This window comes from Notolepis coatsorum (genome assembly GCF_963971535.1).
Source record: "Notolepis coatsorum genome assembly, contig: SCAFFOLD_263, whole genome shotgun sequence".
Lineage (NCBI taxonomy): Eukaryota > Metazoa > Chordata > Actinopteri > Aulopiformes > Paralepididae > Notolepis > Notolepis coatsorum.
The window spans coordinates 142,269-194,768 of record NW_028173848.1 but is presented as its reverse complement, the minus strand read 5'-3'; the positions used below and the strand labels follow the sequence as shown (position 1 = coordinate 194,768).

Genomic DNA, 52,500 nt, shown 5'->3' with positions numbered 1-52,500 from the left:
TTGCTGACGACACAGCAGTGGTGGGCTTGATCTCTGCAAACGACGAGAGGGCCTACCTGGAAGAGGTAAAGGTTCTAGCAGGATGGTGCCAAGAGAACAGCCTCTCCCTGAACGTCAGCAAAACAAAGGAGCTGATTGTGGACTTTAGGAGGTCGGGGGTCAGGGACTACAGCCCCCTCAGCATCGACGGGGCACCGGTTATGAGAGTGAACAGTTTTAAGTACCTCAGAGTCCACATATCTGAGGACTTGACATGTACCACACACATTGACAGTGTTATCAAGAAGGCACGACAACGCCTCTACTTCCTTAGGCGCTTAAAGGGGAACTCCAACATTTTGGGAAATTAGCTTATTTAACATCTTCCCTGGAGTTAGACAAGAATACATACCTTTTTTGTCTCTGTGCGTGCATTTTAGCTTTGGGAATAGACGCTCCGTTAGCATAGCTTAGCTTCATCACTGGAAGTGAGGCAGGACAGTAGCCTTACAGTGCCTTACAGTGTATTGCAAGGTCTGACATTGACCAAACTTGATATGCATGACCTTGGTGGGCTCTAGGTCAACTCCTGAAAAGGGGGTCAATGTCAGACTTTGCAATCAAAAGTTAGGGGGCTAATAACCCTTGCCATAATTTCAGTGCGCCCCCTAACTTTTGATTGCAAGGTCTGACATTGACCCCCTTTTCAGGAGTTGACCTAGAGCCCACCAAGGTCATGCATATCAAGTTTGGTCAATGTCAGACCTTGCAATACACTGTAAGGCACTGTAAGGCTACTGTCCTGCCTCACTTCCAGTGATGGAGCTAAGCTATGCTAACGGAGCGTCTATTCCCAAAGCTAAAATGCAGGCACAGAGACAAAAAAGGTATGTATCTTCTTGTCTAACTCCAGGGAAGATGTTAAATAAGCTAATTTCCCAAAATGTTGGAGTTCCCCTTTAAGGAAGTTCAACGTGAGTCAGAAGATCCTCAAGAACTTCTACTCATGCACAATAGAGAGCATCCTGACTGGCAATACCACCTCCTGGTTTGGGAATAGCACTGCACAAGACCGTAGCAGACTACAGAGAGTGGCCCGTTCAGCCGAACGCACAATTGGAGGTGGGCTTCCCACTCTCCAAGACATTTACAACAAGCGGTGCATGGGCAAGGCTAAGAGAATAATCAAAGACTCCAGCCACCCAAACAACTGCCTCTTTGAACTGCTGCGGTCAGGCAAGCGATACCGGAGTCTCATGGCAAGCACAGAGAGACTCAGAAGGAGCTTCTATCCCCAGGCCATCAGGATGCTCAATGAACAATGATTGAACAATGAACAATAACAGGCCATCAACACACCCACAGCACACACACACTCACTTTAAATAAACAACACACTGTAGCACCCACTTTACCACACTTTTACACTTTATATTTATATTATTGGTAAGGAAATTGCACATCTCTCATTCCTTATTCCTTATTGCACCTCACCACCACGAGGTGGCACCACAAGCTAAGCTATACCTCACCATTTTTGTACCAGATGTACATACTGTATATAGAGGTATACTGAACAATTTTGTTGTTTACACTTATTTTTACTTGACTTCTTGACTTTCTATTTTATACTTATTATACTTATTATCTTGTTATTATCTAGCACACTCTCAGCAGCAAAAGAGAAATAAACATTTCATGCAAAGTATTCTGTATTTCTGTATGACAAATAATAAAGAAACTTGAACTGTCGCCTCACAGCAAGAAGGTCCAGCGTTCGATTCCCGCTTGGGGACCAGGTTTCCATGATGCCAGGTACCCAGGTGGGGTATCTCCCAGGCCTTTCTGTGTGGAGTTTGCATGTTCTCCCCGTGCTCGCAAGGGTTCCCCCCCGATAAGATAAACCCAATAGAAAAACATGCACAACAACAGATCGCTAACGCTGTGGCGTCCTTGACGAAGACGGACAGGAGCACTTGGATTGGTCCCCGGCGGCGCTGGCTCACGTTGACGCCCTATCTGCTCCCGGCTGCCCTTGGGGGGGGAAGGACGACGGGATGGATGAAGCGCAGAGACTCAATCGCATCGGCGACTGAGGAAAGACAATGCATGTGTGTGTGTGTGTATCCCGGTGTGTGTGCCGCTCCAATTGCATGTCCAGTTTGTTGCATGCCGATTAAAGACCCCCTAAAGAGGTCCTGCATTATTATATCTACAGGAAGGGACAGAGTAGGCTGTTCTTCCTGAGGAGACTCAGGTCGTTTGACGTGTGCAACCGACTGCTGCTGTCGTTCTACCAGTCGGTTGTAGCCAGCGTCCTCTTTTTTGCTGTGGTGTGCTGGGGGGGGCAACATCAACTCGAGGGACTCCAGCAAGCTGACCAAGCTGGTGAAGAAGGCTAGCTCAGTAGTGGGTGGTGAGCTGGATAATCTAGAGGTGGTGGCTGAGAGGAGGATGAGGAAAAAGCTAGAATCCATCCTGGAGAACCCCTCTCACCCCCTCTACGAGGAGCTGGCCAGAATGAAGAGCACGTTCAGCCTAAGACTCATCCCCCCCCCCGACACACCACAAACCGCCTGGGCCGGTCCTTTATACCGGCAGCCATCAGGCTCCACAACAAAGGGCTCGGGTGGCCGGGTCTGCTGCCAGAACTATCACTGTCACAACTCGGGACTTGAGGACTAGAGACTCACATCACCGTACCGACTATCTTGTTTCTTTGCACTAGAGACTCATATCACTGGACTATCTTGTGTTTTTACTTTTTATATTACTATATTGTGTTTATACTGTGAAGCTATGCATCCCCCACCCTGTATCCCCCCCCCCATGCTGCTTTGACACTCGAATTTCCCCAAGGGGATTAATAAAGGATTATCTTAGACGGTGCTTGGTGTGGCCGTGTATCTAGACTGTACTTGGTGTGGCCGTGTATCGATAAAGAATAGAATAGAATAGAATAGAAATACCTTTATTATCCCGAGGGAAATTTGACACTGCAAATCGCTCACATTAAACATTTAGACAGAACAAGTCACGAATAAGAATAACAAAACAAATTGACTAAGAATAAGAATAGAATAAAATAAAATAGAATAAAAATAGAATAAAATATACAGTAAATAAACAATAAAAATATACTGAAGTCTACAGTAGGTGTAATATTGCACACTGCTGTTTCAAAAGTAAGAGTCCAGGAAGATGGTAACTGTTGTGCTCAGTGATACAGTGAGGCTCAGTGATGCATTGTAGAGTCTGATGGCTGTTGGAATGAAGGACTTCCTGTGCCGTTCAGTGCTGCATTTGGGTAGTGTGAGCCTAGCACTGAACATGCTCCTCCTGTCAGCCAAGTCTGTGTGTAGTGGGTGGGAGGGGCTTTCCCTGATGGCCTGGAGCTTAGCAAGGCTCCTCCTCTCCGCCACCCTCGCTAGAGTCCAGCTCCACCCCAACCACGCTACTGGCCTTCCTGACCAGCTTATCCAGCCTGTTTCTGTCCCCTGCTCTCAGTCCGCTGCCCCAGCAGGTCACAGCGTACAAGAAGGCGCCCGCCACCACCGACTCATAGAACATCCTCAGCATCCTTGTACAGACATTGAAGGATCTCAGCCTTCTGAGGAAGTAGAGTCGGCTCTGGCCCTTCTTGTACAGTGTCTCTGCGTGTTTTGATCCGTTCAGTTTGTTGTCGATGTGCACACCGAGGTATTTGTACACCTCAACCATGTCCACATCGACCCCCCTGAAGGAAACGGGGGTCACAGGTGCACTCCTGCTCCTCCCCAGCTCCACCACCAGTTCCTTGGTCTTCGCCACATTTAGCTTTTTATCGCACCATGTGAGGAAGTCCACTACCAGTTACTGGTATTCCCTCTCGTCACCGTCCTTTATACATCCCACTATCGCAGAGTCATCAGAAAACTTCTGAATGTGGCAGGACTCTGACCGATAGTGGAAGTCGTTGGTGGAGGAAGGGAGAGAGGACTGTCCCCTGCGGGGCCCCGGTGTTGCTGACCAGTCTGTCTGACACACAGCTCCGTAGGCGGCAGGGGCGTAGCTGGGGGGGGGGGTAGCTTAGGATGATTCCAAGGGCCCAGCACTGGGGGGGGGGCCCAACATTTTTTTTTTTTTTTACTAGACATCACTCAGGTGTATTATTGATGCTCTCATTGATACTATGTTTGTTTCTGAAGTGTGTGTGTGTGTGTGTGTGTGTGTGTGTGTGTGTGTGTGTGTGTGTGTGTGTGTGTGTGTGTGTGTGTGTGTGTGTGTGTGTGTGTGTGTGTGTGTGTGTGTGTGTGTGTGTGTGTGTGTGTGTGTGTGTGTGTGTGTGTGTGTGTGTCTGTGTGAGATATATAGAGAGAGAAGGGGGGCTTTGGTAGACTATTGCATTGGTCCATTCATTGAAGATGAACGCAATGCGACATCCTTTACTAGGCTCACCCACCAACAGTGCAGGTGCTGAACTGCTGATCTGAATGTATAGGTAAAAACCATATTATGCGTTTTCATCAATAAAAAAATTGCCAAAAAAAGTTCTGCTTGCGCGCTTACGCGAGCTCGCATTCACTGGGGGCCTACAAATACATTCTTTCATGGGGCCCAGAATCTGGAGCTACACCCCTGGGCGCACGTACTGTGGTCTGCCCGTCAGATAGTCCACAACCCAGGACACCAGGGGGGCCTCTGGCTGCATCGCCTCCAACTTCTCACCCAGCAGCCCAGGCCTTATGGTATCAAAAGCACTGGAGAAGTCAAAGAACATGACTCTCACAGTGCTCCCCGGCTTGTCTAGGTGACAGTGTTTGGGGTGGCTGTGTATCTAGACTGTACTTGGGGTGGCTTTGTTTATCTAGACTGTACTTGGGGTGGCTGTGTATCTATTCTAGACTGTACTTGGTGTGGCTGTGTATCTAGACAGTACTTGGGGTGTCTGTGTATCTAGACAGTACTTGGGGTGTCTGTGTATCTAGACAGTACTTGGGGTGGCTGTGTTTGACACCAGCATTGACTTTAACTTGCTCATATAGCCATACTGTACAAACAACCCACACAAAATAGGAAGTTGCTTCACAAGTGCTTTGTTTTTTTTTATTTTTCTCCCGTGCTGTTGAGTTGTCTTCTCATCTAAAGATGTTGGTTGAAGGACTGCTCCCATCTAGTGTTCACTTTAAGAACTGCTGCCATCTAGTGTTCACTTTAAGGACTGCTGCCATCTAGTGTTCACTTTAAGGACTGCTGCCATCTAGTGTTCACTTTAAGGACTGCTGCCATCTAGTGTTCATCACTGGACCTGAAGCAGAGAGATGATGGGCCCTGTGTACATGATGTGTCTCTGTGACCCTCCCTCCCTCCCTCCCTCCCTCCCTCCCTCCCTCCCTCCCTCCCTCCCTCCCTCCCTCCCTCCCTCCCTCCCTCCCTCCCTCCCTCCCTCCCTCCCTCCCCAGCGGTGTCTCTGTGCCCTCCTCCCCTCCCTCCCTCCCCAGCTGTGTCGCTGTGCCCCCCCCCTCCCCAGCTGTTACTCATATGCATCTCTTAGTAAAAACCTTCAGACACTGTGTCGTAGGTAGCCAGTTCTACACCCCTCCCCCCCAGTTCTACACCCCTCCCCCAGATCTACACCCCTCCCCCCCAGTTCTACACCCCTCCCCCAGATCTACACCCCTCCCCCAGATCTACACCCCTCCCCCCCAGTTCTACACCCCTCCCCCAGATCTACACCCCTCCCCCAGATCTACACCCCTCCCCCAGATCTACACCCCTCCCCCAGATCTACACCCCTCCCCCAGTTCTACACCCCTCCCCCAGATCTACACCCCTCCCCCCCAGTTCTACACCCCTCCCCCAGTTCTACACCCCTCCCCCAGATCTACACCCCTCCCCCAGATCTACACCCCTCCCCCAGATCTACACCCCTCCCCCAGTTCTACACCCCTCCCCCAGTTCTACACCCCTCCCCCAGATCTACACCCCTCCCCCAGATCTACACCCCTCCCCCAGATCTACACCCCTCCCTCCCCCAGATCTACACCCCTCCCCCAGTTCTACACCCCTCCCCCAGATCTACACCCCTCCCCCAGATCTACACCCCTCCCTCCCCCAGATCTACACCCCTCCCCCACATACTGTACACAGGGGCTGTTTTGCATCACTTTCAAAATGACCACGTCTAAATGTCAATACGACATTCAAAATTGAGCGTGTTATTTTGAGGAATTAGGAGATTTTCCTATTCTGATATATGTCCTAGTCTTAAACAGCATAATATTACTTATTACTTATTTTTATAATACATCTGAATATTTCCCACTTCATTTTCTTGGTCACTGTACATTCTAACAGACCCATCAACATGGACAATTGAAACAGGCAGTTTCCATCGATAATACCCACCCACTGATGTATAACATTGAGCTCACATTCTTGTTTACCCTTTTTACTCTTAACTCATTCACTGCCAACGACGAGTATACTCGTTATTGGCCGCCAATCGTCACCAACAACGAGTATACTCGTTATTTGATCGTTATTTCTTTTATTCGCTATTTCCATTCAGTATCCATCCAGGAAGGCTGGTGTTGCCATAGGGAATGAGTCTGAGATTGCAAAAGTCCAATATCGCCACCTGGTGGTATGCGGCCGATGTTGCACTCCCTTTGAGACTCTGTATGGGGCTGTGCGTCGATGAAATGCCTCCTGGCAGACTTTTCTAATAACCTGGACCAAGGGCTTCACCCGATCGCATTGAATCGCTTTCGGGACCCCCGATTCATTATGCTGTGGTGGGTTATGTCGTGAGGCAAATGGACATATGATCTGCCAGATTGCAATCAAATAATTGGAATATTCTTTTTGGAATCCCACCGGCCACAGGTAAGAGCAATTTAACATCAATTTCAGCTTGATTGTGCCTTGTTTTCATAGCCATCGCCCTGATCAGCGTACGTTGTTGTACTAATGAATGCCGGTATTGACAATCAATTAATCAGAAACGACCCCCCCCTTTCATGCATTCATGATGGAACATTATATACCGATCATATGCATTTGAATTTTTTATTAGCGTAGTAGCGTGTATAGGGACGAAATGCCAATGGATTAAGTATAATATACGTTGCGGGCTATTACTAGCCTCCCAGGAATTACCCAAAACCTCTCTAAAACCATACTTATATTCACCACGGTATAAAACGGGAATGTATGTGTAGCGGGGGTAAGTATGCCCACCCTTGTAGGGGTTAATATGGTGTGTTCTTACCTTGGAAGATCGAGACGACGAAAGGAGCTAAGTCCCCGCCCCCAATACAATTAGCCCCACTACCTACGTGTGTAAGTATGTTTGTAACTATCCCGCTCTACTCTACAGTTAGTATGAATATAAATAGATATGACGAGGTGGGCTTCAGGCTTTAACTCTGACACAGTGGCAACCTGAAGTGTACAATTATGCTCAACTCTCAACAGCTTTAGCTGAAACATAAACCCTCCCTCCCCAAGTCATAGCAGGATAGGTGAGACGCCCCTACTCCAAGGTATACCATTACTAAAGAACACCAGAGAAGTTGATTCAGTTTGTCAAAACGAATAAGTATTCTCTCTCTCTCTGTCCTTCCTTCTGCTGGACAACTCTTTCTTTCAAGGACAATTATTTCAAAACAAAACAATATAACAATTCACTTTCACAACAACAACATTCTCTTCATTTCACAATATAACCAATACCCAATCTATTAGTTATTACCTTGGGCAATGGTACCTGGTATTTTGACATGTACGTCACAGGGCGCTGAATTGGCCAACTGTCGACCTACTGAACGGACGTGTATTTGTGGACCTCCCAAACTATCAAAACTTAGACTGTTTTCTTTCTACATTACTGTTTTCTTTCTTTCTATCATTTTTAACCATTGATCTTAATTGATCACTGTGACTTTTATCGTTTATGCTGTTGGATTTATTGGTTTTATGTGACTTTTTACTGGACGTGACCTAAGCTATCGGAGCTTGTTGTTGCCATAGCTACGTGACCTAAGCTATCGGAGCTTGTTGTTGCCATAGCTACAGCTATACACGCTACAGTACTCACAGTGTTTTGACTCTCCCGAGGAAATGGCTCCGACGTCAGATGTCGCAGAAATGCGAACGGAACTGAAATCCATTGAGATGCTAGTGGTGGATCTTCTCAAGCGTCAATCGGAGCTCTTGTCCAGGCTGGCTAGCGTGGAACAAGCGGACGCGGGCCGCTCCAGTAGTCCCTCCTGGGCGACAGTGGTGAGGGGCCGAAGGAAGCTCTCCCTTCCTCTCTATGATCCCTTTGATTCGCCTCAACTATCCAACCGATTCCATCCTCTGTGTAACGATCCCGGCCTCCTGGGCTCTCCCTCGTTTCCGTCCCCTGCTGTAGCTTTGCTCGAAGACTATCCGACGCTAGCTACTACTAGCCGGGTGCCAAGCGAAGCTGCCAGGACGGCCCTCTCCAGCTCACGGCTCGGCCATGAAAGTAGAGCTGCGCCCCGGAGCAGAAAGCGCTCTGCCCTATGTGCTCTCGCATCGCCAAACTCCCCAGACTCGGGTGATGGGTCCGACTCCCCGAGGATGAAACGTCCTCGCTTGCGGTGCTCTGCAGCTCATGCCAGTGCGGTCATTTCAACGGCGAATATCATCGACGGAGGTACCGCTGTAAATGAGCTGCTCCACACGGCGGCGGCGCTGCTGCCCGTCCAGCCGGCTACCTCCGCCGACACCTCCACTCAATCTGCTACACCTGGAAATGCAGACGCTACCCCTGTGGCTTCTCACCATAGAAACCTGGCCATCTACGACGGGGGATGTATCCATGGGCAGCCAGAGATCCTACTCATCGGAGATTCCATCACCAGGTTTTTGCAAATACCTCACGGCATTACATTTTGTTTCTCCGGTTTAAAGGTTACTGACTTGCTAGAGTGTACTCCTGAAATCATCGACAGATATCCCTCCGCCCACACCGTCATCATTCATATCGGAGCAAATGACGTAATGGCTAGACAATCCGCTAAGCTCCAATCTGACTTTGAATCACTCATTCTCACTGTTGAGAGTCTGGGCAAAATATGCATTGTGTCCGGCCCCATTCCATCCATAGGTCGTGGATCTGAACGATTTAGCCGTCTGTTCTGGTTGCACCAGTGGCTACAGAACTATTGTACTGCTACAGGACTTTGCTATATAAATAACTTTGATCTGCTCTGGTCCAGGAAAGACCATTACAGACCCGATGGCATCCATCCAAATATATCAGGGGTAAATGTGCTAAAGCTTAACGTCATAAAATGTGTAGCATCACTGGCCTGACAACTAGGCCTATCTGGCTCTATAGATCATCTACAGAAGCAGCCTAAGCTACAAAGCTTCCAAATCCCAGTCATCATAACTCACTGGTCACGGCGTAGTCCACAGGAGTCTGGTGGCAGGTTTCGCCAGGGCGCGAATGCCTGTCATCTGTGCCCACTGTCACAACCACCCAGTAAACTAGGACCTAAGGCTATCAAAATGGCCTTGTTAAATGCCCGTTCTATAGCTAACAAATCTTTCATCCTAAATGATTTTATTACGGCTAAAGATTTGGACTTTTTCTGTCTCTCAGAAACATGGCAAAGGTCAGAGGAATATGTATTTTTAAATGAACTGTGTCCACCAAACTTCTCTTTTACCTGTGCCCCCAGACCCCCCCGGTCAAATGCCACCACCAGTCGCGTAGGAGGCGGCTTAGCGCTGGTGCACAAGAACTGTTTTCCCTCCAGGGCTGTGCACTCTATTAATACACACAGCTCCTTTGAACTTTTAATCACCAAAGTTGGGTACACCGACCCATTTTATTGTATTTTAATTTATCGACCCCCTGGTTTTAATAGTTCTTTTTTGACAGATTTTAGCGATTTTCTAACCTCCATCATCAAACTGGAAAAAATCGTTTTATTAGGGGATTTTAATTTCCATATTAATAACAGTAATGACAATTTTGCCACCAATTTTATTTGTACCACTGAATCCTTCAATTTTGTCCAACATGTCTCGGGCCCCACACACAACAAAGGTAACACACTTGATCTTGTTTTTACTCTTGGATTAGACATAGATAACATTGTTTATGAGGAAATGATTTTAAGTGATCACAAATGCATACTTTTTAATTTAGTTTTTAAAACTGACACTATTTCAACTAAGCAAGTTAAACGCTCGCGCATGCTAAATGACCTCTCAGCAGAAAAAATTTCCACAGCCTTTGAGAGCAGTGCGGTGCCATCTCTGAACGTTAATGGCGACATTGATACTTTAGTCCATGCTTTTAACCGGCACTGCTCAGACATTTTAGATGTAGTTGCTCCTCTGAAATCCCGCACTGTTCGCACTTTAAATTCCTCTCCCTGGCTAAATGAGGATATTCGTCGTTTTAGAAGAAATTGCCGGTGTATTGAGCGAAAGTGGAAGTCCACTCAGCTTAATGTACACCGTCTTCATTTTAAGCAACTTTTAACTGATTTTAACAGTATGGTTAAGGATGCCAGAGCTGCCTATTTCACAAACTTAATCTCATCTAGCAAACTAAACCCCAAAGTCCTATTCGACACCATTAATACCATTGTCAGTCCACAAACCCCTGTCACACCTGTTTTATCTGATAAGGACTGTCATGATTTTCTCCTATTTTTTGTAAATAAGGTTGCAAATGTCAGGGCAGGTATTACACCCTCCACCTCAATCCAACCGTTATCTCCCAACAGTCAGTCTACTCTAAATTCCTTCTCACCCATTTCCCTCAACGACCTAACAGAGCTAGTGAGAAGCACAAAAACCTCCTCTAGCCCATTAGACACCATCCCAACCTCTCTACTAAAGGACGTTTTCAGCACTATTGGTCCCAGTCTGCTTTCCATCATAAATCTCTCTTTGGTCTCTGGTCAGGTCCCCGCCTACTTCAAACAGGCAATCGTTCAGCCGCTTTTAAAAAAGCCAAGTCTGGACGCCTCGTTACCAAGTAACTATCGGCCCATCTCCAAATTATCATTTATGTCCATCATTTAAATGAACACCACATTCTCGACAAATTCCAGTCGGGTTTTCGTAAGCAACACTCCACGGAAACTGCACTTTTAAAAGTATCCAATGATCTAATGATGTCCGCCGACTCAGGTAGATGCTCCATTTTAGTGCTACTGGATCTCAGTGTTGCATTTGACACTGTGGATCACAACATTCTGTTAAATAGGCTCAGAGATTGGGTGGGTGTCACAGGGAGTGCACATGAGTGGTTTGAGTCCTATCTCTTAGGTAGATGTTTCTCAGTCGGAGTAGGCCCCCATGTGTCTGAGTCTGTTACCCTTTCCTGTGGGGTCCCCCAGGGCTCGGTACTTGGTCCGATTTTATTTTCACTATATTTGCTCCCATTAGGACACATTATTAACACTTTTAAAGGCATCTCCTACCACCTTTATGCGGATGATATCCAGCTGTATTGCTCTTTTAACCCTGATTGCCCTGATGATTTTAATTCTAATTTTATTGTTTTAAATGAATGTCTGTCGGCCATTAAGGCCTGGTTAGCTAGCAACTTCCTCCAGCTAAATGAGGCCAAAACCGAGGTGCTCATCGTGGCCTCTGATGGCGTTGCATCTAGGGTGGCTGGTTGCCTTGGGCCCCTAGAAACTAATGTGAGCCCCAACCTCCGGAACCTTGGGGTAAACTTTGATCATACTATGCACCTCGACACCCATATCAAGTCGGTGACCCGCACCTGTTTTTTCCATCTCAGGAATATTGCTAAACTCAGGTCGATGGTTTCCCACTCTGACCTAGAGTTGATCATCCATGCCTTTGTTTCTTCTCGTCTAGACTACTGCAATTCGGTTCTCACCTGCCTCAATAAATCATCCATAGACCGCCTCCAGTTCATACAAAATACTGCTGCAAGACTGCTGACCAGATCAAGCAGAAGGTGTCACATTACTCCAGTTCTGGCCTCCTTGCACTGGCTTCCTATACATTTTAGAATTAATTTCAAAGTCCTGGTGCTCACTTTCAGAGCTCTGCATGGCCAGGCACCAGAATATTTAACTGACCTGCTGGAACCATATGTGCCCAGCAGGACCTTGAGGACAGCTGACCAGGATCTGTTGGTCAGTCCGCGCACCAGGCTGATCACCAAAGGTGACAGAGCCTTTCAGTCTGTAGCGCCTAGACTCTGGAATGCCCTTCCTCGTGGCCTAAGAGCTGTATCGTCTGTTGACATTTTTAAAAATCAGCTAAAAACATTACTGTTTAAACAGGCCTTTGGGTAATGTTTGAGCTTCTCCTTCAGGTATAGAATATGTCTTTTGTTTTGTTTTGTTTATCTGTGATGCATTGTGTTTTGTTCTATCTTATCTCTTGAATGGTTTCTTGCTTTTTATTTTAATTTAATTTTATTTCTGCTGTATGTAAAGCACTTTGTGAGCTGTCTCTGTGAAAAGTGCTATATAAATAAACTTTACTTACTTACTTACTTACCTACCATCTACCATTACACATGGGCAAAACAGAGTCCATTCTCTTCGGTTCAAATAACAAACTCAGCAAGACCGACGGCTTCTCGGTTACAGTGGGTGACAATATTGTCACAAGGAAAGATGAAATTACCTACCTGGGCTAGAGGCTAATCTTTCCTGTGACAAAATGGCATCCAATGTAATAAAAAAAGTCAACCAACGAACTCGATTCTTGTACCGGATCTCCTCTCTGGTAAACAAGAATACCCTGAAGACTCTAGCAGGAGCACTCATTCAAGGGTACTACGACTATGCTTGCACCTCATGGTACCAAAGCACCTCAAAGGCACTAAAAAACAAATTACAAACATCTCAAAACAAGCTAGTCAGACTACTGCTTGACCTGACTCCTAGAACCCACCTCACCCCTGCACACTTTGACAACCTAGGATGCCTTAGAGTAGACGACAGAGTACAGCAACTTGCAATGGGCCTGGTCTACAAGATACACTACGCGACCAAGGTACCCATGTACATGTCAAAATACTTCCCAAAGGTCAGTGAATACCACGATCACAACACCAGAGGGAGCTCCACAAATCATGTTAAACCCAGATTCGGCTCAAACAAGGGACTAAACACGTTTCGCAATTATGCCACATCAATGTGGAACGCCCTACCCACAGCTGTAAAGGAATGTGAATCCCTACCCACTTTCAAAAACACTGCAATTCGAAACTGGCCCCTACAAATGTCCTAACCTAGTTGTACAGTAAATGACCAAGTAAGGCTTTGTCAGTATTCCAATGTACAGTGTAAAATGTGTGTGTGTCCCCTACCCAACCCCCCCCCCCCCCCCACCTCCAATGTACAGCCCCCACCCACCCACCCAACCCCACCCAACCTCCTCCAATGTACAGTTTCTACGTCAAATGTATATACACTCTTTTTCTGGACACTTTTGTATCACAAACAGTACTGTATTTGCAAATCTGATATGTCATAAATGTATAGATGTAGCAGTACTGTCTATCTGTATGTCATGTATGTCATATATGTTATGATGAATTGAAAATGGGGGACCCTGATGTAAACAAGACAAAAGTCTTTCTCTGGTCTGCATCCCCTTAACAATTGTATGTATTGAGCTGTACTGTACTGTACCCATCCTGCAATCTGTTAATACACTTTTCAATCAATCAAACCTCTTCTTCAAATGATTCACAGGGTACACATAACCTTAATTGTTATTTGTACTTCAAAAGCGGGTTCACAGTGTACATTTCTATATATCCCAATATTATGACAGTTCACCTGTCACAGTTACATATAATTATGGTATGATAGTTACATATGATTATGACAGTTCACTTATAATAGTTGCAATTACCTCACAACAAAAGCTCTCTTACAACTTCCCAGAGAGAGTATTCACTCTGGATATAAACGGGATATCTGTCACCCACTAAGGGTTAACGCATTAATTCAGTCCTCTACAACTGACATGGGTTTGATACAGTTAACTATCACTTTAACACAATACCTCAGTTGGTTACAACTGGAAAAGGTTTGGTACAGGTTTATTTTTTCCGATCAAATCTTTTATTAATTTTCTTTTTTTCTTCAAGACACAAGACACAACACAATACAGTAATAATAATTATAAACAACAATAATAGACAGGACTTCACATGACAATAACAGTAGTAATAATAATAACACAAAATGATAATAAATTGGACTAACAAAATAATAAAACAGAGTATAAATTAAATAAGTCGCCACTTAAATAGTGGACCTCCTGAGCCCCTCCATCTCCAGACCCGGCAGCCACGGATCTCTACCCGGAGGACCAGTGGAGGTTTCTCTATGACAACACATGAAACACAAATTCACTCATAATTCATAATTATTATTAATTTACATATACATATATATAAAAAAAAAAAAAAAAAAAAAAAGAACTATATATATATATTTTTTTAAAATTATTATTATTATTTTTTTTATTATAAATGTTTTCCTCTGTAAAAAAAATGCCAGTGAATTTTTTTTTCTTCAAAAATGGCCAAAATGTACAGCTCTGAGCAGGCCTGCACTGCAGTATTGCCTGCAGTAATTATTCGTGAAGAAAACGAAAGGTTATGTAGATAACCTAGTTATATTAGTATTGGCTGAGCGTCCCGCTCTGAGCCTTACGAGATACTCTGTGATACATATTGTATCTCCCACGAATAAAAAACACATGCACCCCACCTGTATGGGGCCCCGCCCCTAATGGTGGCCACCACCCATATAACCATGACTCTGGTCATGAAACACCCTTCCTCGCCAAAAACCCGTCCCAGGAAAAGATCCCTCAAGAGGGAACTCAGGGCGCGCAGAGCGGGACGCTCAGCCAATACTAATATAACTAGGTTATCTACATAACCTTTCGTTATATGCCGTATTTGCTATCGCGTCCCGCTCTGAGCCTTACGAGATAATGGGGAAGAGCGGGCGCGAGACCCGACAGATGTACCCCCTGAGGACCCGTAAGCCCACATCAAGGGGTGCGGGGAGCCCTGTCACCCCATCCTCCCTAATGAAGGAGGGGCGCAGTCAACTCCACCCGAACGCGAACAAGAGAGAGCCAGAACCCCTTGAACACACCGTACAGGCGGAACCACGTGTGACCCAACACACTGTGGCCCAACCTACACACTCCTGCTACCCGACCAAAGAACGGGAAGCAGGAAAGGCCACAGACCCCAGAACCGCCTGGGAGACAGAACCCCCGGTCATGTCCATGAGGTAAAACCTTACAAAGGGGCCCGGTGAGGACCAAGAAGCCGCAGCACAGATGTCCTCCACCGAGGCCCCACCCAGGAGAGCGGCAGAAGCAGCCACCCCACGAGTGGAGTGCGCCCTGACGCCCCCAGGGGGATCCCGCCCAGCCAACGTGTAGCAGAGGGCAATACCCTCGCACAACCAATGGGACAGGCGCCGCGTCGACAGTGCCTTACCAGCACGAGCCCCACCGTAACAGACAAAAAGCTGGTCGGTAACCCTGAAGTCCTGAGTACGGCTGAGGTAAATCCCCAAAGCACGGACTGGACATGACAGGTGAAGGCCCGCATCTAACTCACTAGTGTGAGGAGGAGGACGAAAAGCCTGAACCACAATATCCCGGGAGCGGAAGGAACTCCGGATATTTTTAGGCACAAAAGCAGGATTAGGTCGCAGAGTGGCACCGCAATCGGTCCGAAAAGACAGGCACTCTGGACGTACCGAGAGAGCACAGAGCTCACCCACGCGTTTAGCGGAAGTGACAGCCAGTAGGAACGCGGTCTTGAAAGACAGCCGTCCCAACGGCGCCTGCTCGAGCGGCTCAAACGGGGCCAAGGACAACCGACCGAGGACCCCATGGACTCCTACACGCCGAAGCCCTGCAGTGATATTGCTACCACCCAAATCACGCCAGCCTCTCCTTTGCAGACCACTGCCGGTTTGACGGGAGTGGGAGGCAACAGCGCGACACCCCGCCTGGCGAGGACGAAGCTGGGGTAACCCCTGCTGAGCATTCAACAGAAGAGGCACCGAGTCCCCCTGCTGACCACTGGAACTAGTGACAGCTGTAACACCAGGTTCCACCCACCCACAACCTGCGGTGTAGGAACCACGCGACGACGGAACATTCTCACGGACAGACCCAGGCTCAGCCATCAACTGGGTGTCAGCCCCTGTCTCCATGAGAAGCGAAGAATGGGGCCGCATACGCTTCAAAGAAGGTTCGCGGCCCGCAGCCAAAGGAAAACACTCAGAGCCCCGCTTCTGAGGGTAACAGAAAGCGGACTGAACGGGGAGCGGGCTGCTCGCGGCAAAATGACGACGGGGTGGTTTACCAACCCCGAAATCACCCAAAATGGCCGATCCCTCGGCCGCCAAGACTGTCGGCCTCGCGATACCCTGTCGATTCTCCAACCAGGGCACCACTGGCGGGGGAAACATGGCCGCCTGTCGAGGATCTCGCCACAGTCGTCGACGAGATCGTGCTCCCACCCCTGGCTGCACAGCGTGAGGCGGTGTAGGACCCGAATCAAAAACCGCCTGCGCCTCCACAGAACGCCCAAAAAGACTATCTGTGGAAAAAGGAGTCGTGAGGAGAGAAAACCTATCCTCTTCCCCAAGAGGAGACTGCTCCAACCAAAGATGCCTAACAACCAAGGTCGATAGCATCCGAATCCTCCCCGCAGTTATAGCTTGCGACTGAGTCAAGATCTCTATAACACCACAAACATGAATCACATTCACAGTGTCGGTCGGACCCAAAGACCTACAACCCGACGCCATCTTGGATAGGAAAGTAGCCAGCTGAGCCACAACACTGGCCGCCGCTAAATGCCATCCTGCAGCAGTATACCACTCATTCGTCCATACTGCCACCCTCCGAGCCGACATGCTATCAAGCAACGGCCGGGCGGAACGTCGTTCATCCCCGCCTGGGCACAAACAAGAAGCTACCTGGCTACTTAGCCAAGGCACCCCCGGGCTGCACCCCGTCGTCAGCCCCTTCACCCGCAAAAAAGGTAAATAGAGCTCAGCGAACCTCCCCCCACCCACCACCGACTGACCTTCATCAATGAAGCTGGCAAGAGGAGGGAAAAGCGGAAACCCGCGGCGGGGATTATTAGACATTCCAGCGTCAACATCAGCGTCAGCTGATGTACAAGCCGTTGTACAAGCCGACCCGTTAGCCAAACCTTGTACGCTGCCCCTCGGTCCGTCGTCGTCAGCCGAGGAACCACCAGCACAGGTCTCATGCGTCGCCGAAACAAGTTCCGGAGAATCCAGGGAAAAACAACTCTCCGGTAAACCCTCAACATTATTAATCTTCCTAAATCTTTTCATTCCGCTAGCTCGTATAGTGCACGCATCCAATACGCTGGGACGAAAACAGAGGAAGGGTGTTTCATGACCAGAGTCATGGTTATATGGGTGGTGGCCACCATTAGGGGCGGGGCCCCATACAGGTGGGGTGCATGTGTTTTTTATTCGTGGGAGATACAATATGTATCACAGAGTATCTCGTAAGGCTCAGAGCGGGACGCGATAGCAAATACGGCATATAACTTCACAGGTGTGACCCATTGTTAAATAAATAATAAATAACAGCGAATCAAAATAGGCTATTAACTTCATCTAAGCACGGTCTGTGCAGTTAAACTCTTGCCATTGAATGGAGGTTTGATTGATTGACAGCCCTTGACATCCAATACACGGAGGTTGAATATGATTGGCAGCCTTGCAAATCCAATCAGAGATTTCTGCATTGCAAAGTCAAAATGGGTCCAGCTGCATGTGAGGAGGATAGGTTTAGCTCGGGCCAATCTCAAGTTTCTCAAGTTTCTTTATTAGTTGTCATACAGAAGTACAGAATACTTTTATACAAAATGTAACATAAAGAAGCATTTTGTATAAAAGTATTCTGTACTTCTGTATGACAACTAATAAAGAAACTTGAGAAACTTGAGATTGGCCCGAGCTAAACCTATCCTCCTCACATGCAGCTGGACCCATTTTGACTATGTGAAAGTTGAGACTATGAGAAAGTTGTTGTTTAGTAGTTAGTAAGCTGTACAGCTATAACAAGTCAGGCTAAATTAAACTTTGCGCCAACATTAGGACCGAAGTATAAACCAGCAACTGAGCAACATGAAGAAGTGGATTTATGCATCTGGATCAGAAAAAACGTTGTGGATGAAAAAGTAAGTAGGCTACAGTGCTTGTATGCTAACAGTAGCTAGGCAGCTTAGCCTACATCACAATGATAATCACCAAGCTAACTTACTGTACACACTGTAGGGCTGGGCAATTAATCGAAACAGAATCGCGATATCGATTCATAGACCTATGCAATCTAATTTCTAAGTTATGACTATTTTCTTTTATTAAATATTTTTTTATTTTTTTTTATCTGGGTTGAACATGATTTGTGGAACTCCCTCTGGTGTTGTGGTCGTGGTATTCACTGACCTTTGGGAAGTATTTCGACATGCACATGGGTATCTTAGTGGTGTAGTGTATCTTGTAGACCAGGCCCATTGCAAGTTGCTGTACTCTGTCGTCTACTCTAAGCCATCCTAGGTTGTCAAAGTGGACAGGGGTGAGGTGGGTTTTAGGAGTAAGGTCAAGCAGTAGTCTGACCAGTTTGTTTTGTGATGTTTGTAATCTTGTTTTTAGTGCCTTTGAGGTGCTTTGGTACCATGAAGTGCAAGCATAGTCGTAGTACCCTTGAATGAGTGCTCCTGTTAGAGTCTTCAAGGTATTCTTGTTTACCAGAGAGGAGATCCGGTACAGGAATCTAGTTCGTTGGTTGACTTAGTTTTATTACATTGGATCCCATTTTGTCACAGGAAAGATTTGCCTCTATAGGATGGGACCCAGGTAGGTAATTTCATCTTTCCTTTTAAGATAAGATAAGATATTCCTTTATTGATCCCCTTGGGGAAATTCAGGCATCATAGCAGCATGGGGGAAGGGGGGGGGGGGGTACAGGTAGTGAAAACAACACAAGCAGTGTAAACAAATAGGTCAATATAATTTACTATCTAACTAACTGAAATATACATTTTTCATTATTCACAGTATCACAGTATCCACATAAGGTGCAGTATGCATAAGGTAGTGTTATTGTCCTACTTGGGTTCCTATTAGTTCTAGGTCGATGTCTGGCAGCAGTCGCTGCCCACTGTTGTGGAGCCTGATGGCCACTGGTATGAAGGACTGTCCGAGGCGGTTAGTTGAGTGTCGGGGGGTTATGAGTCTGTGGCTTCCTTGTCACCTTCACCTAATATGTTTTGATCTGATCAGGTGCGCTGTCACCTAAAATGTTTTGATCTGATCAGGTGCGCTGTCACCTAATATGTTTTGATCTGGTCAGGTGCGCTGTCACCTAATATGATTTCATCTGGTCAGGTGCGCTGTCACCTAATATGTTTTCATCTGGTCAGGTCCGCTGTCACCTAATGTTAATATGTTTTCATCTGTGTCCACTGACCACTGACACACAGTGGGGGATGTTTTAAAAATATTATTTAATATATAATATAATATAATAATTTGTGCTTCACCTAAAAATTTGGTCAGCAGCCTCCACTGCGGAGGACCCACAGTCCGGCGCCCCCGCGAGCCAGAGCACCACGCCTCTTTGATGCCCGAGCCCACAACCACCAGATCCACAGCCAGAGGGACCCGAAACATATATAATTAAATATATAAGCAAAAACCAAATCAAATACAAAAAAAGAAAAATAACAGACATGAACACTCGCTCGTTCTCCCCCCCACCCCCCCTCCCCCCTCTCACCCCAGGACCCCAACGTGAGACATTCACATAATACCTTATTCAGTACTCAAATTCCAAAGTCATATGCGTTCTTTTAACTTTTCCACCGCAGCCAACCATATTGCGATATTGGCTTCATTAACACCTATGACACGTGCAGTGGAAATCTCTAGATAAATAACATCAAGATAGGTGAGAATCCATACCTTCGGACATAACTTATCTGGTTGTACCCAACGTGAAGCAATCAACTTTTTGGCAGCCGTAAGGCCGGCCAAAATGAGTCTCTTTACATGTACAGAGGTCGGCAATTGAGAAACATCATTTAACAATAATACAAAAGGCAAGGTCGGTATGGTCAAAGAGAAAATCTCTGATAGCTGAGAGGTAACATTTTCCAAGAAGATCTCAACAGGAGGGCACTCCCAGTACATATGCATATATGTTCCAATGGCACCGTTTGGACATAAGGTACATCGAGAGTCAGGTCTGAGACCCATTAGGTTCAATCGCCTGGGTGTCAAATAAGTCCTATGAACAAAATTTTGATGAATCTGTTGGTGATCTGGGTTGCGTGATGATAGCCTAATATTTTCCCAGACTGCATCCCAATCAAAATCTATATCCAACTCAGGGATATCCTTTCTCCAAATCGTATCTAGGGGTAGGTCCTTATATGAGGACATAAGTAAGTGCCGATAAATGTCAGAGACGAAGCCTCTCGATGTCTCCCTGTCATAAAATAATTTGTGAAACCGGTGTCGCTCTAGTGGAACGTCCCATGGAACGCCATGAGCCTTCAGAGCTGCTCTCATTTGTAAATAAAAGAAAAAGGAGTTTCCGCGGAGATCATATCCGTTGGATAGATCCTGGAAAGATCGGAGACCAGAGTCATCGAAGATATCCCCCAATGTATGGATGGCTCTCCCTTCCCATCTAGGGTATCTAGTGGGTTGTTGTCCAATAAGGAGTCAATTGTTATTGAATAGGGGGGAATGCGTGTGCCATTTATGGCGGTTAGTACACGCTTTCTGGGTGTCACGCCAAATATGGATCCTGAAGTCTATAAGGGGTCACTATCTTCTCTTCCAATGGTCGCCAGGACACGGCTGCATGAACGTCAAACCAAGTGATGAGAGGTCTCAAAGAGTAAGCTTGAAAATAATATTTGAAGTCTGGAAATGGTAAACCCCCGTCGAGTTTACTCCTCTGTGCAGTGGATCTCTTTAAGCATGGGCGTTTGTTGTTCCAGACGAATTTATATGCAGCAGAGTGCAGTTTTTGCCAGTAACCAACAGGAGGAGATAATGGTAGCATGGAGCTGATAAAGTTAATTCTGGGTAAAACATTCATCTTAATTATTGAGGCACGGGCCTGTAATGAGTTTTTTTATTTGGACCACCTGTTAAAATCATTCGTAATCCTGTCACCCAAGCTGGAGTAGTTATACTTTACTGTCTGGTTAATAGTGGGGAATATTTCAATCCCAAGACACTTAAAGTGCTCTACCATGAGTATGTTTGCTGGGAGGATGGTTGCCTTCGCAGTCTCATTGAGTGGAAGGAAGGCTGATTTTGGCCAGTTGATCTTAAATCCAGATAGACTGCCAAAATCATCTATTACTTGGAGAAGATGAGGTAGAGAGACGGCGGGGTTCTGTATAAATAGGAGTACATCATCTGCGTATAAGCTGATATGGTGATGTGTGCCCTTAATTGACACAGGGGATATAATCTGGGATTGTCTTATGTACTGAGCTAGAGGTTCGAGTGATAAAGCAAAGAGTCCGGGGCTAAGAGGACAACCCTGTCTAGAAGAGCGCAAGACAGAGAAGAGTGGTGAGCAGAGTTTCCCTGTTAAGATCATGGCCGAGGGCCCTGTGTAGAGAACTTTGATCATGTGAATGAACCCCTCACCTAACCCCATCCTTCTAAGGACTGCACACAAATATGACCACTCCAATCTGTCAAAGGCCTTCATCGCGTCTAAGGACATGACAGCCGTAGGGGTTGCGACATCCTTGCTGGCATCAATCACGTGCAGTAACCGTCTGATATTATCCGTGACCAGTCGGCCTCCTATAAAGCCAGTCTGATCGGGGTTAACTAGAGATGTCATATGCTTTTGAAGTCGGATGGCTAGCACCTTAGCATATAGCTTGAGATCGGCTCAGAGGAGACTTAAGGGTCTATAGCTGCCACATTCGGTGGGATCCTTATCTTTCTTGAGTAGGACAGATATAAGTGCCATATTGACATCCCTGGAAAAATTGCCCTCTTTGACTGAGTGTAAAATCATTGAAAGTAATAAGGGACCAAGTACATCCCAGAACGCAGTATAGAGTTCCGGTGGGATGCCGTCCCAACCAGGAGCCTTGCCCCGCTGCACGTCAGCAATCGCCTCCCTGAGGTCATCTAGTGTGATAGGTTCAGCTAACCGTTTAGCGTCATCCTCTGAGATTTGTGGTAAGTTAATTTGACTAAGATAGTCCTCCAGCTTGGTATGATCATAGACCACTTCTGACTCGTACAGGTTGGAATAAAACAAGCTAAATGTATCGTTGATTTTGTTGGGGTTGGTGGTTATCTCCCCCTGTTGGTTCTTAATGGCAGGGATATCTGCAAATTGTTCACTGGCCCGTATCTTCATAGCTAGTAGGTGACTAGGTCTAGAGCCATGAAAGTAGTAGTGTTGTCTTGTTCTGTGCATTTGAAATTCAGACTGTTGTCTTAAAATGGAGTTAATCTCCTTTTTCACCACCTTAATTTGAAGCTCCAGTCGGCTAGAGTAGCTGTGCTGCATAGAAGATGTCATTGTTTTATGAAGCTCTTCCAATTCCACTAACTTGGAGAGACGACCCTTGCGGAGATTGGAAGCAAATAGAGTGGTGTTACTTCTAATAAACCCCTTAACCGAATTCCATAAAATTCTGGGGTCCTGTACCGATCCAACATTAAACTGCAAGAATTCAATGAGCTTCTCCTTAAATTGTAGGTTGAATTCCTCGTTCTTCAGCAGCGTTGAGTTAAAGCGCTATCTAGGGGCACGGCGCGTTATTTTACTGAGTGAACCCTTAAGGAGGATGTATTTGTGGTCTGACAGTGCAATGGGCCTCAAGTCAACGTCAAAGCTATATCGAATAGCCATAAATAGATTACTCTCTCAGTGGTTGCTTGCCACACTCCCAAAACAAACAAAAAAAATTAATTTAAAATAAATTAAAAAAAAGAAAGAAAAAGCCTCAAAACGTAGAGTAAATGGAACAGTTCACATTAAACCTTATAAGAACATGGCTAAGTTTAAACAAGAAGAGAAAACCTAGAACAGGAACCATAGCAAGAGAAGGGGGGGGGGGGGTATACAACCTACATGTGTACTGCATGATAAACGTGTGCAGTACGTCCACCAGGCCGGAGGGGGGCGATACTCCGTTGACAAGTCCGTTGTTTCCTATGATTCACATAGAGTAGAGGTCGCATTGTAACTCGCTGCTTTGTCATAGTGCAATTGGACCGCCGTGTCAGGAGAGGGCGCTGTGCAAGAATTTGTCTGACATTTTAGTGGACTAGCAGGTCAACAGCAGATGATGACGCACCTGGCCGCAGACGTGTGTGGCTAGCAGGACGTAGCTGGAAGGCTGATGGATCCATGGGACCCCAGCCAGCCGATAAAATATGTACACGCACACAAAAGAAAACGCATCACAGATGAGGCGTGAGTGACACACATAAAAGTCATAGGTCATTTAAACAAAGCTAGCGCTTAGCTCCCCGGCACATAGTGGATGTAAAAAAAAGAAAAAAACACATTATGTACTAGTTATACAAAACAGAGCCGGCCAACCCCCCTTAAGTCAGACGCAGAGAAACATTTAAATAAAGCATCCTGGCGACACCTAACGTCACACAGTCAACCATACTTACAAAAACGGAGAAATAGAGAATAATACGAAGCGACACTACCCTGTTTGGTACTGGTGAGGCCGGTGTCGAGGCCTCTCTACGCCGGGTCCTCAAGAAGTCCACGGCGTCCTCAGGCGATGAAAGATGTTTTCTTGCGCCGTCTTCGGTCGTGAGTCTCGCAGGGAACTGAAGAGACGGCTTGAGTCCTTGCTTGTAGAGGGGGCCCATGGCGTCTTTGTAGTAGTGTTGCCACGATACTGGAATTTCGAACTTCGATACGATACCTTGAAAAGTATCGATATTCGATACCATTTTCGATACCACAGGGGGAAAAAGGTTCAATCTTAAAATGTAAAAAAACATAATAATAATTTTATTTAAATTTTTTAATAAATTTTGCTTTTGTTGCTGGTTGATTCTCATCAGCTTCTCTCTGGTACTATAAGAGAAGATAAATATAACACTTTTAAAACCCTTTGTTTATCTTTAGATCACACATTTAAAAATAACTGTTCATCTCACTTCAATAATTTTTATTGCAGAACGTGGTATTTTCTCAAGCAGACAGATGTAAACACTGTAATCTGTGTTGCATGTACCTGACAAACTGAACCGTTTGTATTACAGTCATATTCCAACTTAACTGAATGTGTGTGTGTGTGTGTGTGTGTGTGTGTGTGTGTGTGTGTACTACTGTACTATTACAGGTATTGAAATGAACAATGCAACTTCCTTATACAAATGTATTTTAATTAAATTCTTTTATGAATAATTAAATATCGATATTTCGGGAAATGAGTATTGAAACCGTTTTAAATATTCAGAATCGATATGTATCGATTTCTCGATATTTTTGACAACACTACTTTGTAGCAGGAACGCTGCTCCACGACTTCAGGACAGTAGTCTTCAAAGATCAGGACTGGTTTCCCTCTGTATTTCAGCGTTTCCCTCTTCCGTGCCTCCCGGATAATCTTCTCTTTTATTCGATAATGATGTAGGCGAGCAATAACCGCTCTAGGCCTGGAGCCGGGTGCTGGCTTGGCAGTAAGGGCCCTGTGACACCGGTCCAGTTCGGGTGGCGTAGGGAGGACCTCCTTCCCCAGAATTTCAACCAGTACCTCTGCAAAAAAGTCACTAGGACCGGTCGCTATGAACGGACTCATCGTCCTAATATGCGAATATTAGACCGGCGGCTGCGGGACTCGACGTTGGTTAGCTTAGACTTTAGCTTATCATTGTTCTCTTCTAGCGCCGTACACCTAGCCTCTAGCTCGTCCACCCTGCCAGTCCAAGTATTTAAACCGTCTTCCACGGAGGTCAGACGCTCGGCATGGTCATTAACCGATGTCTAGAGGCTGTCGAGTTTGGCTTCGAGCGAGGAGGCAGCGGACGCTCTGGTTTCGTTGGTTAAGGATTGCCTGAGCTCTTCAATTAGCCCAGCAATGGCGGTTATATCAGCGGGAGCGTCGTCCTTCTTGGATTCATTTCTCAGTTGTCTCGTCGCCATTATGGTTCTTGCAGCCAAAATAAATAGGTAGAAACATAAAGGGGGTATATACAAAAAGGTTTAACCGAGTTGAAAATATAAAAAGAGGCTTTTAGGACAAAATATAAAAATACGGGAGTCACATGTGGCAATGAGCGACTACTCCATCCTCGACCCGGAACCGGAACCCCGGTTTGGTACAGGTTTGATACAATTACCACTCCTGTAGATACGTGATACGTGACATACGGGATGAGCTGAGTCGCTGGAAGATGTCTTCTGATGGCAGGGAAACGTTCTTTCTCTAATGTTCTAAATAATGCGTGTGACTGCTTGGTCACTGAGCATGTGCGTATGTTCCAGACTGTTTGTGTGTGCGTGTGTTCCAGTCTGTGTGTGTGTGGGTGATAGTGTGTGTGTGTGTGTGTGTGTGTGTGTGTGTGTGTGTGTGTGTGTGTGTGTGTGTTAAGCTGTTGATGGTCACCAGCCGGTCTCCCTCTGATCCTGGGACGGCCTGGACAGCAGGCACCACGTCTTCTTCAATCCAGAACGAATGCACAATTCAATCTTTGCTGAGGTTGTCTTTCATCTTCTGTACTCGATACGATAGGAACATCAACAAACACGACCGCAATAACGCACTCACTGGTATTTACTGCGCGTGCCGTTCAAGGCGCGAAGTTACATTTCACGTTAACACTTCACGTACTGACCGCAAGTCTCGGCGGTAGCTACTGACTTTTAGCTTATTAAAAGTCCATCAAAGCTCTCACAGAATATTCATCTGCTTCTTTCTTCAACAATGTCATTCACTTTCTTGAAACTCACAGCACTGACGAAGCCTCTTTCGCTCTCAGTCGAATGTTACTTTTCAGAAATGAACGCCGCCATTGTTGTGGTTAGCATGGTATTCTCTTAGACACGAGGGTACTTGTCGCATAAAACTCACGTTATGATAACACTGCGACCACACACGGTTATTAGACTGTCCGTTCTAATGTCCGTTACTTCTTCTTAGAAGTTGTCTTGGCTTAACGGCAACTTCTAGTAGTTTCGTGAAGAGACAGTATTTTCCGTGCTTCTCTCGTGGGCAACGTCTTGTCTCAACATCCCGTCTTGGTCCTACATGCCTGGACACGCCTGTCACTGTGGGACTCCACTCAGGTACTCCATTCTGATAGGCTGGTTCTGAAAACTCCCGCCCCGCTTGTGATAGGACCATGTACCTGTTCATAATGATTCCACTATGTGTAGAATTACGATGGTAGGATAACCATCTATTTGCATTCCCTACATATGGATGGATAAATGATTTCTTCTTCACATCTTGAACGATAGATACTCGATGTCAAATGGGCCATAGTATTGCATCCATAGCTATAATAATAGAATATAGTTATAGCCCTGCAAACAAGGTGGCCGACCCCATTGGTTTAATGCGTGGCAGCACATAGCCAGATCCCGTTCCCAGCGTGGCAGAGAAAGAGTTAATATAGAATTGATATGGATTTGTACTGTTTACAATAAGAAACATTCATGGATGGAAGATACAAAAAAAGCATCTTTATTGAATTATCATGTGTACACATTTTTATTAATAAAACATAGTCAAATAGAAAACAATACAACACATGTCTCAATTTTTCATGAGCTGTGGTTGACTACTGAATCATTCGGGTGGAGAGAGAGAGAGAGAGAGAGAGAGAGAGAGAGAGAGAGAGAGAGAGAGAGAGAGAGAGAGAGAGAGAGAGAGAGAGAGACTACTGAATCATTCGGGTGGAGAGAGAGAGAGAGAGACACTGCCTGAGAGAGAGAGAGAGAGAGAGAGAGAGAGAGAGAGAGAGAGAGAGAGAGAGAGAGAGAGAGAGAGAGAGAGAGAGACTACTGAATCATTCGGGTGGAGAGAGAGTGAGAGACACTGCCTGAGAGAGAGAGAGAGAGAGAGAGAGAGAGAGAGAGAGAGAGAGAGAGAGAGAGAGAGAGAGAGAGAGAGAGAGAGACTACTGAATCATTCGGGTGGAGAGAGAGAGAGAGAGACACTGCCTGAGAGAGAGAGAGACACTGCCTGAGAGAGAGAGAGAGAGAGAGAGAGAGAGACTACTGAATCATTCGGGTGGAGAGAGAGAGAGAGACACTGCCTGAGAGAGAGAGAGAGAGAGACACTGCCTGAGAGAGAGAGAGAGAGAGAGAGAGAGAGAGAGAGAGAGAGAGAGAGAGAGACTACTGAATCATTCGGGTGAGAGAGAGAGAGAGAGAGAGAGAGAGAGAGAGAGAGAGAGAGAGAGAGAGAGAGAGAGAGAGAGAGAGAGAGAGAGAGAGAGAGAGAGAGAGAGAGAGAGAGAGAGTGAGACTACTGAATCATTCGGGTGGAGAGAGAGAGAGAGACACTGCCTGAGAGAGAGAGAGAGAGCGAGAGAGAGAGAGAGAGAGAGAGAGAGAGAGAGAGAGAGAGAGAGAGAGACTACTGAATCATTCGGGTGGAGAAAAGCTATTTCTGCTACACTGTGGATCTGATCCGGAAGGGCATAAACCCGCTATCCACGCTGAAATAAATGGCGTCTTTGAGAGCCTGTCGGTTTTGATCAAAGTCACATTGCATCCGCTCTCCTCAGCAGTCGCTGGTAGACGTTGGACTTGAGGAACCGTGGGTAACAATCCCTGGCCATCAGACTGTAGATCAACTTCTGAGCCGTATCGAACGAAGTCAGGGTCGGCTGTGAGATGTTTCTGGTTATGTTTTCTCTGGTGCCACAATCTATGTTGACCTGTAAACAGAGGACGTAAGCTTATCTGGGGGCTAATATCATATATTGTATATATATTCTCGCTCCACGTTAAGCTCCGACTAATGAAACATCAGACATGAAAAGATTAAAATCACGTGAATGAAATCCCGGCTTTGTACCGAAGATGCTCTGGGGGTGTAGCGACCTTCCAGCTCTACGTCGGCATTTGCAAAACTGGAATCATCCACACGTAGCTTCAGAAGAAGCTAGAAGAAGCTAGAAGCTAAACCCCTTGACTCTAAGGCTGAATGGTGGTAGTTTTGAATTGGGAAATCTGTAACACTAAAGATGGCGGCAACTGCAAAGAATTGCTGCAAAATAAACATAAATTAGTTGTTTAAATAATAATAAATATAAAAAAGTAAAATATATTTTTGAAAAAATTATTTAAATACGAATAAAAATGGCGATATTTATCGATAATTTTGTCCCGATTTATCGATTCTTCCAAATGGCACATGGTCTCTCAGCCTTGCTTGACTTTCAGTTTGTGAATCAGCTCCCGTCACCTGTCTGGGCGCCTCAGTCTGGACGAACTCTGAGTAGATCCTGTTGGCGGACGAGATCATCTCTGGGACCGTCTTGATCTTCTTGTACTGCTCACACTCCAACCAGAACAGGATGTTCTCCTCGCTGTACTCGGACCTCAGGAACTCCCGGAAAGCTATCTGTCCGGCTTTAGGAGTGACAGATCAGAACGAGTCGAGTAGACACAGTGGGTACAAATCAGTGGAGGTTTCTCTATGACAACACGTGAAACACAAATTCACTCATAATTCATAATTATTATTCATTTACATATCTCTATATATATTTTTTTTAATTCTTTTTTATTCGAAAAGTTTTCCTCTGTAAAAAAAATGCCAGTGCATTTTTTTTTCTTCAAAAATGGCCAAAATTGACAGCTCTGAGCAGGCCTGCACTGCAGTAATGACTGCAGTAATATTCGTGCAGAATATCTGCACAGGTTGACCCATTTTAAATAAATAATAAATAATAGCCAATCAAAATAGGCTATTAACTTCATCTAAGCACGGACTGTGCAGTTAAACTCTTGCCATTGAATGGAGGATTGAATGATTGACAGCCTTGACAATCCAATAATACACCGAGGATGAATGATTGGCAGCCTTTGAAATCCAATCAGAGTCTGCCTGGCAGTGTTGGGCAAGTTACTTTAAAAAAGTAACTAGTTACAGTTACTAGTTACTTCTTCCAAAAAGTAACTAAATTACTTAGTCAGTTACAAATTATAAAAGTAACTAGTTACTTCAGAAAGTAACTATTGCGTTACTTTCAAGATTTTTTTTTACATAAACAACATACACAAATCTAAACTATTTTAATGTTGCTGTGGGACAAAGTGAGACTAGCCTCCAATCAAATGCCATGTGTAGGCTATGTAGATATTATAATTACTATGTTTATATAGTGGATCATACAAATACAAACAGAATAGATGTTTTGGAACTTTTGATATGTATTGCCCCTCAACAGGCCACAACTGGGCAACATTAAATTATGCTTGTTAACCACTATACCAAAAATAAATAACAAATATATACTGATTGATTGAACATTTTAATTAACAGATTTCAGAATGGGTACAATACAGTACGGCTCAATACACACAATTGTTAAGGGGATGCAGACCAGAGAAAGAGTTTCGTCTTGTTTACATCAGGGTCCCCCATTTTCAATTCATGACATTTATGACGAAAGTCTTTCTCTGGTCTGCATCCCCTTAACAATTGTATGTATTGAGCTGTACTGTACTGTACCCATTCTGCAATCTGTTAATAAACTTTTCAATCAATCAATCAATGACATACACAACATACAGATATAAGAATCTAATCGAATCATCTAAACTAATCTAATCATTACATTTAAGACATGCATGACATACAGAGATATATATATCTCTGAGCAGCTGAAGCCTGTGCTATTAAACCAGGAAGTGCAGCACTGTTGATAAGGCTGTCAGCACTGCAGTAGAGCCACTCAGTGCCCTGCGCTGCAAAGAGTGAACACTGAACACAAAACGCTCATGGACCCGCGGTCTCATGTTGACATTGTGTTGTTCGTTGGATTCGTTTTTGAGCTCAAAACGTACACTACACGGACCGCGGTCTCATGCTGAATGATCAGTGACCGCTTGTCTTGTCGCGCTGTGTGTCAGACTCATTTTGCCTGAAGAAGAACATTAATGCAGCCTGCAGATAATATATGTGCACTGTGTTAGTGTAAATTAATGAATGTTGCCGCTAGCTTGTGGCTAGGCTAGCGTTCTTTGCTAATGGCTAACGTTAGCTAGCCGAATTGTTTAGAAACTTAAGGGATTGAAACGTTGTTAACTTGGCTATGTCACATATAAACACAATGTAATGTATCACGTTGGCTGCTGGCTGCTAATGTAGCCTGCAGATAATATTTGCATGTGCACTGTGTTAGTGGTGCTGCCTAAATGAATGAATGTTTGCCGCTAGCTTGTGGCTAGGCTAGCGTACGTTGCCGATGCACGGCTGATCTAGTGCCTCTGTGGAGGAGGAAGTAAACATTGCCAGGCATTCTGGTCATTGTAGTTCTTCCTCTTTTCACCCACAGTTAAAGGAGACATAACATGCTGGTTTGATGAAATGTATAGTGTAAATGAAATGAATAGTGTATTAGGGTGACCAGACGCCACGCATTGCGCGTGATTGCACAGCATTTCTGTCTCTTTTCACGCGTCATGCAAATTGAGACTATGTCCCGCATGATTCGTTGTCATCCGCGCTAACGCCCCCCCCCCCCCCCCCCCAGCCAATGTGAAGAACCTCTATGCGTCGCGGTAACGTTACTAGTATCTGACCGCGAGTGACACCGCATCCTGGACATCCAGGCGACATGACAACTGCGTTGTTTCGCGCGGAGGATCCGTTCGAGCCTGGTGCAAGGAACCCAGGCAAGGGATACACGCGCGCTACGGATCAGATCAGTTACACATGCTGCTGTTACAGTATCTCCGCTGCTCAGCACCCCCCCCCCCCGCACAAATCAGTGCAGGTGGAAGATAATTGTATTCTGTACTTTATTATTGTGCCATTACTGTTCCTGCTCTCATCACTGCAGTGCCAGTGTGAATCCCTGGACTTGTGAGTTGTTTTGGTGAGTTACTTTTGTTAGTCAAAAGTAAAAGTCAGCTTTATTGTCACCTCTCGTAATGTGCAAGACATACAGATAAATTAAATTGCATTTCCCCCTTCCCACGGTGTATATAAAGAACAAGATCTAATATAAACATAAAGTAACATATAGTACACTATAAACATAAAGTAACATATAGTACACTATAAACATAAAGTAACATATAGTACACTATAAACATAAATGTGAGGTTTCTGTCCTTGCTCTCTCACTCGTTCTGCCCCTTTAACCACCCTCGCTTTGTTTTCATTCATTTTTCTGTCAATTGGTCCTATTCCCTCATTCACACGTTTCCCCCCGTTGACGTCATCAGAGACGTCGCTGATTGGTTCTCTCACTTCCCCACGCTTGTCAATCACATTCCCCAGCTGTCACTGCTTTTCAATCAATCGATCCCTCATTATTTATACCCCGTTTTACCCCACCCTAAGTGTTGGATCGTCTTGCTTTGTCGCTGGATGTTTTTCCCCGTTGCTGCTGTTTCTCTGTGCTGTTCTCCAGGAATTCCTAGAAGCCTTCGCTGGGATACCTGCTCCGTGGCGCGCTCGCCTTCACTATCGTTCCAGTTCCTTTAACGCATCTCGCCTGGGTGAGTTATCTATTTGACTGTCTTGACCTATTCCAATTTTCGTGTGTAACTGTAAAGTGTCACAGCCAACTAAGTGACACTGAGTATGACATCCTGATCTTATATATGATTATGGGGAATGTCTGTAGATTCTTCCTGGACAATGGAATAGAAACACGTTATGTGTAAACACAGGTTAAGTGCCACAAGTCAACGAGTGACACTTTGTATAATATTCTTATGTTTATTTTATATGATTGGAGCTATGTATATGACCTGTATACTCTTTATACACTTATAAAACTATGTTACAGTTAATGTGCAGTCGGAGTGAAGAGCAGGCCTGAGCTGAGAGCAAGTCGGCACAGTTTAACCCTGTCATGTCTGCATAAAATAAAACCAGTATGTGCATATGTATGTGTACACTGTATGCTATATATATATATGTACTGTATTATACATGTATGTGTATCTGTGTATATCTGTAGTATGTGTTGGGCTATGTACTCATGCTGGAGGTGTGAGTTGCTTTCACTTCGATACTGCTTGGTCTGTACAGATGCATCTGTCTACCGGAGCTCTCCGGCCGGTAGACGCATTAAACTGGTTAACCCTTTGTGGGGTCTGAGTGAGATGGGGAGTGAGGGGACTTTCCACAGCAGAGAACAAAGGGAGTCTGTTCCAGCGAAAATGTTACAATTACTTTTCGAGTTACGGCCTAGTGGAGTAAAATGGGAGGAGAGCCAGTCCCCACGAGCCGTGCATTGACTGGCTGGTGAAATGACATCACGGTGACAGCGCTGTATTTGGACCAATAAGCAGAAGAGATCTGGGGCCCTTTATAAGGGCCAACTGGCGAGATCACAGGCAGATTTTACACTGAGCTGGAGAGAGAGGAAGAGGTTGCTTAGAGACTTTTTTGAGAGAGAGAAGATGCTGCTGCCAGACACGGGGCCAAGCCGTGCGTGATGAGATGTTCTGTTTTGTGCTTATTTTAAACTGAATTGGAAATTTTCCACTTCAGTCTCTTCTTGTAACTAGCTTTTTCTAATTAAAAATACCTCTTTATAAATAACCTTTGTATCCTTTCTTCTGACCAGACGGCCGGGTAAGCATGAAATGTGTTTGCATTGTAACTTCACCCTAATGGTTCTGATTTATGATGTAAAGACTTTAGAAATCAGCCGACAACCACGCGGTCCCGTAATGTGCCTGATTTATGATGTAAAAAAGAACCTCCTGAGTGTGGCTTCCCAGCCAGACGGAGTAGAAGGAGACATATGAATAGAATGAAATAGAATAAGTGGCTTTATCCCTAGCTATAATAGGATTATGCATTAAGGAGAAAGGTGGATTCTGTATAACTGATATTATCAAGTACAGCCATACAGTGATAATACGTGTAACGGATAAGGGAAATGGACCTCATCTGAATAAAGAGAGTCCGTCCCAGTGCAAATAAAATAAAAGATTCCGCAACTTCAATCACTCGACCTAAGGTCGATGACTGACGGGGGTCGGAACGGTGCATTCGCTGTCTCTTGTCGGTCAGTGGTAACAACAACATTTTGTAGACTCGTTTGGTTCTGCATGTCAACCACCTCGCAGGACGCTGTTTGAGGTCAAGATGAGCAGACCAATGAGTTATGAAGTTATCGATCTGACCTTTAAGGGAGAGCGTGGGCATTCAACATGGCGTCCCTGGCGATGTGCATTTATAACTAACCAAAATAGGTGCTAAACGGCCGAAGAAGACAGGACTACTGTCAAAAGCCCCTGGAGTAAAATTAAATCACAGATTTGGCTCAAATTAAAGTAGAAAGCTCTACTGGCAACTCGAGTGGAAGGCTCTACTTGGGGATATCACAAATGAATAGAAAGCTCTATCTTTGTGATTAAAGCAACGTTTACTCACAACTAAAGGGTAATATAATGTTTATAGAGCTCTGGGTGAAGTTACAATGCAAAAATCACTTTCATGCTTTGCTCACAGAAAGGCGAACTGGAGAGCCAACTACCCAAAGATACTGTTTGTGAGGAGGGGAGACTGGATGTGAAGCGAAGTCAAAACGACCGTTCACAGAAAGGCGAGCTGGATGGCTCCTAGCCCAAAGATACTCGACCGACTGACTCGACTGACTCGACTCGACTGACTCGACCATCAGTTGGAGCGGCTAACAAGCCAGTGCTAACACCCATGAGCTGGCTCTGGCCAGACGGAAGACCCATGAGCTAGCCAGACGGAAGACCCATGAGCTGGCTAGACGGAAGCTAACTAGCACTACATCGGCTAACAAGCCAGTGCTAACACCCATGAGCTGGCCAGACGGAAGACCCATGAGCTAGCCAGACGGAAGACCCATGAGCTGGCTAGACGGAAGCTAACTAGCACTACATCGGCTAACAAGCCAGTGCTAACACCCATGAGCTGGCCAGACGGAAGACCCATGAGCTAGCCAGACGGAAGACCCATGAGCTGGCTAGACGGAAGATAACTAGCACTACATCGGCTAACAAGCCAGTGCTAACACCCATGAGCTGGCCAGACGGAAGACCCATGAGCTAGCCAGACGGAAGACCCATGAGCTGGCTAGACGGAAGATAACTAGCACTACATCGGCTAACAAGCCAGTGCTAACACCCATGAGCTGGCTAGACGGAAGATAACTAGCACTACATCGGCTAACAAGCCAGTGCTAACACCCATGAGCTGGCCAGACGGAAGACCCATGAGCTAGCCAGACGGAAGACCCATGAGCTGGCTAGACGGAAGATAACTAGCACTACATCGGCTAACAAGCCAGTGCTAACACCCATGAGCTAGCCAGACGGAAGACCCATGAGCTAGCCAGACGGAAGACCCATGAGCTGGCTAGACGGAAGATAACTAGCACTACATCGGCTAACAAGCCAGTGCTAACACCCATGAGCTGGCTAGACGGAAGATAACTAGCACTACATCGGCTAACAAGCCAGTGCTAACACCCATGAGCTGGCCAGACGGAAGACCCATGAGCTAGCCAGACGGAAGACCCATGAGCTAGCCAGACGGAAGACCCATGAGCTGGCTAGACGGAAGCTAACTAGCACTACATCGGCTAACAAGCCAGTGCTAACACCCATGAGCTGGCTCTAGCCAGACGGAAGAGCCATGGCCGTAGCCAGACGGAAGCTAACTAGCTCACCATCGGCTAACAAAGCCAGGAGCTAACAGCAGGCGAAGTAGCCGGAGTTAGCGACCAATGCTAGCTCAGGAGGAGCTGGCACAACCAAAGCTAGCACAAGAGAAGCTAGTTCGCATCTTGAGACATCTCAAAAGACTGGAGATCCCCGAAAGGGCCTCAATGGCGCAACGGATGGAAAGAGGAGTAAGGACCCCCGGTCAAGATCCAGGGGATAACATGGTGGAAAGACTGATCCCACAGGTGCGAGACGGGAGCATGTCCCTCAGTGTTGCAGCCGAATCAGTCATGAATGGAACACCCATGCAGGGATCATGCTTTCTGCTTGAAAAGCTATTCGGAGGAGTCCCAGGGGGTAACCTACTGGCAGCCCGATGCGCAGCATGGTCACAAGACCAGCTACGTATCGAGTGTAGGCTGTATGACCAAGTCATAATGCTATCTGACAAAGGGGGGGCCTCCCAGGAGCCTCCCCCGAAAACGACCAAGGAGAGAACAAGGAAAAAGGATCCTTCCGGCATCGTATACCTACCTCCAGACGAGTGGGCCGCATTAACCCCAGAAAAGCAAGCAGAAAGGAAGGCAACAAGGGAGGAATTTAAATCCCGGAAGAAGAATTACATATACCTACCTCCAGACGAGTGGGCCGCATTAACCCCAGAAAAGCAAGCAGAAAGGAAGGGAGGAATTTAAATCCCGGAAGAAGAATTACATATACCTACCTCCAGACGAGTGGGCCGCATTAACCCCAGAAAAGCAAGCAGAAAGGAAGGCAACAAGGGAGGAATTTAAATCCCGGAAGAAGAATTACATATACCTACCTCCAGACGAGTGGGCCGCATTAACCCCAGAAAAGCAAGCAGAAAGGAAGGCAACAAGGGAGGAATTTAAATCCCGGAAGAAGAATTACATATACCTACCTCCAGACGAGTGGGCCGCACTAACCCCAGAACAGCAAGCAGAGGTGAGGACAACAAGGGAGGAATTCACAGAACCAAGCAAATCACAATACCCAGAGCTGCCGGCTGTACAGCAAGCAGTAATTGGCACAGGAGAGAAACCTTACTGCTGTGGCCAGTGTGGAAAGAGCTTCAAGACAAAGCATCACCTTAAACGACACCACGTGGTACACACAGGAGAGAAACCTTACTGCTGTGACCAGTGTGAAAAGACCTTCAAAACGAAGGGGAATCTTAAAAGTCACCACATGGTACACACAGGAGAGAGACCCCACTGCTGTGACCAGTGTGACATTAGCTTCAAGAGAAAGGCAGATCTTGAACGACACCACGTGGTACACACAGAAGAGAAACCTTACTGCTGTGACCAGTGTGGGAAGACCTTCAAGACGAAGGCAGAGCTTAAACCCCACAGACAGCGGAGACAGCCATGCAGGGTGCCAACCTGCAAAACTGGAACAGTTAAAGGTTATGTGTCTTGCTCAGGGACATTTCGACACACTACCTGGGACAAGCTGGAATCGGACCAGAAACCCTCCGATTGCCAGACGACCGCTCTGCCTCCTGAGACACTGCTTATGCAGGCTGAGAATGCGGTCAAGACGGAAGCGTCAATTGAAGAGCAAGGGTTGAATCATGAAGATTCTCAACGTGAACAATCCATAGATCTAGACCACAGGGAACTGACGGTGGAGGAATCACCACAAAATGAGGAGAGTGATGACGACTGGATGGTTATGTGTGTGGTTATGTCGGACCTGACATTTGAACCCATAAATGGAGACCCTGTTCTGCCACAGGATATTGGAAATGGACAGAACCAAGAAGACGATGTAGTCATTTTTCCTCTTTATGAGGCGCAAGGCTCCACCTCAAAACGAGTATCTCCCTCCACTGACATAGAGGCGTTCAACTCTCTAGACGAGTACCTAAAGGCCAAAAACATCAATTATGAGCACTGTTCCATTTTCTATGGCCCAGAAGAGGAGGATGGCGACATTCAGATGAAGGATCAGAACCCGAGGCCACAGATGACACCTTCAGGTGAAACTGAGTCTGAGCCTGAACAGGATGGGGAGCTAAATACCTCTGAAACTGAACACAGTTCTGATTACTCAACATATTGAGTGATAGCTCAAGAGAAGCTAGCACAAGGAGACGCTAGCTCACCAAAGGGGCTTCAATGGCCCAAATGATGGAAAGAGAAGTAAGGACCCCCGGTCAAGATCCAGGGGATAAGATGGTGGAGAAACTAACCCCAGAGCAGCAAGCAGAGATGAGGGCAACAAAGGGAGAAATTACCTTCTGGGGCCCTGACACATGACACTCAAGCAAGTGCAACCTGCACTTGACGGGAGAAAGATGGGGGAGAAACTAACCCCAGAACAGCAACCATTTGGTGGGTTAGCACCCTACCAGCCATATCAGCTGCATGAGATGTACACTCACCAGCGCCTATGGGTAAAAAATTGAGACTCTGCAAACTCTCATCAAGCTTAGCACCTTGATGCGGGGGGACAGAGCGAGCATCAGGGTCTCTGTATCCGACGGGCCTATCAGATTTGTGGGGACTTGGAAGCCTCAGCATACAGGACGCTGTGGTGCTTGGGCGGCCAAGTCACTGGTTTATAGGTCTGTCAAAACGGATTGGAGGTTCCGGGGCTAAGAACATAAGTTCAAGTGAGTTGGGCTTTATACTATTTAAATAGGTATCAAAAGCCGAAAGAATATGAACCGAAATGACTGCTGTCAGGTGCCTCTGGAGTAGAATTAATTACAGATTTGAAAAAACCAAACGTAGAAGGTTCTACTCAAAGAAAGAATCACACTTAAAGTATATTTTTGTGATTGCAGTGAAAGATCACTCATGACTAAAAAGTTACGTAATGTTTTCTTACAGTCAAAAACGTAGAAGGTTCTACTCAAAGAAAGAATCACACTTAAAGTATATTTTTGTGATTGCAGTGAAAGATCATTCATGACTAAAAAGTTACGTAATGTTTTCTTACAGTCAAAAACGTAGAAGGTTCTACTCAAAGAAAGAATCACACTTAAAGTATATTTTTGTGATTGCAGTGAAAGATCACTCATGACTAAAAAGTTACGTAATGTTTTCTTACAGTCAAAAACGTAGAAGGTTCTACTCAAAGAAAGAATCACACTTAAAGTATATTTTTGTGATTGCAGTGAAAGATCACTCATGACTAAAAAGTTACGTAATGTTTTCTTACAGTCAAAAACGTAGAAGGTTCTACTCAAAGAAAGAATCACACTTAAAGTATATTTTTGTGATTGCAGTGAAAGATCACTCATGACTAAAAAGTTACGTAATGTTTTCTTACAGTCAAAAACGTAGAAGGTTCTACTCAAAGAAAGAATCACACTTAAAGTATATTTTTGTGATTGCAGTGAAAGATCACTCATGACTAAAAAGTTACGTAATGTTTACTTACAGTCGAAACCTAAGTAGAAAAATAGGTACCAGGTCACCTGAACTAGAAATAACCTAATGTTTACATAAAATCAGAATAAGTCCTGCATAAGTCCTGCTACTGTGACGGAAGTGGAACCGGCGTAATAATACAGACTGGTGTTATCAGCAGGAGCTGAGTCTATAAGAGGCTACATAGCCTGAATCTACAAGCTGGCTAACTAGCCAGAGCTAATACCAGACATAAACAGTAACTAACTACCCAGTCTGGACCGAGACAAGCACAACACAGGGTAGACCCCCTGTGCAAGAAGGAAGTGGACGGAAACAACAGTCCGAAAGGCCTGTGAACAATGTGCGCTGGTAAAGGTGCGCTGGTAAAGGGACAAAACCTGAATCAGTGCCACACTCTTAGACGGGGGGGGGGGGGCTGACCCCCGGAGTCAGCGGACGACGCAGCGGATGGCAAGAAGGAATATACTGACTCAGGTCAGAAATCGGAACTGGAGGAAGACCGGGATAGGTCAAGCTCCAGAGCATCCTCAGGGTCCTCATCTAGACCTCCCAGACCTCCCAGACCTCCCAGACCTCCTAGACCTCCCAGACCGGACAGAGAGACATCGGCCTGGACCCAGGTTACAGGGCGACGAGAGCCCTGAATGGACCTGAAAGAGAGAAAAGAAATGAGTCCTCTGTGGACTGTATCTGTGATGTCCTGCGAGGCCTACGGACAGGGTCACACGATAGGTCAAGCTCCAGAGCATCCTCAAGGTCCTCATCCAGACCTCCCAGACCTCCTAGACCTCCCAGACCGGACAGAGAGACATCGGCCTGGACCCAGGTTACAGGGCGACGAGAGCCCTGAATGGACCTGAAAGAGAGAAAAGAAATGAGTCCTCTGTGGACTGTATCTGTGATGTCCTGCGAGGCCTACGGACAGGGTCACACGATAGGTCAAGCTCCAGAGCATCCTCAAGGTCCTCATCTAGACCTCCCAGACCTCCCAGACCTCCCAGACCTCCCAGACCTCCTAGACCTCCCAGACCAGACAGAGAGACATCGGCCTGGACCCAGGTTACAGGGCGACGAGAGCCCTGAATGGACCTGAAAGAGAGAAAAGAAATGAGTCCTCTGTGGACTGTATCTGTGATGTCCTGCGAGGCCTACGGACAGGGTCACAAGACCAGGCCAACCACACTTCAATAGAGGACTGCTGCTACAATTCTCGGGGACCCGTGGGGGTCGCCTGAGAAATGACAAATCAACCTACCTCAAACTATGGGAGAGATCCAAGAGGTCAGAGGGGGTGACCCCAAGATGACCAAGATGACCAAGATGACCAAGATGACGAAGACGACAACAACCTGGGTGCATCGGCCGGGAACAACAGATGCAAGTCTTCCCGCCGGATACCAAGCAACAACGTGACCCCTATCCTGTCGAGCCGTCCAGCCAGGGAACAACAGATGCAAGTCTTCCCGCCGGCTACCAGGGTAGCAAGGTACCAAGATGGCAGAGGGGGTGTGGAGAGTCACAGCCACGTGACCCCACAATCGCCATCTCGTCCCCCAGTACAGACGCTATTAAGACAATGGAAAATGACCGACCAGGATGACAGAGGGGGTGTAAAGTGTCACAGCCAACTAAGTGACACTGAGTATGACATCCTGATCTTATATATCATTATGGGGAATGTCTGTAGATTCTTCCTGGACAATGGAATAGAAACACGTTATGTGTAAACACAGGTTAAGTGCCACAAGTCAACGAGTGACACTTTGTATAATATTCTTATGTTTATATGATTGGAGCTATGTATATGACCTGTATACTCTTTATACACTAATAAAACTATGTTACAGTTAATGTGCAGTCGGAGTGAAGAGCAGGCCTGAGCTGAGAGCAAGTCGGCACAGTTTAACCCTGTCCTGTCTGCATAGAATAAAACCAGTATGTGCATATGTATGTGTACACTATATGCTATATATATATGTACTGTATTATACATGTATGTGTATCTGTGTATATCTGTAGTATGTGTTGGGCTATGTACTCATGCTGGAGGTGTGAGTTGCTTTCACTTCGATACTGCTTGGTCTGTACAGATGCATCTGTCTACCGGAGCTCTCCGGCCGGCAGACGCATTAAACTGGTTAACCCTTTGTGGGGTCTGAGTGAGATGGGGAGTGAGGGGACTTTCCACAGCAGAGAACAAAGGGAGTCTGTTCCAGCGAAAATGTTACAATTACTTTTCGAGTTACGGCCTAGTGGAGTAAAATGGGAGGAGAGCCAGTCCCCACGAGCCGTGCATTGACTGGCTGGTGAAATGACATCACGGTGACAGCGCTGTATTTGGACCAATAAGCAGAAGAGATCTGGGGCCCTTTATAAGGGCCAACTGGCGAGATCACAGGCAGATTTTACACTGAGCTGGAGAGAGAGGAAGAGGTTGCTTAGAGACTTTTTTGAGAGAGAGAAGATGCTGCTGCCAGACACGGGGCCAAGCCGTGCGTGATGAGATGTTCTGTTTTGTGCTTATTTTAAACTGAATTGGAAATTTTCCACTTCAGTCTCTTCTTGTAACTAGCTTTTTCTAATTAAAAATACCTCTTTATAAATAACCTTTGTATCCTTTCTTCTGACCAGACGGCCGGGTAAGCATGAAATGTGTTTGCATTGTAACTTCACCCTAATGGTTCTGATTTATGATGTAAAGACTTTAGAAATCAGCCGACAACCACGCGGTCCCGTAATGTGCCTGATTTATGATGTAAAAAAGAACCTCCTGAGTGTGGCTTCCCAGCCAGACGGAGTAGAAGGAGACATATGAATAGAATGAAATAGAATAAGTGGCTTTATCCCTAGCTATAATAGGATTATGCATTAAGGAGAAAGGTGGATTCTGTATAACTGATATTATCAAGTACAGCCATACAGTGATAATACGTGTAACGGATAAGGGAAATGGACCTCATCTGAATAAAGAGAGTCCGTCCCAGTGCAAATAAAATAAAAGATTCCGCAACTTCAATCACTCGACCTAAGGTCGATGACTGACGGGGGTCGGAACGGTGCATTCGCTGTCTCTTGTCGGTCAGTGGTAACAACAACATTTTGTAGACTCGTTTGGTTCTGCATGTCAACCACCTCGCAGGACGCTGTTTGAGGTCAAGATGAGCAGACCAATGAGTTATGAAGTTATCGATCTGACCTTTAAGGGAGAGCGTGGGCATTCAACAGTAACCTTACGCTGAAGACTACCACCCTTTTTGTCAAACAGTCACTCACCCAGCCATTATCTATTTTGCTTATGGAATAATATTTTTGGGATCTTCCACCTCACTCCGTGTGTTTGCTCACGCCGAAGATATTATTTCACATTGGGACGTTGTTTGGATTTTTGCTCACTGTGTGTTTTCATGAAGATAATTCACTTGGGCTGTTTTTTGGAATATTGCACACTGTGTTGTTAACACGAAGAGATTCACACCCTGTTCCCCTGCTCGTTTCAAGTCTGCTCTGTCACTGACCCGTTCCCTCTCTCCCTCTCTCGGTCCCGCACAAACATCTGAGAATCCCCGAGAGAATTCTGCAGAGCGGTACAGAAGTCGACACCTGCTTCCCAAGACTACCCTTCCGGGAGAAGCTGCAGAGCAGCAGAACTTTGCCCCTTGTTCATTGTACCTGTTCTTGTTGACCTGCTTTCCTTTTTTCACTTATTCCTAGTACCAATAAACAAGCCCTCGTAGTTGGCAACTCTGAATCCTACTCTCTTGTGTCGTTAGCGTTTGGGGTCGGTGTCAAACCATAACAATAAAGTAACATAGTACACTATAAAGTAACATATGGACAGTATGCAGGACTATATACAATGTAGACAGTAGCTAAAAAAAAGTGAATGTATGAGTGAATGTAAATAGAGGTAAACGAGAACTTAGTGCAACACTTTTAGCAGCAGTGGTACATAGTAAGTATGAATAATAAATAATGGCAGTAAAATACAATAATACAATAAAGTAGTAAGTAGTAAAGTGGCAGTGAGATGATGGATATGGCAGTAAACTAATACGATGTACACTAAATAAATAAACTAATTAATGGCAGTAAAGTAAAGTGGCAGTGTGTGGCAGACACTTTACTTTGTGTGTCAGAGGGGGTTAGTCCAGAATCTGTGGGGGGCAGAATAAGAGAGAGGGGGGAGAGCTGTGTGTGTGTGTGTGTGTGTGTGTGTGTGTGTGTGTGTGTGTGTGTGTGTGTGTGTGTGTGTGTGTGTGTGTGTGTGTGTGTGTGCGTGCGTGTGTGTGTGATAAGACTGCGGGTCCAGACCTATAATCATAAGTGATAGTAAGTCTAGGTGGTAATTTTATTTATTTTGAGTACTTAACACCCATTAGAGACAAAAGGGGAAAAAAGAAAATATGAATAAGGGCAAAGCAAATAGGCTTGTGGTCATTTTAATGAGGACAGTGGTGGATGAGCCTTGAAGGAGGCGACAGGGACAGTCCACCAAAAAAAGGGGAGGGGGCTGCACTGGGGGGGGGGGGGGGGGGGGGGGGTCCCACATTGTCCCTCACAAACATACCATTTGTCCCACATTTGGTTTATTGGGATCTGGTCACCCTATAGTGTATGTATATTCAATAGTAGTATTGATAGTATATTAGCCTCTGTATACTGTACATGGTCTGCTTGGTTTGATCGGGCCGCCGAGCCATGGTCTGCTTGGTTTGATCGGGCCGCCGAGCCATGGTCTGCTTGGTTTGATCGGGCCGCCGAGCCATGGTCTGCTTGGTTTGATCGGGCCGCCGAGCCATGGTCTGCTTGGTTTGATTTAATAATAAATAATAATGCAGGACCTGTTGCAGAGGTCTTTATTCGGCATGCAACGACACTCAATGTTTTAGCGGTACACACAGCGGTTAGTTTAGCACACACACCGGAACACACACGCATGCATTGTCTCTTTAGAATTGCCGATGCGATTCGTCTCTGCGATTAACCCATCCCGTCGTCCTTCCCCCCCAAGGGCAGCCGGGAGCAGACAGGCGTCAACGTGAGCCGCGCCAGGGGACCAATCCAAGTGCTCCTGTCCGTCTTCGTCAAGGACGCCACAGCGTTAGCGATCTGTTGTTGTGCATGTTTTTCCATTGGGTTTATCTTACCAGGGGGGAAACCCTTGCGAGCACGGGGAGAACATGCAAACTCCACACAGAAAGGCCTGGGGGATACCCCACCTGAGTACCTGGCATCATGGAAACCTGGTCCCCAAGCGGGAATCGAACCCTGGACCTTCTTGCTGTGAGGCGACAGTGTTAACCACTGCACCACCGTGCCGCACCTTTAGGGGAGTGGTCTGCCCTGCGGGGGGGCCCCGACATATTGCGCAACGCCACTGCATACCATTGACTCAGAAAGGTCTGTTTTATTGAAATCGTCACAGCAGTATAGTTTGTTTATACTTCAGAAGTATGATATTTAAACATGGTCCCCAAAATGAATGGAAGCGAATGAGGAGCCTGACACCTGGGAGAAATGGGGGTGTTGCAGCGTTGGGGATGTTTAAAAAATATAATTTAATATATAATATAATAATTTGTGCTTCACCTAAAAATCTGGTCAGCAGCCTCCACTGGTACAAATACAGCCGGGTTGAGAGAAAGGCTTTGATTAACTAGATGTTGTTATATTTCATCATTATTATAACAGTCTTATAGCAGTCTTACACAAATCCTGACAATGGTTCCTCACCTTTACAGCCCAGGATCTTGTCCACAGACTCGCTCCACGTCTCAACGTCTTCAAGTGGATCCTTGAAGCAGCACAACCTGCCCTTGAAAAGAGGATCCAGATCAGGGGTGGAAAGTACTTGAGTAACTGTACTTTGTTACAATTAGGGATGTCCGATATTATCGGCTTACCAATATTATAGGCCAATGTGATATCGAAAATGATCGGTATCGGTTAAAAAAAAGAAAAAGAAAATTATTTTCTTTTCTTTTTTACATTTATTTAATCTTTATTTACCCAGGCAAGCAAGTAAGAACAAATTCAGATTTTATTTATTGTCAAAAGTATGCATAATGTTGTGTTAATTCCACAACAAGAGATATCTAATGTTAATTACCTGAAATTATTCTGTTTTTTTGCGCGGGGGGGGGGGGGGGGGGGGGGCTGCATATATCGCTATCGGTTGATATCGGTATCGGAAATTAAGAGTTGGACAATATCGGTATATCGGTATCGGTAAAAAAGCCAATATCGAACATCCCTAGTTACAATACTTAAGTACTGTTTTGGGGGATTTGTACTTTACTCAAGTATTATTAGGTTTGTAATACTTGTACTTTTACTCCATTACATTTCAGAGGGAAAAAAACATACTTTTTACTCTTTACATTTAAAATGCAGTCCTACAAAGTACAAAGTACATATCTCGCAGTTCCAACTATTTTAGTTAGTATATTTGTTTCTCTGGCCGAACTAACGTTAATGTTATTAATCCTGCGGCCGCGCGCTTTATTTAAAAACTGACAATCAAATCCCCATCAATGGAAAATGAACCCGCCCATACTCAATGCTGATTGGTCTGTGTGCAAGACTAGAAGGCGGGGATCTTTGATTAAACACCTGCTAGCAGAAGAATAGACAGTAAGATTTTTTTTATTTTTTTTTATTTGAACTTTTTAGTACTTAAGTACATTTAAAGGTAGAAACCTTTGAGTTTTACTCAAGTGTGTTTTTAGCCAGATACTTTTACTTGAGTACGATTTTGAGACGGTACCCATACTTATAACTTCTGGGTACTTTTTACACCCCTGATGGAGATCGATCGATGGAGATTAGCCCCCCGTGGAAGAAACATTATACCATAGTCTATAGTACAGGGTCACTATGATTGCCCCCCCTCCCAAATTACTTGGTATAATTTGCACATCATGCTTCCTTCCAATAGAACATAATTACATGCTAAACACGCAAATCATTTCAGTAATGTCATACAGCTGTAGAGATGATTGGTATATAGGTCAAGGTCAAGGTCAAGTTTATCAGCATGTCCCCAAACTGGGCAATTCATGTTACAGCAGATAAATATACATCGACAATATGACTATTCTGGCATTTAATACATTTACTGTAGCACTCAACCCAACCTGTTCTGTAATAAAACTTCACAACACAACGGTGAGGCTCACAGTGAGGACAAAGCTCCCTGATGTTTTCCACTGCGATACGTTGCTGCCTATTGAAAACAGTGAAGGCCCCTGGGAACCGACGTGAAGTGACTCACTTTATGGCCATCGCTGCGTCCTCAGTGGAGAGAGAGGCTCCTGCTGCTGCGTCCTCAGTGGAGAGAGAGGCTCCTGCTGCTGCGTCCTCAGTGGAGAAAGAGGCTCCTGGCTGCTGCTGCGTCCTCAGTGGAGAGAGAGGCTCCTGCTGCTGCTGCGTCCTCAGTGGAGAGAGAGGCTCCTGCTGCTGCTGCGTCCTCAGTGGAGAGAGAGGCTCCTGCTGCTGCTGCGTCCTCAGTGGAGAGAGAGGCTCCTGCTGCTGCGTCCTCAGTGGAGAAAGAGGCTCCTGGCTGCTGCTGCGTCCTCAGTGGAGAGAAAGGCTCCTGCTGCTGCTGCGTCCTCAGTGGAGAGAGAGGCTCCTGCTGCTGCTGCGTCCTCAGTGGAGAGAGAGGCTCCTGCTGCTGCGTCCTCAGTGGAGAGAGAGGCTCCTGCTGCTGCTGCGTCCTCAGTGGAGAGAGAGGCTCCTGCTGCTGCGTCCTCAGTGGAGAGAGAGGCTCCTGCTGCTGCGTCCTCAGTGGAGAGAGAGGCTCCTGCTGCTGCTGTGTCCTCAGTGGAGAGAGAGGCTCCTGCTGCTGCTGCGTCCTCAGTGGAGAAAGAGGCTCCTGGCTGCTGCTGCGTCCTCAGTGGAGAAAGAGGCTCCTGGCTGCTGCTGCGTCCTCAGTGGAGAGAGAGGCTCCTGGCTGCTGCTGCGTCCTCAGTGGAGAGAGAGGCTCCTGCTGCTGCTGCGTCCTCAGTGGAGAGAGAGGCTCCTGGCTGCTGCTGCGTCCTCAGTGGAGAGAGAGGCTCCTGCTGCTGCGTCCTCAGTGGAGAGAGAGGCTCCTGCTGCTGCTGCGTCCTCAGTGGAGAGAGAGGCTCCTGCTGCTGCGTCCTCAGTGGAGAGAGAGGCTCCTGGCTGCTGCTGCGTCCTCAGTGGAGAGAGAGGCTCCTGGCTGCTGCGTCCTCAGTGGAGAGAGAGGCTCCTGGCTGCTGCTGCGTCCTCAGTGGAGAGAGAGGCTCCTGCTGCTGCTGCGTCCTCAGTGGAGAGAGAGGCTCCTGCTGCTGCGTCCTCAGTGGGAGAAAGAGGCTCCTGGCTGCTGCTGCGTCCTCAGTGGAGAGAGAGGCTCCTGCTGCTGCTGCGTCCTCAGTGGAGAGAGAGGCTCCTGCTGCTGCGTCCTCAGTGGAGAGAGAGGCTCCTGGCTGCTGCTGCGTCCTCAGTGGAGAGAGAGGCTCCTGCTGCTGCTGCGTCCTCAGTGGAGAGAGAGGCTCCTGCTGTTGCGTCCTCAGTGGAGAGAGAGGCTCCTGCTGCTGCTGCGTCCTCAGTGGAGAGAGAGGCTCCTGCTGCTGCGTCCTCAGTGGAGAGAGAGGCTCCTGCTGCTGCGTCCTCAGTGGAGAGAGAGGCTCCTGCTGCTGCTGTGTCCTCAGTGGAGAGAGAGGCTCCTGCTGCTGCTGCGTCCTCAGTGGAGAGAGAGGCTCCTGGCTGCTGCTGCGTCCTCAGTGGAGAGAGAGGCTCCTGCTGCTGCTGCGTCTCAGTGGAGAGAGAGGCTCCTGGCTGCTGTTGCGTCCTCAGTGGAGAGAGAGGCTCCTGCTGCTGCGTCCTCAGTGGAGAGAGAGGCTCCTGCTGCTGCTGCGTCCTCAGTGGAGAGAGAGGCTCCTGCTGCTGCGTCCTCAGTGGAGAGAGAGGCTCCTGGCTGCTGCTGCGTCCTCAGTGGAGAGAGAGGCTCCTGGCTGCTGCTGCGTCCTCAGTGGAGAGAGAGGCTCCTGCTGCTGCGTCCTCAGTGGAGAGAGAGGCTCCTGGCTGCTGCTGCGTCCTCAGTGGAGAGAGAGGCTCCTGCTGCTGCTGCGTCCTCAGTGGAGAGAGAGGCTCCTGGCTGCTGCGTCCTCAGTGGAGAGAGAGGCTCCTGCTGCTGCGTCCTCAGTGGAGAGAGAGGCTCCTGCTGCTGCGTCCTCAGTGGAGAGAGAGGCTCCTGGCTGCGTCCTCAGTGGAGAGAGAGGCTCCTGCTGCTGCTGCGTCCTCAGTGGAGAGAGAGGCTCCTGGCTGCTGCTGCGTCCTCAGTGGAGAGAGAGGCTCCTGGCTGCGTCCTCAGTGGAGAGAGAGGCTCCTGCTGCTGCGTCCTCAGTGGAGAGAGAGGCTCCTGGCTGCGTCCTCAGTGGAGAGAGAGGCTCCTGCTGCTGCGTCCTCAGTGGAGAGAGAGGCTCCTGGCTGCTGCTGCGTCCTCAGTGGAGAGAGAGGCTCCTGCTGCTGCTGCGTCCTCAGTGGAGAGAGAGGCTCCTGCTGCTGCCGCGTCCTCAGTGGAGAGAGAGGCTCCTGCTGCTGCGTCCTCAGTGGAGAGAGAGGCTCTGGCTGCTGCGTCCTCAGTGGAGAGAGAGGCTCCTGCTGCTGCTGCGTCCTCAGTGGAGAGAGAGGCTCCTGCTGCTGCGTCCTCAGTGGAGAGAGAGGCTCCTGGCTGCTGCGTCCTCAGTGGAGAGAGAGGCTCCTGCTGCTGCGTCCTCAGTGGAGAGAGAGGCTCCTGCTGCTGCGTCCTCAGTGGAGAGAGAGGCTCCTGCTGCTGCTGCGTCCTCAGTGGAGAGAGAGGCTCCTGCTGCTCGCGTCCTCAGTGGAGAGAGAGGCTCCTGGCTGCTGCTGCGTCCTCAGTGGAGAGAGAGGCTCCTGCTGCCTGCGTCCTCAGTGGAGAGAGAGGCTCCTGGCTGCTGCGTCCTCAGTGGAGAGAGAGGCTCCTGGCTGCTGCTGCGTCCTCAGTGGAGAGAGAGGCTCCTGGCTGCTGCTGCGTCCTCAGTGGAGAGAGAGGCTCCTGCTGCTGCTGCGTCCTCAGTGGAGAGAGAGGCTCCTGGCTGCTGCTGCGTCCTCAGTGGAGAGAGAGGCTCCTGCTGCTGCTGCGTCCTCAGTGGAGAGAGAGGCTCCTGCTGCTGCCCGCGTCCTCAGTGGAGAGAGAGGCTCCTGCTGCTGCGTCCTCAGTGGAGAGAGAGGCTCCTGGCTGCTGCGTCCTCAGTGGAGAGAGAGGCTCCTGCTGCTGCTGCGTCCTCAGTGGAGAGAGAGGCTCCTGCTGCTGCGTCCTCAGTGGAGAGAGAGGCTCCTGGCTGCTGCGTCCTCAGTGGAGAGAGAGGCTCCTGCTGCTGCGTCCTCAGTGGAGAGAGAGGCTCCTGCTGCTGCGTCCTCAGTGGAGAGAGAGGCTCCTGCTGCTGCTGCGTCCTCAGTGGAGAGAGAGGCTCCTGCTGCTGCGTCCTCAGTGGAGAGAGAGGCTCCTGGCTGCTGCTGCGTCCTCAGTGGAGAGAGAGGCTCCTGCTGCTGCGTCCTCAGTGGAGAGAGAGGCTCCTGGCTGCTGCGTCCTCAGTGGAGAGAGAGGCTCCTGGCTGCTGCTGCGTCCTCAGTGGAGAGAGAGGCTCCTGGCTGCTGCTGCGTCCTCAGTGGAGAGAGAGGCTCCTGCTGCTGCTGCGTCCTCAGTGGAGAGAGAGGCTCCTGGCTGCTGCTGCGTCCTCAGTGGAGAGAGAGGCTCTGCTGCTGCGTCCTCAGTGGAGAGAGAGGCTCCTGGCTGCTGCTGCGTCCTCAGTGGAGAGAGAGGCTCCTGCTGCTGTGTCCTCAGTGGAGAGAGAGGCTCCTGGCTGCTGCTGCGTCCTCAGTGGAGAGAGAGGCTCCTGCTGCTGCGTCCTCAGTGGAGAGAGAGGCTCCTGCTGCTGGCTCGCGTCCTCAGTGGAGAGAGAGGCTCATGGCTGCTGCGTCCTCAGTGGAGAGAGAGGCTCCTGGCTGCTGCTGCGTCCTCAGTGGAGAGAGAGGCTCCTGGCTGCTGCTGCGTCCTCAGTGGAGAGAGAGGCTCCTGCTGCTGCTGCGTCCTCAGTGGAGAGAGAGGCTCCTGGCTGCTGCTGCGTCCTCAGTGGAGAGAGAGGCTCCTGGCTGCTGCGTCCTCAGTGGAGAGAGAGGCTCCTGGCTGCTGCTGCGTCCTCAGTGGAGAGAGAGAGGCTCCTGCTGCTGCTGCGTCCTCAGTGGAGAGAGAGGCTCCTGCTGCTCGCTGCGTCCTCAGTGGAGAGAGAGGCTCCTGCTGCTGCTGCGTCCTCAGTGAGAGAGAGGCTCCTGCTGCTGCGTCCTCAGTGGAGAGAGAGGCTCCTGGCTGCTGCTGCGTCCTCAGTGGAGAGAGAGGCTCTTGGCTGCTGCTGCGTCCTCAGTGGAGAGAGAGGCTCCTGGCTGCTGCTGCGTCCTCAGTGGAGAGAGAGGCTCCTGCTGCTGCTGCGTCCTCAGTGGAGAGAGAGGCTCCTGGCTGCTGCTGCGTCCTCAGTGGAGAGTGAGGCTCCTGGCTGCTGCTGCGTCCTCAGTGGAGAGAGAGGCTCCTGCTTCCTGGCTCCTGGAGGATGAAACTGAGCCTGTTTGGAGACGATGGAGTCGAGTGACAAATCCGAACGAGGCCTCCCTCCCGCCATGAATGGAAGATATGGAAATCAGAATGCAAAGTGTTGTTATTGTTGGTGGGAGCAGGACACAGGGCACCCTTCCATGTTGCCAGGCATCAGAGAGAGATTCAAGGAGTGCCCTCTGGCTTCACCTGGCACTCTGTTCACAACGGCGTCATCGGTGCATGAATTTGAGTTCCGTCCATTGGGTTAGGGTCCATTGGCTTAGGGTCCATTGGGTTAGGGTCCATTGGGTTAGGGTCCATTGGGTTAGGGTCCATTGCTATGAGGGTAGAGCGATGACATATGGTACCAGAAACACTGCAACGTTGTGACAGAATACTTCGAGGCAAGATGTTTTGGACAGGAACATAATATACAATACATCAAATTAGATCTAGTAAGCATTAAAATATGGAGCAATCTTCTGAGAGATGTTCGGCTACGGTACAGCATTGGATGACATAGAGACAAAAGAGGTTTAATAGGTAAATAGATCGAATAGGCCTGAAACCACTTGACTCCTGACCATAAACCAATGTGCCAATCAAGGAAAAGGCCCTGCATCCTGCCGTGTGTGTGCCCTTATTCATCCAGAGTGTGATCACTAAACATCATATTAGACCTTTGGCTATTGCAGTTTACAGTTGACCTCTATCCAATATGATATGATTTTGTTCTGAAAACCCATTATGTAATCTGTCTCAGATTTGCATCTGATCATTTATTAGTCAAAGTGGTTTCGATTGACTGAAGATCTGTTGGTAAGGAGAAAAGGTTCAGCACAGCAGGTGATTCAACTCATGCTGAGAGATGATTCAGCTCATTCTGCAGGACACATACATATCTTAATTTACATTTGAATGCCTCATAAACAAGCTGCAGAGAAAGAAATGGGCTTCTTGTACAGCAACAGAACCAGTTTCCAAATGATTAGCAGAAAGACGGTCGTTGAAGCAGTTTTTCTGTCTATCTTGGATGATGGAGATGTGGTTCATAGACACGCTGCTGCTTACACTCTTAAGCCCTTGGATTCTGCATCACTCAGCCCTCAGATGTATCACCAGTGATTGATTGATTGATTTAATTGATTGATTGAAAACTTTATTAACAGATTGCAGAATGGGTACAATACAGTACGGCTCAATACACACAATTGTTAAGGGGATGCAGACCAGAGAAAGACTTTCGTCTGGTTTACATCAGGGTCCCCCATTTTCAATTAATCAGGAATTGATATTATACTGTAGTACTCTCCATTGTATCCTGTACAACATGTTGGGTGGTCCTCTCTGGCAGAGAGACACTATATGCACAGGTATCTGTTTCTATATAAAGCCATTGTTGGAGATGTTCATTATTGGACTGGACCTCTGGACCGTATCCTGCATGTTGTGTAGTTATTGCTCACCTGTTTCTCCCCCTGCATGTTGTGTAGTTATTGCTCACCTGTTTCTCCCCCTGCATGTTGTGTAGTTATTGCTCACCTGTTTCTCCCCCTGCATATTGTGTATTACTCAGCATTTGGAAGTATATCCATTATACACATCATCTCTATTCTTTCAGCTGGGGATCACTGCTCTTTTAGTTTTTACTTTTGCAGAGTCACCACAGTTAATACAGAAGTAGTGAACCTTTGTATAAATATTATTATTATTATTATTATTATTATTATTATTATTATTATTATTATTATTATTATTATTATTATTATTATTATTATTATTATTATTATTATGATTTGTATATTGTAATGCATATGTTTATATATTATTCTTTTATTATTATTATTTATATTATTATTATTATCTTTTTTCCTGCCTGTACCCCCCCCCCCCTTTCCCCCATGCTGCTATGCTTTTCAAGGGGATTAATAAGGGAACACTTGACTATAGACCACTTGTCATGCTTTACTTAAAATCTGGGTTTATGATCAAACATTCTTTTGATTCGAAGTACATACGAAGGTTTGCTTGTAGGGTTCACATGTTTGTTTTTCTTGACGTTTTTACAATAAGTTATGGGCATAATGTTAGGTGGTGTTACTGTGAGGCGCTGTGTGATCATGAGTCAGCTGCTGTGGGTGAGCAGTCCTGTCCTCTAATGGTGTCCTGGTCCTGTAGGTGAGCAGTCCTGTCCCTCTAATGGTGTCCTGGTCCTGTAGGTGAGCAGTCCTGTCCCTCTAATGGTGTCCTGGTCCTGTAGGTGAGCAGTCCTGTCCCTCTAATGGTGTCCTGGTCCTGTAGGTGAGCAGTCCTGTCCCTCTAATGGTGTCCTGGTCCTGTAGGTGAGCAGCTCCTGTCCCTCTAATGGTGTCCTGGTCTGTAGGTGAGCAGTCTCCTGTCCCTCTAATCGTGTCCTGGTCCTGTAGGTGAGCAGCTCCTGTCCCTCTAATGGTGTCCTGGTCCTGTAGGTGAGCAGGCCTGTCCCTCTAATCGTGTCCTGGTCCTGTAGGTGAGCAGTCCTGTCCTCTAATGGTGTCCTGGTCCTGTAGGTGAGCAGTCCTGTCCCTCTAATGGTGTCCTGGTCCTGTAGGTGAGCAGTCCTGT

The 52,500-nt window shown here is 47.0% G+C and overlaps 1 protein-coding gene across 1 annotated transcript; it reads right to left on the bottom strand.

Moving 5' to 3' along the window:
- Positions 1-27,782: 27,782 nt before the first annotated feature.
- Positions 27,783-51,418, bottom strand: LOC311247689 (regulator of G-protein signaling 21-like; the record flags this gene model as incomplete). The annotated part of the gene is made up of 4 exons (XM_084338698.1): positions 27,783-27,959; positions 28,490-28,656; positions 44,058-44,139; positions 51,401-51,418. 4 exons carry the CDS (start codon positions 51,416-51,418, stop codon positions 27,783-27,785), a joined length of 444 nt encoding a protein of 147 aa, XP_084194824.1.
- Between the last annotated feature and the right edge of the window lie 1,082 nt (positions 51,419-52,500).